Genomic DNA, 72089 nt, shown 5'->3' with positions numbered 1-72089 from the left:
CATGTTCAAAATGGTTCTTTAATTAAATTTAGGAAAAGGAGAGGTGTTAGTTACCATTTTCCCTTCCAGCTCTGCCTGGGTTGATCCCAAGACATTATCATATATAGCTGCTGTCCCAATCACATTCTCAAAATGGGCCTTTTTATGACAACTTAAATCCAAACATCTGTTCATCAGCTGGTATGAAACAGTGCCCTTGAAATGCTTTTGTGGTTTTTGATAAACAGAAATATTGTGGTCACCTGCATGCATTGGAGAGGGGAGCAGAAACCTTTGCTCTGGTCCTTTCACACGAGCACTGACAAAGTTTTGTGTGTAATGTATATTCAGCCAATTGCTATCATATTATAAACTGTATTTTTAATGGCAAATCTATTATTTTCACCTGGAATTATGAAATTTAGCAGGACAACTTCCCACTGGATTAGCGAAGAATACAACTTCCTCTCCCTTTACAGCAGCTCCCCTTGTAAAGCAAGATAACTCTCCAGCTCAGATTTCTTTTGCCTCACTGAATTTTGATTAATTTTAAGAAGGTAATAAGGCAACATTCTTGGCTAGAAAAACAAATGCACATGCTTTACTCCCAAAGGATTTCATCTTTAGTTATGCTTTGGACAGGTGATACAATTTTAAAAGGTGAAATTGTTATTTACCAGAACCTGTGTCCAAATTTTAGGTTTACTAATTTTCACTGGTAGAAACAGTGCAATCAAAACAAGTGATTTTCAATATAAAGCTTTTGAAAATGTTTTTCAGAGAAAGGCTTTTGGGTCACATTAGTCAGTGGATTTGATGGAAAGGTTCTAAATTCCAGCATTGTGGAAAAAAAAACCAAACCACAATATTTGAGGGTAAGACAAAGGTTGTGTCTCTGTTGAACTGACACAATTCTTTAAATGCTGAGGCAGAAGAGTTTGGCTGTTTGCTTCTGATGTTCCTCAACAGAGAGCCAGAGAAGCAGGGATGTTTCCAGTGGATTAAAACTGTATTGCCTCATCAGACTAAGAAACACTGCTGACTTTCATCCTGAGATTGGGACACCTTTTTCTTCTGCTATGTGAGAACAGGACATATGATGTCATGTGTGGGTGAGTGTAAAGGGTAATAACAGTCACAGTACACAGTGGGGAAATTAATCAGGTAAGAAATTATACAGCATGACAAAAAAAGTTGCAAATAGTTTTTTATTCATCCCAACCTCCTGGGATCTGGCCCCTGTGTGTTAACCCCATTCCCTTGGAATTTAATGTAAGATTGCAACCTCTCAGCAATTTAAAGCTACTTTTTAAAGCAAGTCAGCTAATGTCTTTCTCCACCTTTTCTACAACTCTGAAATCTCTTGACAAAATGTGTGCATATTCAAGTCCAGGAACAGATTATGCTGAGGGATGATCTAAAGTCTCTTTATCTTAAAACCTGGGAGGTTTAAAATGCTATTTTTCCCCCTCTGGAAAGGATCAATACCAGGATTTCACTGGGTATATTGCACATAAAATGCATTTTTGATGCACAGAAGTTATTTTAGATTGCATTTAGTGGGATGACTACTTCATGACTACTTCTTTACCCTGCATAAAAGTAGAACATTTAAAACTTTGATATTAGGGGTCAGGAACTTTTAAAATGTGTTTCAGTTCAAATTAAAATAGCAAATTCCTTCTCCCTAAAAGGCTGGTCAGAAACCATTACCATTATGTTTTATAGGGGTTTATTGCATTTATTAAATGTGCTGTTCATTTCTGTCCTTCAGAACAAGTGTACACCAAATAAAATTTGTGTCACTGAAGGACTCCATATTACTGTCTACCAGAAAAATTATAGCCTGTGTGTTGGTGATATCCTTATGATAAACTGGCAAGTCAGTAATTTGATCAATACTGTTCTATTGTCTATATCTAATACTTGTACTCTGGTCAATGTTATTTTCTGAACTAGAGCTCAGAAATGGATGCTGGTTTAGTGGTATATCATGATTGCCCACCATTCTTTTTGGATATTTGGTTATGTGGTCTGTTAAAGAAGAAAAAAATAGTCCAAATGGAGAAATAGGTGAGGCTTCCTAAGCCCAGACTCCTAAAAAGTTGCTGATGGCTAACGTAAATGTTATTATTGAAGGATTCTGTGGCACCACAGCCTGAAGCTGGGTAATGTTATCCCTACATTAGCTTTAGAATCACAGAATCATTTGGGTTGGAAAAGACCCCTAAGATCACCAAGTCTAACCCTCAACCCTGAACTGCCAAATTCATCACTAAACCAGGACCCAAGGTGCCACAGCTGCTACACTTTAAATATCTCCAGGGGTGGTGACTTTACTACTTCCCCGAGCAGCCTGTTCCAGTGCTTGACAACCCCTTTTGGTGAAGAAATTTTAGTAATGTCTGATCTAAACCCCCTGTGGTGCAACTTGAGGCCATTTCTTCTTATCCTATTGTAAACTTTATCAACATAGGGAGGAGAGACCAACCCCCACATGGCTACAAACTCCTTTCAGGAAGGGATAAAGTCTCCCTTGAACCTCCTTTTCTCCAGGCTAAGCACTCCCAGCTCCATGAGCTGCTCCTCACCAAACCTGTGCTCCAGACCCTGCCCCAGCTCCATTCCCTTCTCTGGATCATCTCCAGCACCTCAGGGTCTGTCCTGTAGTGAGGGGTCCAAAACTGAACACAGGATTTGAGGTGGGGCATCACCACTGCCAAATATCTGGGAATGATCGTCTCCCCTGGAAAATATCTGGCCCTTTGCACTGGAGTTGGTACTTAATATAAGCATTGCTTAAACGTGACATCTGATAGAATATCTGTGGGTGGAGACATTAACATTCCTAGTATTGAGGTTTCCATACTGAGTATGACATTTTAAAAAAAATTCAGTTCTGAGTTACAACGAGATCAAGATGAGGCAGGAGAAGGAGGGAAGTGGGAGAGAGGAAAAAATTATTACAAACCACAAAATGGCAGTTACTCAAAATAATTAGAAAATTCCTGCGAGACACAGTGATTCAAGGTCTTTTTCTGTTTAAATCAGGAATTATACTTCAGTTCCTCAGTCCCACATGAGTCACCTCACTGCTGTCTAACATATATTCTGGTCCAAGTGCAGGGTAAGAAAAAGAAAGAAGTCTTTTTTATATTTATGGCTAATACATTTAAATTTATCTAACTTCACTTTGTGTCAATGTAGGGATGTTTTCTACTGAAGAATTCCAAGCTAGGTCTATGCAGGCTTATACTCAATAAAGCATAACTCAGCAGTTTATCTTAGAAATGGGTGACCTGACCTTTACATTGGTGGCCATACGTCTAAAAACTGCACAACAAGTTAATGACTCCAATTTAAAGTCTGTAACCAGTGGTGCAAAAAAAGCCCAGAAACAAAGAGCTCCGTGGAATGCTATGACAGGACAATACCAGCCTACAGGGAAAGGCTGAAAGAACAGTAAAAGTAAGTTGAAAAGCTTTTCCACAAGCCTAATTAGGAGAGAAAGGGGGAAAAAAATTAAAAAAGGAAGAAGTTAAAAAAAAAATTAAAAGAAAAGACAGATGGAGTTCAGTTGGCTAATTTTCTACCTGACTGCCTGGATGAAAAACAGAGATGTACTGACCTTGTCCATCTGTATTTCTTACAAGCTCAAATAGTCAGTCTGCTCCAGTTAACCAAAAAGCCTAGGTTGAATAGTTACTAACTGAACCCTAATCAGTCATAAAACGTTTCCTAGTATTACAAAAAGGTCAGAATTGTTCCTTGCAGTATGTTCTGCTATTCATCCTGAAAATATCACTTTCCAATGTCAGATGGCTGAATGGCTCTAGCTAAAATAAGAGCAGAATCTAAATTGTCACTAAATGCTTATGGTGACCCTTTTTTTTTCTTAATTCCTCTACAAATTTCAAAATAGCTTTGTACTTCATTGACTTGTTTTTCACTTTCCCACTTCGTTTCCTACTTCTGGCCAGGGCCAAAGTACAAATATGAACATCTTGAGATCAAAGGTAATCTTTTAGATTAGAATAATTCAAATAAATTCAGCCAAAGGGTGGTTGGGCACTGACCAGGCTCCCCAGGGCAGTGGTCACAGCACCAAGGCTGCCAGAGTTCAAGAAGCATTTGGACAATGCTCTCAGGCAGTGGTGTGATTTTTGGGGTGTCCTGCTCAGGGCCAGGAGTTAGGCTCCATGATCCAGATGAGTCCCTTCCAACTCAGCATATTCTCTGATTCTGTGGTTCTATTATATTTGCAGTTAGTTCTTTCTATTTTATCATATTTGAATAAAAATTACTTACTTATTATCAATATTTTAAAACATTTTAAGCTACTCCATCCTTTAAAAGTGCTATTAATAGTTTATGTAGTGCTAATCTTAATAATCTCCCCCGTTCCTTAAAAAAAAAGTGTCTGAATTGCAAAGGGATTGACAGATTGATTTGATTATAGTCCCTGGAAATCAGTGTAGATGGATTGGATGAATGTTGCCCTAACTTTCTACCCAAAGTTCTCTGATGCATTTCCATTTCTCTTTTACTAAACATCATTGCAGGCATCTGGAAATGTCCAATTTTGAGATATTGAGCAAGTTCCCAAAGGTGTTATTTTCTAGAGTTGCTAGTTTATGAAGTAGAGATAAAGGATGTACACCCACGCCCCATTTCACACTGGACCCATCTATTTCCAGATTTCTTGTGGGTTTTTTTCCTTTTAACATACAGTTGCAAGAATAAATTTTCCACTCCAAGTGACTTCTTTCTAATGTTGGTAAAGTTTACAAGCCCCTTGTTAAATACCTGCAAAGAGTTTTAATGCCATTTGTCCAGAAACCACACACTTATCAAGAGGTTACTTTTGCTTCAGTTCATACAAGTGACCCTACTTTTAGTCACAGGATCAGTGGTTTACAGAACAGAGGTTTTTCTGAATCTCAGGCTAGTTTGGGACTGGCAGTGGAAGAGTAAAATCTTCCTCATTATTGCTCATTCCCAACCTCCACAGGAGAGGAACCTCCTGACTTACAAAGAGAAAAAATGTTGTGGCAGCTCTGAGAGGCACCACTTCATGTCTTCGTAGGATGGAACTTAAATTATGAGTCATATATGCCAGACATCAACCATGATATTGTCCTGTAGCAAATATCTACATCAGCAAAACTCTTAAACTCTGACAGCCTTTGGAAGTGTAGGCTTTCCTTTCTCTTTTTCTTAAATAAAAAATAGTGGATTTATTAAAATTTATTTCAGTCAAATGAAAAAAAAAAAAAAGAAAAAAAAATCCAGACCTTGTACCACGAATATCAAGACACACTGTCCCTCAGTAAGTGTCCCTGACTACCAATAAGGAAAAAGGGATGTTTCTGGTAATTTGCCTGTTATTTTTCTGCAGTTTGAGTAGTCCTGGCTGGTTTAGTTTCCTCTTAACCTTTCAGTCATTCCAGGAAAGCAAACAGCATTGGGATCATTCTTCCACCACATGCTCCTCAAATTGCCCCTGTTTTTCTCAGTGCCCTGAGCTGCCCATGCTTGCATGCTGTGCCTTAAATTGCTACATGGCACCTGGAAAATCGAGGTATTAACCATGTACCAGTGGCTCTTGCTTTAGAGATTTATTCCTCTGAGCTATTTCCATCTTGGATTTATTAAAGGGTGGGGAACAGACTGATTCCAGCTGCTACTGCTCACTTTCACAAGTTGTTTATTTTCTTCTGTGCTTTCCTGTTTAGGATTCTGGGCCATTTAGTGGACTGAAGGACAGGTCTATGTGTCTTGGCCACCCATGAAGTTATTCCTTGTTCTTCCCCTGGAATATAATTGGTCTGACTAAGGTACTGCCATTTGTTTCTACTTCAGCCAGAGGAAATCTATTTTTGTTGTTTGGTTTGGGTTTTTTTATTTATTTTATTTGAGGCTTCCCAATCCTGATATATATATTTTTTAACTTCTCTTAACTTCCAACTGTAACCTTCTCTGTCTTTTTTTTATGTTCTGCTTTGCATAAGTAATTTTTTTATTAAATTTCACCAGTTCTGTGCACGTTCTGTGGCATTTCAAAAGGAGCTAATGTACCGAAAGAGTAGAAATGTCACCTTCCTCCAAAAGTAAATGACTGTTCCTGTTGTTCCTGCTCTATCTGACGTTTTTGGCAGTCAGATAGTTAATGTTACTGATAAAAAGGAGGGGAATTTGGATGGTCATGTCCATGTTATACCTTATTGTATCTTCTTAATACAGAAGTGATGAGGTCCACAGCTCCTAAAGCTAAGAAATGGACTTCTGAGAAATGTAGCATTACAGATAATGTTGTGCTCCCAGCTGAGAAAATGTAACTGCTCTGTGCTGAAAAGTGGGCAACCTACTGTGTATCTGAGACAGGCAGTGCAGCAACAGTAAATTCCATCATGCTTAGTGTGGGACCACATTCATAGATTCTCCCAATTTATCACGTATTGGAAACCAATATTTGCCTTGTCTCTGAGGCAAGACTTCAAAGAAAAAAAATTCAAAGAAAAAATCCAAAGGAAAAAAATCCAAAGAAACTAGATGGAATATTTTAAAAGATTTAACACCTTTTTTTTCTTCTTTAATTTTTCCTTTTTTTCCTTTTTGGTCTATCCTCACTTGTGGTAAGCATGACTGATCTGTTTTAATAAAAGCAGTAACGTTGTGCTCAGTATAGGTAGATCATTGAAACTGAGACCATTTGGGAATTCTTAGTCCTAAAATGACCATGGATCATCTCTAATGCAGAAAGAAGGAAAAACTCCTAATCAGCATTGCTGTTAATGCTCAAGATAGTGAACTGTGAGTTCTTTTCCTATAGAACTGGCTGATGTCCATTTCTGGAAAACACTTTGAACAGTGTTCAAACAAGGGCTTCTGTTTTCCCCTTTCTTATCGTTAAATGTATATTTGAATTGTTTGGAGAAGAAATTAACTTTGAAATTAAAAACACTGAGACATAATGGCTATAAATGTTAATGCATCAGCAGATTTAGTATGCAAATATTTTTAAAATAATATTAGATGGTTCTTTTAGAGTTACAACCTCAGAAAGACTTCAGTAATGCTGACAACAGTGAGATTTTTAGTTCTGCTCACTGACAAATGAGTCTTGTGCACTTGTATAAAGTTTTTGCCAGCTGTCTTTTAGATTTTCAATGGTTTTAGAACTTGCAGGCTGATTTCAGTGATGTTTAACAAAGAGACAAACTTAATCTTTGAGAGTTCCTACAAGTAAAGGATAATGGTAAACAAGACCCACATCATTCCTCTGTAGGAAAAGTTGCTTTCTTTGGCACTGTAAATAAATCAGCATCACTCTGACAGGCACATCTTCAGCTTGAAGTGAAACAAAATGTAAAATGCCTCCAGTCCAATCAGTAAAGAGGGAATCCAGAGCACTGACAGGCAGAGAAGACGGTTTTGAAGGAGATGCTCTGAACAGGGACAATACACAATCATTGAAAAATAACCTTTTGGATGCAAGATGTCTGTAAGAAAACAGACATTGTTGGTCCTAATGCCTATTGAATAATTCTATCCCTTCCTTTTTTTCCATAGGTGAAAACCATGTTGGTGTCAGTCCAGTTATTTGTTTGGGCTACAACAAACTACTCAATGGACTTAGTAACTACACTTCAATTGTCCTGGACAAAAACACATTAGATATTCTGTAAAATCCACTTATTAAGTATAAAAACTTAAAAATCAACACTGATAAAAAGACACTTTGATCAAGTAGAAGTTATTTTAGTGAGCCCTGGAAGGATTTCTTAATAATCATGTCTGTTGCTGGGCAATGTGTATCTAGGAGGGTACACAAAATAAATGCAATAGGAACTTAGATGTTATATGGGGGGTCTGGAACTGTATTAAAGCCAATTCTTAGAGATTATTGCTAAATGTATGCACTGAAGCTTTTTAAAGCATTATATAAAAATGAATTAAACAGTTGTCCAGCTCCCATGAGAGTGAATGTGAATTGGTCATCCAAATTCCCAGAGCAACTTTGAAAACATCAAAGCCATTCCTAATTACAAAAAAAAATAGTACAGTGATATCCACAAAGTATAACTCTGAGTTCTGACAGCACATGGGGCTAAACTGAGCAGAATTTGGCTAAGTAAAGCTAAATATTATATATATATATATATATTTAAATAAAACAGAAATAATTTTCATTTCATTTAAATATCAGAGGACAAACAGTTTTGAAGTGTAATGATGCCAGGAACCAGGCAGGTAATGAGCTACATATTTACATTTTCATCCTAATTCAAACTACAGGAATCATACACTTAGTGAAAAAAAAAGAAGAATCCAGCCAATCTTCTCATTAAAATCTTGAGTTAGGTTATCTGGCTTAATGTAGATTCCCTGTTGCTGCTTCTCACTGGTTTCATGGACAGTTTTTCTTGAGTCATCTGCCAAACTGCTGAAAGCTCTGGAGTCAGTTTTACAGAAATTCTAATCTCAGCCATGACAAGGATTGAATCTCTTTCCCTTCCCTTGCACTGCATTAATGGGGGAAAAGAAGGGGTTCATGTTTAGTCAGTGAAAGGTACAAAATTCCACAGACTAATTTCATTAAAACCTGCATCAGGCTGGTACCACTTTTCCTTCAGGGTTTTCCTTTAACTACTAAATTTAAATGCAGTAAAGCTTATTTCTTTTTGCCTTCCCCTATTTCAACCTTCACGCTTCTCTCTCGCAGGGAAAGGCTTATGAAATGAAGGAAAAAATGTTTTTTTCTTTTTTCATATACAGAAGGTCTGGCATCCAGAGTTTTAGTTCATCTGGGACGGTAGAAGAAAACTAAAATTAGAGGTTAAAAAAAAAGTCTCAGGAGATATTTTAAGGTAAACAGAAAAGGACTGTGAACTGGGGAAATATGGCAGTGAAATATTAGAACTGAAAATAGAAAATGAAAGGTTGATGGAAGACAAGACAGGAGATAGAATTGAAATGTGAGACAAAAAAAATGAATATGAAGAAAAGGCAAAATCTGGAGGAAGAAGAGACAAAGAAGGTTAATGGATCATGTTATTTAATCAAACAATAGTTCCAAACATGCTTGGAAGCTCCTGGAGAATTCAGCCTTTGTTTCATGATGCTGCACAGGTCTGAGCTCCAACGGGAATATCAGGTATTCAAGTGAAGCAAGGGTTTAGATATGCAACTAGGTAATAAATAAGAGAAGGCTTTATAAAAGTTCTGAACTATTTTTGTGAGTCAACATTCTGGGAAGAACAAGTAAAGGATTTAGAAAATTTAGTTCCCACTTACACTGGAAAAGTCTTCTACAGAGTCATCTTCTCTCTGAAAACCCCAGATCAGATTTGAGGCAATTATGCTGTGTTTTATCAAAAGAGAGAAAAAATTGAACAGTGGGTTGAAGGGGTTGAAGTAAAATTCAGCTGTAATGAGGGAAATGGATTGTATATTAAAAAACAAAAAAGATTGAATACATTTCTAATAAGAAAAATGAAAGATGAGGGAAAAGTCAGTGTTTTATTTTACCACATATTGTGTATGAAAGTGGATGGAACCATTAAAGCATAATATTTTTAAGAACTAATTCAAAAAAGACCTCGGAGAATTTGAAATTTTATAAACAGCTATTCAGCATTACTGGAAACTTAGAAAAGTCTTTAAAATCATAAATAGCTGGAGGGAGGAGCCATGAACAGACTGGAGATCAGCCCAGACATAACAGCAGAAATGAGGAAACAACACAAGTTAATTTTTGGTTTATTGCATGTGAGATTTGCTGCCAAATAGTCACAATAAAATGCAGAATGTTTAAATGCAGCATATAAAATGGAGAAGCTGAGAACGTGAGGCAACATTTGCTCTGTTCCCTTTTGTATGTAATAAATTACAGTTCTGCAGCCCTAGCAGAGCACATGCAGTCACTCCTAAAAATGTTTGTAGTACTTTTATATGCTCAGTATTGTGTATAATTGTGAAAACAATTGCACATATATTTGCTAATAAAGCAAATAAAACTTCTCCTCCAAGATATTTTTAAGAACTGTTACCAACCTAATGCTTGTAGCACTGTCCCATTTAGGGCTTTGTATCTTTACTCATGAAAATGTGGGTTTAATAGTTGAGCCAAAATATGTCATCAGTTGATTTATATTTTTATATAAATATATATAATTTTTTATTGTATTTTTTTTGCTATAAATCAGTGTAGGACAGAGAGAGAGTATCATCTAGGATCGTCCTGAGTTGCATTGCAGTTATTCTGAAAAGTATGTCCATAGTCATTCCTCTGAATCCTTTTATCAGAATTGTTGAGTAAAAAAGTAAAATCAAGTAATATGAACTTACTCTGGTGTCTTTAAAAGTGGATTTTTAGGTTTTTACTTCTGCAGGGTAGTCTTCTATGTATTGAAAATTCAGAGATCTTGAAAACAAGTACAGCTCAGACACAAATCAGAAAAGCTTGCATAATTGAATTATTTTTTCCTGTTTAGGAGCCAGCAAAAGAGCAAACAAAAGCATCCTGCATCTAACCAACTTTAGTTTCTCTTCTTTTTTCTCATTATTTTCCCCTCCTGTATAAAACAAAATGCAACTGCACACACATCCAGAAAAGTACACAAAATTGGAGACATGAAAGACTTTTCTAGCTGCACTCAGGTTTTAGCTAAACTGATTACAGGAACTATTCTGCATTTTGCTTGAGGAGGAAGGGCACAATATTAAGAACATGATTCCACAAGGAATGTTAGGGGCAAAGAGCTTTTAATGGCCTTCTAGAAGGTATAAAGTACCAGAAATACAGTGATTGCAGTGAAGGCAGGAGTTGGTACCATATTAATGAGTTTTTCCATAAATACAAAAATGTATTTGTACACAGATCAACAGGTTTCTTTCATTTCATCTAACTATTTCTGTTTTTACCAGGTGGATTTGGCCTTTCACCATCACAGTGTCAAAAATCTCTTTTAGACAGGCATATTTTAATTTTTCCCCACCTTTCAAGGAAAAGTCATATTAAGAAACACCTGAAAATATTAGCTGAAAATATGAGCTTCTTCTCCCACCTGCAAAGCCACGTTACACTGGTGCCTGTTGCCACTCCAGCCAAAAGAACCCAAGGAAACATTATTTGGGGCATAATCAACAAAGCTGTGATATCTGATATTGAATCAATGGGATTTTTTAAATTTAAAGAAAAAAAAAGTAGACTTAGGAGAGGATTGAACATGGCATTTAAATATTTAATACATGAAACACATAATACACGAAACACGTCATATATGCAATATTTAATACACATAATACACTAAATTGATGCTCTCATGTTAACTTGATTCCCCACTGCAACTAGGATTAAAATTTTGGTCCTGACCTGTGACTTTCATTACTTTTAAGGGTTTGTCTGAGGTTATGAACATAATTATATCACAGTACTGCTACGTAAATTATAGGAAAAGTGTAATATGCCAGATACTATGTAATTATTCCTTCATATTCACATTAAAGCACAATTGAACATATGGCAGACATGGTTAGTTGTACTTTATGCTAATCTTTGCATACTATTTAGCTCAACTAATTAACTATACATGGTGTACTAGACACTGCCTTGCAGCAGAAAATCAGGGAGGAATCCTCTGGATGAAGCACTAAATGCCTAAGAGAAGAAGAAAATCAATATTACACTCTATTATGACTTCCCTTCCTTCCACTCAGCTGTCTGTTTCTTTATTTTTGAATATCTATTATTTTTTCAGTGGTCAAGACAAAGAAACTGGACTGATCCGACCTTTTTAATCAGTAGAATGCTTTCAACTCTTCTAATAATCATATCATTGGAGAATGGTCAGGAAAAACAAATGCTGAAGTAAACATTCTTAGCAGAATGTTCACTTCCAGTAAGGGAACCATAATCAATTCCAATTGACCTCCACATGTAATCAGACCAAATAACTGAATTTTTTTTAAGGGTAAGTCTGGCTTTGAATTCAATTCAAATCTTAACTTGTAAATTGTGGATTTATTACAGAAAATCATCAAATTCAAAATATGTAGTCACTGAAAAATTCTGCTTACTGAGCTGTCATAGATTATTAAGCTGGGGGAACTGGGTGGCTCAGTTGGTCAGAGCATGATGCTGATAATGGCAGAGTTTTGGGTTCAATCCCCATGTGGGCCATTAACTTAAGAGTTGGACTTGATGATCCTTCTGGGTCTCCTCCAACTCAGAATATTCTGTGATTCTGTGAAGAAGCAAAAATTTGCCAGAAGAATATACCTTATTTGTTTGAATTTAGATAAAGGTCAAATATCAAATAAAAAAAATCATTCATAGCCTAAACATTCTTTGCACGCTTACCAATGTACAAATAGCAAACAGGACCCAACTGTCCTTAAAAAGCAGAGTATAATCTGCTGCAAGGAATACAGCAGACTCCATGGACACCATACACCTGTTGAGCACTTTTTAATGTGTTACAGACAAAAATATCCAGCAATGATGGACCAAGCTGGGGGAGAGGTGTCCTGGCCAACAGAGACAGATGGGAAAGCAGATTCAAAACCAGGGTGACCCGAGGCAGTCTGGCCCATTCCCGTGCACACAAACTGCCCCTGGATCATGTTCTGTAGTGTTTTTAGGAGAAGAAGTCCTCTTTCTGGGAGCCTCCTTTATGTGATGATGGTTTACATCGTTGACAGCCAGTTCAGAGCCCACCTTGAATTCATTTGTGGTCTCATCAAGTATTTGTTAATCTTCTAATTAATTTTATTTTCTGAAGGCTCCAAGCTTAACCTTTATCTAGAGATTGCTGCAGTAACAGTATTTTTGATGTAGCAAGGATATTAGCCCAAGAGAGCAACCACAGGCCTCTGTCTACATGACAGAATGTAAGTATGGAGTGGCTTGTTGCTGCTGCCTTATCTTGCACTGTAACAGTCTCACCCTTTCTGGTAATCCTGACAGATTAATGATCAATATAGCCATGCAGTTAAAGGAACAAGTATATTTACCATTTCCTCCAGTCAGCCTCAACTGCTACGGTCTTGTCTAGGGGATGACTTTCAATCCTGTACTAAAACACACACTGGTGTTGGACCCTCTGGCCAATTCACCAACACTATTTCCTTTAGAAACCTAAGAGAAAATACCAAGCATTCTAGAGACCAACTTTGCAAAACATTTGGGGGGCAGGGGTGGGGAGAAGAGGGGAGAAGGCATTTTGTTCTTGTTTGGTTTTTAATTTGGTTTTGGTTTTCTCCTGGCAGCGCTTGCAATTCAGAGAAATTTGATTTCTGCCACGGAGTTCTAGGACAGTCTTTCTCCACAACAGTGTGATTGTCTACAGGAACTCTTTGACTAACATAGATTTTGTATGCTAGTTGTACAACAGTGATAACCTCATGGAAACCTCACATAACCAAGATACATTATTGTTTGGTTTAACAAACAGCTTTTCTTTCCTTTGTTGTCTGTGAGCTGAATGCACTTGCTTCTTCATGTACTTTATCCTCTTGCTGTAGAGGGTTATGACTTAATTACATGTCTCTTCCCTTTTTCTTAAGGTTTTTTTCCAAGACTTTTTCTTTTTCTTTTTTTTTTTTTTTTTCAAAAAAAAGGCAGTCAACTGTTTGCCTCTGGTTCACTTTTATCCCTCTCATTTACAATCTGAGGAAAAATGAGCACACTGGCTACCTCCTAGTGAGTGGCTGACAACTAAAGATGAGCAAAAACTAATACTTTGTTATTATCTAGCCTAGAGGAAAGTTTACAGGATAACCAGCTATTGACCTTTTCAAGTAAACATATTTAAGAATTCAGTGGTGGTGGGGAGTTTAGACAAGCCACAGCATGAACCCTTCAGAAAAATGTCCAAACGCTTGTACTTTAAGTTTATCGCCGAAACAATTTTTCTTTTTTACAGTTTGTCTAACATTTCAGACAAAAGCAATGAGGCTGAGGTTCCATTTTCACATTATATATATTATAAACTAGGTGTACAGTTGGAGCATTTCTCAAATGCCACAACAGCCCACTTTAATCAGTACCTTTCACTCCCTAAACCCGCTGAAATGCTGCTGCAGTGCTATCTGAAAGTATACACTAGTAAGGAAATTATGAACACTTTGAAGTATAACAGCAATAAATCTCACCTAGTCTTTCTTTCTTTCTTTCTTTCTTTCTTTTCTTTCTTTCTTTCTTTCTTTCTTTCTTTCTTTCTTTCTTTCTTTCTTTCTTTCTTTCTTTCTTTCTTTCTTTCTTTCTTTCTTTCTTTCTTTCTTTCTTTCTTTCTTTCTTTCTTTCTTTCTTTCTTTCTTTCTTTCTTTCTTTCTTTCTTTCTTTCTTTCTTTCTTTCTTTCTTTCTTTCTTTCTTTCTTTCTTTCTTTCTTTCTTTCTTTCTTTCTTTCTTTCTTTCTTTCTCTCTCTCTCTCTCTCTCTCTTTCTTTCTTTCTTTCTTTCTTTCTTTCTTTATCTCTTTCTTTATCTCTTTCTTTATCTCTTTATCTCTTTCTTTATCTCTTTCTTTATCTCTTTCTTTCTTTCTTTATCTCTTTCTTTCTTACTCTCTTTTTCTCATTCTCTTTTTCTCTCTTTCTTTCTTTCTTCCCCCTTCCTCCCTTTCTTCCTCCCTTCCTTCCTTCCTTCCTTCTCTTCCACTATCATCCTGTTTTTTTCTTCATTCTCTTTGTCATCTGCTTTTCTTTTTCTTTATCTCCCTTTCTCTCTGTTATTTATTTTATTTCTTTTGTAAAGGGAAGAGCACTTTCAAATTTTGATAAGGTTTCCATTTAATTGACTATAGCCAGGATTAAAGCAGGGTGTTTTTCTTACAAAATGAAAAAAGAAAACAAAACAAAACAAAACAAAAAATAAAGAAAAGAAGAGTGTATTTGTCAATGGCTGCCCATTTGCCATGGTGAGTTCTTTGGCACATGTTGATACAGAGAGAGCAAGGGATTGTTTTCCTACATGAGTAACCAGAACAGATGAGCTTTTCGAGGTTGTTGCTTCCCTTAGCTCCTGAGGAAAAAAAATAAAGGTTGAAAACTCCCACAATTCTCATTAACTATGAACATGTTTGCTTTAAATAAACTTCCATCCGTTGCCTTGAAGTTTTTCCATACCTTCCTATTCCAGTTGTAAATATACATCCAAATTGAGGATACCTGCATTTTTTCTTTCTCTCTAAAATGTTGCACTTTATTGTTCTCTTGACTTCCTGAGGACAGCTGCACTCAATGAGATGTTTTATGTCTGATTGGATTATTTTATGTGTTCTGGTGCTCTTTATTCCTGCAAGATGGGATTTGGTTGTTTGGGAGGGTTTTTTCAGCCACCTTGTTTATTTTTATGCTAGCTACACTGTCGTGTATCATTCCTAGTTAATGTTTGCAAGCTGAAGCATACATGTGTCACAAATCCTGACAGTAAATAATTAAAGTATTTAAATAAACGTGTGCTTGTATGGTAGTTTTGTGGTTGTACAAATTTGTAGAGCAAGATCTTATACTGATCTATAATTATAACTGCCACTGACTAGCATGATCCTTACTGAGTCAGATTAATTTACACATTAAGCAGCCATCTGTAGAAATTTTCATAGTACCTTGTTTGCAATGCCGGGGCTCACATGGGGATTTAAAAACTAACTTGGCCTCTAGGGATTTTTTTTTTTAGCACTGCTATTGGATATATTTGCTGTGAAAGAATTTTCCTAGACACTGACACCTTGTACCCTTTGTCACTGTTTTATATCAGCAGCAGCTTTTTAATATTTTGCATATATAATAACATAGCAATTGGTAATCTAAGAACAGTATTTTATATATATGTATATGTATATTTATATTTTTTAAAGTCCTTGACTCTGTGTTAAAAAGCTTTGCAATACTTCTGAACCAGAACAGATTTGCCATCATCTGTAGTCGTAAAAGATAAAAACACAACATATTTTGGCTACAGTAAGAAACATATTGGAAGTGTGTTGATGCTAATTCTCTAAAAAAAAGGATAATAGCTGCAATGTAAGAGTCTTCTTATGCATGAGTGTTTTGTAAGCAAGCACAACTTGTGTGCTATAAAGGGGATATAGCAAAACCCATTTTACCAAATACAAAAATAAACTGTAAAAAGTATAAATACACACGATGTGTGTGTTGAGACCCCAAATTTGTGAATCTGGGTTTTCCCCTGATGTCATCTCTGTGAAAACACCAAATCATGTAAGTCAGGTTTTTCCCTTATCCCCTGAAACCCCCTTTTTGTAATAAACTGTAATAGTTACAACAATACTACAGCAATATGTAGTTCCTAAACCCTTTAAATATGAACCTGTAATTCCAATAAACCATTCCAGTCTCTTGGCTCCAAACTGGGATCGTATTAGTTTATTGACCTCCACAGGTCACCAGAGAGAAGAGATCTGTACCTGCCCCCCCGCTGTCCCTCCTGATGATGTTGTGGGTTGCAATGAGGTCTCCCCTCAGGCTCCTCCAGGCTGAACAGACCGAGTGCCCTCAGCCTCTCCTCCTAAAGTTTCCTCTGCAGTTCTTTTGCCATCCTCGTGGTCCTCCTTTGGACCATAACCCTGCGAGGCAGCTGCTCCCCCATCACGTAACATGGTTATTCAGCTGCATGCTGGAGGTTTTGTCCAGATGGATCCTGTGAGAGACAGTATGAAAAGCTTTGCTGAAATCCAAACAGATTACACCTACTGACTTTCCTGGATGAACTAGGTGGATTACCCTGTTGTAGAAGGAAATCAGGTTGGACAAACTTTCCTCTCGTGAAGCCGTGCTGGCTGTGACCAATGACAGCAGTGGTTTTCAGGTGTTTTTCAGGACTTCCCAGAATAATATTTTCCATGATTTTACCAGGCACTGAAGTGAGACTGACGGACCTGTAGTTACCAGGGTCCTTCTTCTTTCCCTTCTTGAAAACTGGGATAACATTCTCCAGCTTCCACTCACCTGGGACCTCTCTGGATTCCCAAGACCACTTGAAAATCATCGAGAGAGGCTGAAGGTTTTAACCCCCATTTCTCTCACAAACATGCACTGTAATGGTGAGCAAGTCAATTCATTGCTCTGCTCTGCTTTTGCTTTCTCATTTTTGCCTGTTTTAGGTGTTTGGACCACCAGTGTTTTCAGACAGCAAAGAATCTTCTGGTTCTGCTAAAGCATCCAGCACCACGGGGCTTCAGTCCACACGGCGGCTCTGGGCATTACTGCAACACCAGTAAAAATAACTGTAATGAAACAGCAAAAGCACAGTCATCTGCCAAATTCAGCTACAAAAATGGGCTCGCTAATATGTAGAGAGTGTTCTAGTATGCAATAAAATATTCATGATACTGAGGCCAAGAACGTCATGGATATTCATGGAATAGATCCAACAATAATAGATTAAGTCACTTTTCATCTTGGAACAGGGCTTTAAAACAGAGGTAGAATGATTTAGGGTAAATCTATAACATTTAAGAGGTTCCACTCATGGCAAAACTGAATCCAGTATGCCCACTTGCTGACTCTACAGTATATGAAAAATGGTAGCAGGAGTCCATCCAAGCTAATTAAATCTGATTAAGAAATAAACTGGAAGAAATTAAGATAATTTGTACACACATGCACACACAGGAGAGCTTAATGCCAGTGAATAATTGGCTAGCTCTTTCTAGCATTTCCAAAAAACATGAACTAGTCACAAACCCAAGGACAGTAACAGAGATCCCAGTTAGTACAGCAGGAGGATCACCCCAAATCAACCAGCAGCTTTTCCCCAGCCACTGGGGGTCAGATGCAGATTCTTAGGAAATGCATCTAAGAACAGGGCAAATGGACCACCCCCACAGCAGAGCTTTCTAGGTTGTAAATTCATTGGTTTGGTCTTTCTGAGCCTCCCATCCAACATGTGTCACAGTTAATAGTAGGGATTTCCTTTAAAATAATTCACATCTCTTTCTGGATTAATTTTATTCCTGCTATCCACAACAGCTTGTTGTAATGAGGTCCACAATTATAAGCTGAGCAAAAAAATACTCTCTTTATTGGTTTCTTTTGTTTAAAATACATCATCCAACCACTTAATTAAAATAATTTAATTCTTATTTAACCAGAGATACTGAAGAATATTATTTCCCACTCATTTTTTCACCATCTATGATCATATGAGCATTTCAGTCATATTTCACAGAACAGATTCTAAAACTAGCTTTTCTAATTTTCTCCCACAGACACCAACACAGTCCTTCAATAATTCTTTTCTTTAACAATCATCCTTTCCTCAGATGTTCTTTATGCAGCCAGCATGGCCAGAACAGCACACAGATCTGAGAGAAGTAAGACCTGTAAAATGGCATGACCATCTTTTCTGTTTTGTAGCCTTCAAAAATTCCTGACCTCCCAGTAATCCTTAACATTATGTTTTCCTTTTGAGTTTCTCTTTGGAGTGCTCACGAGCACTGCTACGAAATTTTTGAAGGACCATCCACAACACTGTCCACTTCAGACTCTTTTATTCCTACATGAATTGAACACTCTCCTGGCAGCCAGTTTTCAGTACATTTTCTGAATGATATTATCAGGAGAACATTTTTTTATATCACTATCCATCCACCTTCCCAGATCATGTAAAAATTTGTTGAATAACTCATGTTCCAGTATCAGTCTCCAGAGGATCCACTTAGAAAGCTCTGTCTATTATTAAAAGCACTCCTGCACCTTGCTTCTCCCTATGAACTAGTACATGAAAACACTCCTTTCTAATCCATAGCCCCTTATTTTCTTTGGGAAGTTCTTGTGGGAGAACTAGTGTAAAAAGAATAAGCAGGTCATCCCTTTTCTTCCTGGTTCTCAGTTAATTCTGCCTGGTTCCATAAATCTCTAGATCTGTGTTATTTGCTTTGGCCCAAAAAATCAGATACAGCTGACAAATCTGTAGTTGTACAAGTCACACTTGGAACCTAAATAGTAACATCAGCATTGATTTAAGCAGCAGGTTAGGCAACACATTTTACTGAGCAGCTCTTTCATATTCGAAGCCCTTTAAAACTCGCAAAGAACATCTGGAAATGTGCTTCTACTTGCTTTAATGGTTTGTTCTTAAAATTCTTCTTCTGGTGCTTCCCTCTGAGGCTCGATCTCTCCTTACCATCCTTTATTGCCCCATTTCCTTGGGCTCCATTTTTACCTCAGTCACGTATAAACTTTGACAAGCATTCTATAAAATTTTATTTGTGTTAATATTAATCATGTCAATATTTAGCTTCTGTTAGTTATTGTTTTCCTCTTCTGATAATAAGTTTCACTTTTGATTTCTAAGAAATTCTACTATAAAAATTCCTTTGCTCTACAGTTTTACCAGGTTGATATTATCAAGTTTTCTTTCCATCTTTTTTTTTCCTTTTTAGTGATGTATACTTTACTCTCAGCCCCTTGATGCTGAAAATTATGAAATAAAGTTGGTGAACAAAAGAGGCCCTTGCAATATAACTCATGTTGAGAAGTATGACCTGTTAATGTCATGAAACCTTCAGAACTCTGCTTGATAATTATAAATTGATACTTTAGGAGAGAGCACGGTGATGGCTAATGGCACTGTCACCTGTGTTTTGCATATTCTGGGCACTGCCTCCCATACAGTTCCCTTCATCCCTTAGCACTGTGGTTGTAACCAGACAAATTTTTTTCTTTGCTTGGACTAATCCTACTCACAAATCTCAGCAGGACCTTTGAGAAAAACTCTCTATAAGACTGAACAGGATGTTTGTGAGAATTTCCTTGTCATCAAGACTCACATCAAGACTTACAGTGGGTGTGCTAGGAACACATAAAATTTCGTGTGGTATTCAATTTATTTGGCCACATTGCTCTTTTGTTGTATGAGCTGATGACTGTGCATGTTAAATGTGATGCTGATTTAGAGCCAGACTGGGTCTACACAAAGAAACCAAGCTATGAGACAAGAACTATAATAACCACTATGAATAGAGAACATAGGAAACTTCACCACAGTGATCTGACAAGAGCAATTTCCTCAACAATAAGTGTGATATCCCAGCATATGTAATTCTAATAACTTGGGAAGGTTAAAAACTCTTGCTAAAAGTGCAAAAATAAGTTTAACACACAAAACTGTGCTTACTGTCATTACGAGACTGGCAATAACCATCACACTTAGAACATGGTTTTCAAATATTCTGCACTAATTCCAACTACAGCAATAATCCCACTGCAGGGTATTCCTACCTTTTGATAGTGCTATTCTGCACTGTTGGTCTGCTCCCCTCTCTACGACGGTTTCAAAATATTCATGTACATGCTCTAATCGTGTATTTCTGCACTTGAACAAGTGAATGTTAATAAAAATGTGCACAGCAACATGAAAACCTTAACAGTTGCCTGGAGAGTTAAGGAACACATTGCCAAGTGTACATTACCCTTTGCTTGGGCTACTTTCCTAAAATACAACTTGTCATACAGGATTCAGAGGAGCCATAACTTGCAAGCCCTTCTCTTAGCATATGGAATAACTATCTACACAGTTCCCAGTCCAAAGCTATCAATGATTTAGCCTCAGATTTCTCAGAAGGAATAGACTGTGGCAGGATCAAGCAATTGACCCGGGAGCTAAGCAGGATTTAAGTTCATCTAAAATTACAGCCCCCAAGGCTTGTACTCCAACTCACCTTATCTAAGAAATACCTAAAATTTACTGTGTGCTTGCTGAAGGCATTTCCAGATCCAACTGCTGAGCACCAGGAATGACTGCCAGAGTCTGGTGTGGGGTAGAGCAGCACCTCTGCAGCCCTGCAGACACCTCAAGGACTTGCAAGACAAATGCACAGGACTGGACAGTTCAAGGGCTGCTTGGACATTTCGCTGAGGTTTTTGCATTTTGCTGTTTCAGACTTACATATACCCACCATCTTGGTTTTGCTGAGAGTATCTGGTTTTTTTCAATCTGATTTAAAGCCAGTCTCTGCTCACTGAAATCCTGGAAGACTCAAAATGAAGTTTGCACAAGTATGACCCCAAAAAATTGCTTAAATACAGAACAGCAGAGTTTATAGGGTTGCCTATATTAAGCATGGCCAAGAGCAAGGAAATATTGTAGATGCAGGTGAGTTATCCTCTATCTGGTGGAAAATTAGCAAGATTTGAAAGGTCACTTCTGTGCTCCTTTGCCTGGCAAATATCTTCCATGTGATAATATTTGAAACTATGATTCCAGGATTATTAACCACCTCATGTGCCAGTAACCATTACTTTTACTGGAAACTTAAAATGCAGGGAATGTTTGAAGAGTAAAACTAGAAAAGGTGGTCCTAATCTGGGTCAATTGGGAAGACAAATTAAAATTTAAAAATCTATACAATCTGTAAACCAGATGGCTCAGAGGGGGATTTAATTGTAATACATAAAATCTAATATGCTGCAGACACAGTCAATCCAGGTTACTATTTTTCCCCTAAAACAAATATTGCAGTAAGAGGACATACTGTAAATTGAAATTACAGAAGAACTCTAAGACACAGGGAAGCAATTTTTTCCTTAACTAAAAAATATTCTGCAAGACAAAGGCACAAAAAAACCCTCACTGCAGCCTTATAGAAACAGTGAAATGTTATTATATGGGAAGGCTGGAATAGAAAAGTATGCCTTAATTTGTCAGCTGTTTTGCATTAAATCCAAGTTTTTTAGGCCATTATATTTTTTCATACTGTGCATACATGTAAACAGGGAGGTTCAATTCACTGACAGTTTGGAAACCCTATAAAGAATTGCAATAAAGAGAGAAAATACAAAAGGTTGTGTGAGGGAGATGATATTTATTTATTTTCTGGAATAAAATCTATTCGAGGGAACTGAGGTTACATGGCAATGTGCAGTTTGCATATACTCCGTGAAAACTTCCTAGAGCTTGGCAACTAAACTCTCCGAGGATTCTTCAGCATTAAACAAGTGTTATTCTTGGGCTGAGCAGGACTCACTACAATTTTCTCTGCTTCTATAGCAGCAAAATACTCCTGTGGGGAGCCTGCAGCCTGCTGCCTGGTGCAGGGGAAAGGAGAGAGGAGAGGTGCCAAAGCCAGGACTGTGGGCATGGAGAGCGGGAAGGCCACGTCCAGAGGAGAGGAGCAGGGAAGACTTCTGGCAAGGCTGCCCAGCTCCAAGGACCCCAGGGGCTATGGCTCCCCTAGAGCTGCACAGGGGGCACTTGAGCATTTCTCTGCCACCAGCAGCAGCCTCTGAAGCTCCCCCACACCCACAGGTTTTGTGCCCCTTGCCCCCTGTGCCAGGCAGGTGAGAGCATCCTCCTGCTCCTGGCTGTTCCCCTTGCTCGGGAAACAGCACCACTGCAGGGCATCCACAGCCCGTACAGCACCTGCCTGGTGTCCCCCAGAGCTCCCATGGCCCAGGACCTCATTGGAGACCCCCACATCTGTCTCTGTCCCAGCTGTGCCACAGCAGCGCCCCCGGCCTCGTGCCAGCCCCATCCCAGGGACATGCCTGCTGCCCAGGGCTGTGGCTGGTAAAGTTGGGATGGGCAGAGCGACATAGAATCTTCTTTCAAAGCAGGGACAGGATTACAAGAAGGCTGCAATCACTTTATTGTAACAAGTTGCAAACATTTGTACTTTTCACATATCACTCATGTCAACTTTCTATTGGTGCCTTTCATGTAAACATGTATCAGGCTATACACGTCAACCTGCTATTGGTACTTTTATGTTTACACACACCAGGATTGGTTGCAAAATAGCAAACACAGTTTTTGTCGAGTCATCCTGACTTGCAGAAAGTACAGGAAGTCCATTTCTGTTTTCCATCTTCTTCCTGTCTGAAAGTTGCCCACATTCTTCTGCATGCTGTCTTCTCCTCCTTTCAGGGGTGTCCTGTGATCTGGTTTATGTCACTGCTTCCTCGATAAATGCCAGGTTGCTGACAGGCTTGCTGTCAACCCCGACACAGGGCTGTGGCTGCTGCCTGGCTGGGGCAGGGGACAGACCCTGCCCTGCCTCATGGTCCCCGTGGCCACAGCCCCCAGGCCACTGTGTGCAGGTGCTGTGGCTGTTCTGTGAATCAGCAGGTTTAGGGGGTAAAACCACTGTATGGTGACCCTTCCTGAAGGAGGGTCCAAGCAAGTTTATGCAGTGTTGTTAACAGGAGTTGCAGCTTTTCAGCCCTTTCTGGCGTGCCTGGTGCACCCTGCCGTTTAAGTGTGCACCCAGGGTCATATCTGCTCATGAGCTGCCCTGTAAATCCTTCAGCCAGTCCTAAGCAGTGACCTTGGCTGAGCACAGAGCATCTTACAACAGCAGCACCACCACAGACACCACAGCCACAGACTGTCACCCAGGCTGCAGCCAGCACTGCAGTGAAGAAGCACAGCCATTGCTGCAGCATTTAATCTGCCTTCCACTTACACTGTATAAAGAAACATAAATAGAAAGCAAATGTCTCATTTTCAAGTAGTCATCTCTATTAATGTAATTTCTAAGAATCACAGTCACTAACCAGAAAAGAAAAAAAAAACACCAAATGTTAAAAACTGTAAATCCTTTGTAGCATCATCCATCTGCTACTGTTCATGAAGATGAGGCTCCATTGAAATAATAAACTTTTTTAAAGAGGATGAGATCAGATAGTTGTCTCTTCTTCAAAGCTCTGTAGAAAGGAAATGTTTTTCCAACTGTTTAATTGATGTCAATTTATTGTTAACATTTACTAAGCAGAAATTTAACAGAAGTTTCCATTTAATTATTTGTCCTAAATGTCTCATGGACTGTTGCCTGAGGAACAACACGCATGGAAAAGCATTCAAGAAGCACCTGGAAGAAAAGAGCAAAGCCCTAAGTTTCTGCTCATGTGGTTCATGCAGAAGGGATTGAGAAACACTATTTTCAAGTCCATTTGTGGACACCAGCAAAAATTTAAAACTGCTGTCCAAGAAATGGTCTGCAATAATAATAGTCACAGTTCCTAAAGAGCCACAAACTAACACATGGACACGTGAGACATAAAGGGATTCAAATGAATCCTGTCAGACCTTTAGTGAAACTGCATCTTTTTCCCTTCCTATTGAACTTTTTAGCTATGACAAATGTCAAATCAGCATTGTTTACCTTTAGTAGAAAGGGAACCTGAGGTTTTGAGTCCATATACCTAAATGTTTAATTTTTTCCTTAGCTGACTGCCCCACTGACTATCAGTGGGATGAATTTACGGATATAGATCTTGGTCTTCAAATTCCAGCACATTCATTAAAAATCTTGAGAGTGTGTTCTGTGATGCTGGTAAAGCCAGTGAGGTGGTGCTGCTCACAGCAACACAGCCAATCAATGCACACACATCTTTTCCTGCAAGGTTGCTCAAAATAATTAGCAACAGTGATACAGGGAACTGGAAAGCAAGGCTGAAAAATAGTGGGTATCAGCTACAAACCAGTCAAACATAAGGACAGCAGGGTACAGAAAATTCTTGGCTAGAAGATGCTTTCTTCATGGGGGATTTTAGCTGCTCATAAATCTGTTGGGAAACAGATATATCCAAGCATGCTGTGTCAAAGAGAGAATTTCATCATCTGTAAAAAAAGGCAAAACTGCCCCAGATCTAACTCTTACTGTGAGGATGGAGTTGCCTGAGGATATGAAAATAAAGGAATATGTTGGAGCCAAGTTCTATAAGCTTTTTAAATTTAGTATGGCAAATGATGGATCTATTGCAGAGTACAAAGACAAATGAGCATATTTATATTAAGACATCTAACCTAAGTTCTTGATCATTTCAGAGTCAATATAAATGTTGCCATTGACACCAGGGGGTCAAGAATTTAATTTCTGATTAAGAAAATGCCTGGAAGATGACTGAGGAAGTATATTAAAATCTTCCTCTTTTCTATGGCTCTTAATCAAAGAATCAGCTGATATGACTTCACAAGAAAAAAACCTGAAGTTTGGTAAAACATACAAAATTCTACTGAAATTAGAAAGTAACCAGATTAGATTACTTTGTAACCTACAGAGCACTCTCTATCACTGTAGGATAAAAGTTGTAAAAGAAAAGAATAAAAAAGAAATGTTTAGGGGCTGTGAAAACAAAGAAGATTTAAAGTTTTCTAATGAGAAAGAAAGTTCTTTCAATAGAAAAGGAAGATTACATTAATAACAATTCAGAATTATGACAATGATGAACTATTATTTAAAAATACACCCTTAACAATAATAAAAATGAAAAAGAATGGAAGACAGTAAAGATAAATGTGAACAATTAACAAAAAGGTCTTTGTATTAATTGACTTTTACAAAAGAGCAGATAAGAGCACGTTGTACAGATCTGAACACAGCTGAGTCAGCCCTCCTTAATTTTGTTGTCCTCTGATATTAAGAGATTCTACAAACATGTTTTGTACCATTGACAAATATTTGCTGAAAAGCTACTGGAAGAAAGGAGGAAGTTTGTGTACAAGAAAATTGCAGGAAGCCTAGCAATTACCTTCTACTGAGATTAATCACTGAAGTTTTTGTCCTGGAAGTTGTGGCTCAGTTTAGGTATCAAGAGACACGTATGAGTCTTTCTAAGAGCCAAGACTACAAAAAAAAAAACAAAAAACAAACGCAACTAACCAATAAAAAAACCCTGACCAAAATAATAAATAAATTTCTTATCCAGGCACAAATATTAAGGAGAATGACTATAAGGAATCAAACTTGCCAGAGTTCTTGATGTAAGTTAGAATTGCCAGGTACCTCAGTGTGTTAAATTTAGGTTCAAATGAAGGATCAGAAGGATGTGACTGTAAAAGGGATCAAAATCAGGAAGGAAAGTTGCCAGTTCCTTGAAACTGAATCTTTCTGGAGTATCCTTTAAATACAGCTCAATAAGGAACCATGTTTTCATCTTTTACACAATGATTATGTTGGTGAAGGTGGCCAAGAAGGCCAATGGATCCTGGCCTGGCTCAGGAACAGTGTGGCCAACAGGTCCAAGGAAGTGATTCTGCCCCTGGACTCAGCACTGGTGAGGCCACCCCTGGAGTGCTGTGTCCAGTTCTGGGCCCTCAGCTCAGGAAGGACATGGAGGGGCTGGAGCAGGTCCAGAGAAGAGCAACAAGGCTGGGGAAGGGACTGGAGCACAAGTGCTGTGAGGAGAGGCTGAGGGAGCTGGGGGGGCTCAGCCTGGAGAAGAGGAGGCTCAGGGGAGACCTCCTCACTCTCTGCAACTCCCTGACAGGAGGGGGGAGCCAGGGGGGGTTGGTCTCTTTTCCCAGGCAACCATCAGCAAGACAAGAGGGCTGGGTCTGCAGCTGTGCCAGGGGAGGTTTAGGTTGGATATTAGGAAGAACTTCTTTCCAGAGAGGGTGCTCAGCCATTGGAATGGGCTGCCCAGGGAAGTGGGGGATTGTCTGTTGCTGGAGGTGTTTAAGGACAGACTGGATGTGGCATCAGTGCCATGGGCTGGGAACCACAGCGGGGTTGGATCAAGGGTTGGACTTGATGATCTCAGAGGTCCCTTCCAACCCAGCTGATTCTGTGATTCTATGATTCTATGATTCTTTATCTGCTGTCTTTATGTCTGTAAAAAAATTTGGTCCCAGCATTTTACAGCAGAAACTGCTGCTTGCCTCGTTTTCTAACAGCCTCTCTTTTCTTACCACTTGAGGCATTACCAGTCAGGAATCTGTTATTTTGCAGAGCATGATTTAGCTCTATTAACATTAATTTTGTATCGCTACTTCTTTACTGGTTGACTTACTGACGGGGGAAAGGTAATGACTCTTCACCTGGCTTTGTTATCCACCTTTTGTCTGGGTTTAAAACTTAATGAAAAGTGCAAAAAACGTTCTTCCACTTTTACAAATGAGGAGGTTCCTCAGCCTGGCGTGATCAGACGCTGCTGTCACGGGAGCGAGGTTTAACTGAAACAACATCAGCTTCCAGGAAAGCCACCACGGGCACCAAAGGGGACACGCTTTCTACACCCAGCTCATCCTTCTCCCCAGAGCCATAACAGGGCTATAACTGTGTGATGTGGGAGGAGACAGGTATCAATGCATTTATTAGTATATGTTATGGAGACACCTACTCTCTTGCTCTTGCATTCCTCCACCTCAGTCTCTTCCAGCAGCTCTTCCATTTGGGAACCCCTGCTATAGTTTCACTGCAGACGCAGCAAAAAGAAACACTCTTTCTAATTGAATTTTAGAAATACCGAGGTCTGCAAACACAGCAAGCAATTCTGACAAATTTAAAGTCCTCTTCAAGCCAGGTTCATACAATCCAAGCTGTAATTACACATAACCAGGAAAGTCATACCGTGCCTATATTAACTTGGACTGATCTTGCAGAACAGTTCTCATGGAAACACACACCCTCAGTGTGTTTGTTGACATGATGATGTGCAGAAGGATTGCTGATAAATAGCACCGGGACTCAAGTAAAACTTCTCCAGAAATAATCTACAGTATGACAAACTGAAGGCTACAGAGTTGCTGTGATATTAAATATGAAAGACCTTTCCGATTTCCTTACAGCGTTCAGTATAACGGATTTATTAGCAGTTCCTCACTTTATGGTAAATGATGCATAAATGATGGCAAAGGTGTACAAGAGAACTGTATAAAGACTCTTGCAGAGTGAATAAATTGGTTGAGTGCCAGCTTTTCTAAGGGTGAATGGTTCCACTGACTTGTTTAGGGCATATCATGCAATGATGGATGTAAAATTACAGCGTTTCAGAATGGCAACAGTTCAAGGGAAGATTCCAAATTTATGAGGGACAACACTCTTATTCTAATAAACCAAACATGTGGCCTCAGCCTCTCCCTGCAGGAGAATAATTTTTCTGTTCCAAAGCAGGAGAGGTAGAACAAAGCACCTTGTATGCACAAGAACTCGGTTTTATTCTATAAAGCTGAAGCTCAGCTGAAGACCAGACAAAGACTTATTTTTTTGTTTTGTTTTCATAGTTATACCTCTGCACTTTCAAGGCAATCATGTCCATGTGTGATAATGTCCTTTTGAAATGAGACCTGCATTCCAATAAGCTTCCTGCAAAATTCAGGGCTTTCTTTGCACCGTAGTCCATTGCCATTTCCACAGGGCTTTTGTGATATACATAAGGAAAGTGTCAATTCAAATTCAAAGACAGAGAATACCTTTTTTGATGAAGCATCCTGTATATCATGTACTAGCTGGAGGTGTTCTCTGCTGCCTGACAGGGAACAATGACATGACAAGCAGGAAGAGAAAGAGCTTTTAACCAGTTTAATGTGCAGAGAGTTGGCGCTCGCTGAAAAGTCATTTGCCTGTTTGCTGGGGTTTTTTTTAAGTATGTCTCTTTCCTTTGACTTGTCATTACTCCTGTAATATACAATTTTGCTTTCTGTTTGTAATTTTCTGCTGCAGTGATTCCAAAGGTTCAAAATAATCTCTTTCTATCTTACTAGAAACAAGATAAGGAAATATGTTATCTGAATAGTTTGCTTATTTCAAAACCCAAATGAGGTCCCATTTAGTATACCTTTCACTGCTAGACTTTTCTTACTGATGCTGCAGAGGCCTTACAGGAGTATTACAGTGCTTGTGCTCTATACTTTCCATACTTCCTGGAAGTGATTTGGGCCAAAAGCATTTTTCATGAAAGAAAACGGTCAAGATTTGTTCTAAATGGCAATCTGTTAAGCATTGTTCTGTGGGCAAAACAAAAAGTCAGAACGTCATTGCCCTTTTCTTCTGGGAGAGAAAAATTAATCTATTAACTGCAAAGCAGCACAGGATTCTGCTTGAAGCTGAATAACATATTTTGAGCTGTTATCAGGCACATTACATGACATTAAAGATAAAATTTAAGGATCGGTCAGTTCCTACCATTCTTGCATGCAGTTTATTTTTCAAGTTAAGCTTTCAAATATTGAAAGTTCACATTCATGCCTTGATCGAAAATGATAAATGAACTACTGAATTAGAAGAAGATGCTGCTATTATTTTAACCAGTAAACTAACTCAGGGTTAATCTGGGTGCTATTTAGCCTATTGAAAGTGTTTTGAGTGAACATATGGTTTCTATTGTGAAATCAAGGCACAGTTTTAACTATGAATATAGATAATTACCCTTTGGACTTTAAACATTTATATGTGTCACGTTATGTTGGAGCATTTTTCATGGTCAATAGGTTGAAAGGTTATAGAGTCGAAAATGTAAATTGAGTGTGTTTGAATAAAACTCTGGAGTGTAATGATAGTACAATTCACTACTGCTCTCTCTTGGAAAGAGGCAGCAATAACACACTGAGCATGAGCAATGTAACAGGCTATTTATTTAAATACAGGTTGTTATGGTAAAAGATTTTAACACGAGAATTACAGGAATTCAGCCGTGGTATATATTGCTAGAAAATCCCTGGTTGCTGGAGCTTAATTTGATATATACACACAGTATATTTGGGGGCCTAATTATAATGCTAACAATAAAACCTTTAAATAAACCCTGTCTGGGTGTGCATGTGTGAAGTATTTAATGTGCACCAGCAAACACAGAGTAAGGCATTGGACCACAAACCATTGCTACAAGGACTTCCAAAAAACCCCACAAATAAAATGGTTAGTCTCGTGATTTCTCTTCAATAGATGTTAATTTTCTCTTACTGTATTTTAAATATATACTTCTATGCATTGTATTAGATTTTGCAAGACAATACAGTCTTTCTCCATGAACACTAAAGAGCAATGAAATCCCTTTTTTCCTTGCCCACGTGTGCTTTCTGGAGCCATTCATGGAGCCATTTTAATTATGTCATAGTTCTACTCCCTGTATTTCTCATTTCCAGAAACACATATTAAAAAACCACTTTTTAGTCGTTTCTAGAAGTATGCATATTCAAAATATCCTTTCCTTACTCTTTACACCATTAAACTGCATCCAAAACTGCTTCACTTATCTCTCGTTTTCCATGGCAACCTGTTTTCTTAGCACTTTCCAGCATTGTTTTCTAACTTCTGAAGAATTACTTCTTTCCTTTCTTCCCTTCCATCATAGGTGGTCACTCCCTGCCACTCTCAGCCTGGGAACTAAAAAGTGTGGTTATTGCTACAATCTAGTAACTGTTCCTCAGTAATGGCAATTAGCAAAAATTCATTGCTCCCTGAAAGATCCCTAATACTCACATTTTGGGTTGTTACCTTGAAGCAGGATAAAACATTGAAAAAAATTTTTTTTATAGATTTTTTTAAAAGTTGGGGATTTTTCTTCATTGGAAAAGATGGGTTTTCAGGATTTTCACATCTATATATATTTGTCTGTTTGTTTAAAATCAGCTCAATCTTAAACTGTGTGGCCCTATAGTAGGTTTGTTTTTTTTTTTTGGTGTCTAGCAGACAGTCTAGCTGGACTTCAACTTGAAATAAGCCCAGTGGCAAATGGATTATGCTATTTAAAAGATGAATTCCCATGAATCCATGTGCAGGTTACGAAACGCAGTTTCTGAAGTGTTTTGGATCAGTTCAGGTAGCAAGTATTTTTATTTTGGATGAAGTGGGATTTAACATGACATTTTCTTCCACTTTTCCTGACAGCAAAATTGAATATCATTGTCCTAGTTGAACAGTGTCAGTGTCACAGAACTGCCATTTGCTGTTAAAAATGCTAAGGTGAAAAATTATTGAGCAGCTTTCCCAACTCTTACCATTACTGCCCTTCACTGTTTGTGCTACAGTAATATAAAGAGGCACAAGCTGAGAGCAAGGCTCTATTTTGTTAGACATTGCAAAAATATATAATAGGAGATCTTTCCCAAGAGAGTGTAGAGTATCTGTAGAGAAGGTAAGATTGAGGAGGGGGAGCAGAAGGAATTGAAGGCTGGAGCAGACCAGTGGCAGTACAAGAAACTGGAAACTTTTATTTTATTTTGGTTTATTTTTGAACCTTAATTTGTTATTCCCTTGAAATCAGCCTTTTTGCTAGTTTTTGAAAATGCACTTTTATTGTCTTTCTGTGTGTCACTTTGCCTTTTTCTGTGTCACTTCTTTGCTTCTTTTAATTTCTCTCTCCCTTCTCGATTACTTGGTCTGAAAACAATTTTCCTAAAGCATTCAGTTGTATCATCACATTTAATCTATTCTCTTTAGGATGTAGTATCAACTCTTGGACAAATAAATATACCTCCTCTCTAAAGAAGTCTGTTGTTCCACTCCTGTATAAAGTTTTCAGTTTTACCTGCTGCTTTTATCTTCATTATCTATGCGCAGACAGGACTTTTTGATTGCTTGATTGGAGATGTGCAAACTCTTGGGCAAAAAAAAAAAAAATGTTATAAAAAGATTTTATAGCCCAATGGAAAACAAATTACCATGGGTTGTTTTTTTTTTTAATGGGGAAAAGGAAGAAAGGAGCTACCAGTGCTCTCCAGAAGTTGTGCCTTCCCGTTGGAAGTGAGCCCGAAAAGACACAACAATGGCATTTTGTCTCTGCACTTTGAATTTATTTCTGGTGGATACTGCATCTACATAGAAACAACTGCTGGGTGGAAATATACTTTCAGATACACACAAAACTTTTTGCTTGTCAATTTTCAATATGCTTTAAATGACCACTGCATTTTAGATCACCCCAGAATAGAAAGTCTCCCAGAAGCTGCCCTTGGCCTGCCCGTCACTGTTTGTGTCTCTCTGTGAGGCCTCGAGCCACAGCTGAAAAAATACTGCAAATGGGGCCAATACACAATTTTAATCCCCCCTCTTCCTCTCCCCGCAAAGATCTAATTTTTTTTTGCCATGCAAATATTCATTCCTATTTCTGTCTTAATAAGCTTATCTCGCTGATAGTTTGACTGAGCTCATGTTGTATTCAAAACTCAGAGTTTCCTAATTAAAGTCCAATTCCAGTATTCCTCCTCAGATATTCAGCGCTTCTGCACGCTGTGAAGAAAGATATTTTTAGAAAATATGGGCCACTTAATTCCCGTTAAGTTTTCTGTAACAGATGGTATAGTTATTTGATTTATGCATTCACCTTCACGTGGCCCTGCTGACTGCCAGGGTTTTTTTTAAAACTCCAAAATTCTTTTTTGTTATGCGCCGAAACTTCGCCCTTTTCCCCCTGCATGAAATATTAGTTTTACTTAGAAAATCTAACTGCGTGCAATTTTCACGTTACCCAAATTGTGCACGGTCTGGTGATTAATTGTATTGTCTTGATCAGAGCCTCAGCCTGATGTTCAGGGCTCATTACAGCAGGAGGAATTCAGCTGAACACGAATCTTAACCAGGTGTGGCTTATTAAAGTGGCAGCGCCCAAATTTAAAGACCATCAAGGATTTGTATAAAAATTGATGCTTTTAGCTGCGCTCCCCTCTCAGGATCCCAGAGTTGTAATACAAAAAGGACACTGTAGCTTGCTCGTGAAAATCCCTCACATCCATCATATGAAAATGCAGCTCAGATCTGTTCCTCCCTTGAGTGGGAAGAGTTGCACTACACCTTTAGTACAGCACACCAAACATCTTCAAAACTTTCCTTAGTCTGACACAGATTACAGCTCTGAACGTACAGTTTGCACTATCTAGTGAATCATGTGTTTCTCATCCCTCAGAAAATATTTTTCTTTCCTCTGAAGATGCTCTTACAGCATCAGGACAAATACTGAGGGGAGGTAAATCTGGTAGGAAGCTACAGGCAGTATTTATCCTGAATTCAACCCAGACTTTGTATTTTCATTCTGTATTTTTGTCAGTTTAGTCTGATGTGGGGAAAAACAGGGTGGGGTGTGGGTGGGAAAGAGGAAAGAAAATTTTTTACTACCAGGTGAGTCTATTTTCACCCCAAGTGTGAGTGCTGGTCCCTCACAGGTGACATCAATACACTGGTGATAAGCTGTCAGGTGGCCAGCAAGGCTCATTAACTACTAGAGAAACAAGACAGCTTGCACTTCATTTAAATTTTGGGAAGCTTTCAGGACAGAGAGGATTTAAGTGGGATTGTTGCCCCTCTCATAAGCTTTGGATAAGTGATGTGAATTGGGTGTGCTTTTGCTGCTACTGTTGTGAGGAAGGACAGCCTGGCACTTCCCTGCCTCAGAAACGTGAGTAAAACTACCCTTTCTCACAGATAAAATGAAGTCAAGGTAAATTTGAAATTGTAGTTTTCTGCCGTTTCGTTGTGCTCTGCTGGTGTCAGGTGAAAGTATCAAATGCAGCCGTGCATTCAGCAGCTCTGGTGTCTAAAGTAGCTGCTCCTCCCAGGTCACTGCTGGTTTGTGCTGCCTTAAACCTAGCAGGCATTTTCCTACCACCAAGAATAGGACTGGGCATGATGTAAGATTTTCCAAAAGAAAAAGACTTCTGGGACATTGTTTATGACTACAAATTATTTCAACTGGTGACTTCATAGGGACTTTCTCACACTCTGTGCCTCTGAAGTGCTTACAAGTAGGAAACAGTCTGGGGACTCCAACACCTGAGTGTAAATGTTGTGTGTTTAAAATCAGTGATTAAGAAATTACTCGTTTCCTTATTGCTGGGGAAAGCAAGGTGTGCTGGTTGGAACTGGGACAGAGTTAACTTCCTCCGTAGGGGCTAGTGTGGGACCATGTTTGGGATTTGTGTTGGGAACAGTGTTGGTAATGCAGGGAGGTTTCAGTTCCTGCTGAGAAGGGCTCACAAAGCATCAAGACTTTCCTTGCTCCTCACAGTGAGTGGGCTGGGGGTGCACAGGGAGTTGTGAGGGGACACCCCCAGGACAGCTGACCCCAGCTGAGCAGGAGGATATTCTATACCATCATCCTCAGCATGTAGAGAGGAGGGAAGTAGGAGGAAGGAGGTGGGACATTCAGAGTGATGGCATTTTTGTGTTTCCAAGTAACTGTTGTGTGGTTTCCCGGGGATGGCTGCACACCTGCCTGCCCATGGGAAGAGGTGAACCAATGCCTGTTTTGTTTCGATTGTGTGAGTGGCTTTTGCTTTCCCTGTTCAACTGCCCTTGTATTAACCCACAAGTTTTCTCCTTTACCCCTCTGATCCTCCCCCCAACCCCAGCTGGGAGGGGTGGTGGTGGTGAGCAAGTGGCTCTGTGGTGTTTAGTTGCCAGCTGAGGTTAAACCACAACACAGGGAAAGAAGCAAAACGTCTTTGAAATGTGATTGAGGCTTAATCCTCAGCAAATCCAGAACCTTACACAAGGTGATACTTCCCTTTTTTTGTGTTCTGTGTGCTTTATCACCAGCCCTAAATGGGCTGCAGACAAGCAAAGGGGACCTCTGTGTTCCACATCCACAGGAGGAGTGACTTGATATGCTTTCACTGCTCAGTGAAGGGGAGGAAGATGATTATGAGAAGCAACTAATTTTAAAAAAGCTATTGGAAACATAGGTTATCATTTCAATGCCTTCTTGTCTTTACTTTCAGAAGGATTGTATTGAAATTCTTCTTATGGATGGAGTAGGATATATTTTTTCGAAGGTGGTTCACTTCTCAGGTCGTGTCCTTGACAAATGCTTTGATCTATTAATTGCACGTTTCTGACCAAGAATTTTGGCAACAGATACTGCTTCTCTGAAAAGGAATAAGCCATTGAGTGGAAATTTAGCCTTGCCAATAGCTTTTGTTTTGGGAATCTCAAATAAGGAAGAGGGAGCAGGACAACGCCTGTTGAGAACAGTGAGTCTGACGTGGGCTGGTGAGAAAGGGAATTCCCAGGCAGCAAAGGCTGAAACAAAGGAAAGGTGCATGCCCTGGCAGGCTTTAAATAAAGGAGAGCACACTTGAAAGCTTACAAAGCTTCAGTGGAAGCAGTGCCTAAGGAATTAGTGAGCCAGTCTAAAGCAGATCCCAGAGGAAAAGGAGCATTGTTTCGAAGCATAAGAGCATTATCTCAGTGGGCAAGAAGGGAAATGCTGGCAGGATTGTATGGTGAGCTGCCCTGAGGTGCAGCAATGCACTGTGTGCCTGCATTACACTACTGGGTTCCCATATGGAGTTGCTAACAATATACAGTAAGATTACCCATCCTGCTCCCAAGACTGTAATTCAGAAATTTTGTATGGGCTGTTCCTTTTACTGCCTCTTAGTGACTGTGGAAATCTAGATTGTGGCTGGTGCTGGGGTATATGTTTCTTTAAGAAGGTGCTCTATAGAGATATCTTAGAATTAGCATGTGTATTGTGAGACATAGAGGTTGCCATGGTAAGTACACATTTTTTAATTGAATAGCAGACTAATAGGCACATAAAACCTCCATAACTTGTTGGCACATAAATTACCTCTCCTGGGGCTGTAGGCAATTAAACATATTTCTTTGCTGAAATTCTTTCCAACTCTTTTTCTCTGTTTTTGTTTAGATCGGAGCCTCTCATTTCTTTCCCTTTTTCCCTCAACAATGCTCCTTGTTTTTCTTTTGTCCCTTTTAGATTACTCTATCTGTCTCTCTCTCCAGCCTCCTCTTGAATGTCATATGCTTCATGGAGCAGGGAAATAAAGAGGATATTGAGCTATAAAAGGGGCTGACTGGTTTTGGTTTGGTTTTTAATTATCATTATTTTTAAAAACACAGTTTGGTAAATTCAGTATTTGTGGAATTCTCTGAATGCTTAGTAGTGTGAGGCTTACACAATATTACTTTATCTACTTGGACAAATACCTGGAAGTGTCCATTAAATCCCAAAAGGTAAGTTCAAATCAAATATATGCATTAATATACTACGATCTAAGCAGGTGTTTTAATTATCACCTTTATGCAGCTCCTCTAAAGCCACATGCTCTCCTCAAAACACAAGTTCGTGACATTATGTAACTAGACATCTGTAAATCTTGTTCTCTTCTTTTGTTTCATTTGAACTACTCTGATTTGAACTTGCTGGCCCAGAGACCTTTTGATGTTATTCTCTTTCCTGACAATACTTTCCTCATTGGGCATGGTTTATTTTGCTCTTCCAGTGGTGTAATGAATACATCATTTGCCCATGTGCATTGTTTCAAAAGTGGGTATTGTCTCTAATCTCCTCAGGAATACAATAAATCACAAGCTGAGGCACTGCCTTCTCACTCCAATTTTTAAAGATTTTTTTTTTCTTTTTTTCCCAGTCACACAGTTGTTACAGAGAAGGAAATGGAGAGTAGGTTATTTGTACTTGCTCATACCTGGGTTATTTTTAGAACCCATATTGACAAATTTTCACACAGCACTGTGCTCCACAAAGAGCGCTGCCCCCAAATCACTGTGGCTCGAACAATCAGAAAATCCAGGACTCCAGGAGTCCAACACAACAGGATATCCATGAGTAACAACTCCTACTTATCAGCCAGGGGTGAGCTTAACAGGCTTGTTCCTGGCTGTGACAAACAGTGAGCAGAATTCCTGGGGAGCCCGAGAGCAGAGAATAAATGCACAAGATAACTCTGAAGAAAGATTAGGTGAGGCTGACTTGGTCTGCTCCTCTGCACAAATCAAGAGCAATTTAAAACAATAATGACTGATAGTTTTCCACAGACATCCTGACTTCTATCCTATTGCAGTACAGAGTTCAGCCACCTTTGTTTTTTTTGCTTTGATTTCGGTGTTCATTTTTTATGATGTTCATTTTTTATGATGAAAGTGGTCTTGTCTTGAAGGAACAGATGAGTAGTCTCTGGTTTTTTGGTTGGTTTTTGTCTGTCTTTCTTTCCCCTGAGTAGTTCAAAGACACCTTTAACGGCTTGGAACAAAAGGAAATTACTGTACAGATCAAGGGATTACAAAGCAATGTTTTTACAGATTTAAAATAAAATATAAACAGATGTTGAGAGATGAATGGCACAGAGACAGTTGTTGCCAATTCATTAATAATACCAACACAAATCCACTCCGTTTATTATGTTTTTAACCCCTGGTTGTCAATAGGGAAAACAGTCATAGTTTGAACTTGTAAAAATAATGAGTGCATACCAGACAAGTGCAGTGTAGAGATTTGAGAATACCAGCATGACTAGTGTTTGCCATCTGTGTATGTGTAATCAATATTTTCTACCAGCGTAATGAGAAAAAGCTCATTTATATCCTTGTCCCTTTGGCCCAAACAATTAGTCAGTGTTTGTAGGTTTGCCTGCATTAGGAAGGGAAGAAAGAATATCGTAGTCACGTGTATTAGTGCAGCCTGCCTCGAGCTGGAAGGAATTTACACAAAGTCTGCTTCCTCAAATGTGACAGAAACATCACCAGCCCTCTCAGGATTGCTTCAGTGTAGACTTTCCACCACACCAGAAATGCTATTTTCTTATGAAGCAATAGCAGAGTGTGCTGGTTTAAAGGTAAACCAGCAGGGGAAATAAACCCAACTCAAAGGAGAGATTATAAGTCAGAATAACAATTTAATAAAATAATACAATAAATACAATTATACAGACAAACAGTTGGTTTTAACCCACAAAACCCAAATGTATAACCCAGCACCCTGGGGCATGAACAGAGTGGTGTTCCTTGGGCCCCCTGAGTCCAAAGGAAAAGGAGAGGGGAAAACCTGTTGGTGAGAGTGCTGGTGCAGTCTGGTCAAGAGTGGTGGTTGCAGTCTGGTTGAGAGTGGTGGTCTCAGTCTTCCTCTGGATCCCACAAGTGGTTAAAAAAAGTCCCAAGACTCCAAGATTATCTATCCTCCAGGCAGGAATGCCCAGTGCCTCCCTCAGGGCAGGGAGTTCCACACTGGGGGTGAGCACAGGAGCACCCTCCTATCTCCCAGTTCCACACTGGGGGTGAGCACAGGAGCACCCTCCTATCTCCCAGTTCCACACTGGGGGTGAGCACAGGAGCACCCTCCTATCTCCCAGTTCCACACTGGGGGTGAGCACAGGAGCACCCTCCTATCTCACAGTTCCACACTGGGGGTGAGCACAGGAGCACCCTCCTATCTCACAGTTCCACACTGGGGGTGAGCACAGGAGCACCCTCCTATCTCACAGTTCCACACTGGGGGTGAGCACAGGAGCACCCTCCTATCTCACAGGCCTCTGAACACCCAGTTTACAGCCTGAGGAGTCAGGGCTGCTTTGGGCACAGGGTGTAAATGCTCTATTGATACCAGTTTCTGGGCAATGGCATGGAAGGCTCTAGAATACCCAGTTTTGGGTTACACCCATCCAGTGATGAACTGGTCCCAGCTGTTCTAACTAGGACACAGAGCTATTGGTGGCAATGGTGGTCAAGTTTGAGTTCTTGGAGTCTTTAAGTGCAAAGAGAAGGGACCTGAGACAAAGAAGGTTGTGCTTCCTCACCTCTTGCTAAGGGCATTGTCACTGTGTAATAACTTGTAGCTAAACAAGTTCCCGTAGGGCTCTGAATATAGAACACAGATTTTGTAATGGAGTGATGAATTGCATCAGGCCCTAATCTCAGCTGTGTAACAGCTCTCTCACACAGAAAACACTTAATTTCAGTCTATGTTTGTAGCATTTTTCAGGCTATAAACTGTGGGAATTAGGTTCTCAAATAGATGAGAATTTGATTTTTTTGGCCATGAAGGTCTCTCTGTCTCTCTGTGTCTGTAAGGTGTGTAGCAAAAGAATAAAGATACAATCTGAGAATGGTAAGTACAGCAGATAACAGTCCACACTGCAGAGAGTTTTTCTACTTTGAAGAAAAACCTTTCTACAATTGAATAGACTTATATGAAGCTTTCTATAAAATTTCTTACCTGTCCATTACTGTATACTAGAGAATTACAGTTTTCAGTTTCAGACAATCAACTCTGAAACTTTTTCAGGTTTTATTGGCTAAAGTTGAAATAATATAGGTCTTAAGGTTTTATTAAGCAAGGGTTTGGGCTGATGTTAATTGTCTGCTGTTCCTTTGCTAAAATGCTTTAAATTAGTTCATATATTCTCTAAATTACCTCCAAAGTATCAGAGTTTTTGCTTCTTGAAGCAACACTTGCCAGACAAATGATATTTAAGGGATCCAAAACCACTGGGGTTTGAGAGGGATGTATCCAATGAAAATTACACATATTCAGGGTGAGATAAATTGCTCAGGATTGATGATATGGTGGTACGTGTGTATGATGTACACATGAGAGCACAAGGCATGAAGTGCATATTATCATCAGGGAAACTGTTGTCCATGCTGAATTTCCTAAAGGGATGTAAGAGGGAAAACTAACTGCTTAAATGTGAAAAAAAAATCTTGGACCACCAAGGAATTAAGATGCTTGTGTCCAGACTGTCTAGGCACCAGAGGACAATGGCCATCTCTGTTTAGAATGAGGTAATACAGATGGGAAATGTAGAAAGAGGTATTTAATTCTTAACAAGCTGGATAATGTATTTATTTTATTTATTTACAAATATTCCAGGTTTTATACTGCTGCTACTCATAGCCTTAACAGTTCCCTTTCTCTGTGTAATTCTGTTGTCCTCTGTGCAAGAGAGGACAGTAAATAGATCTTGACTGCTTCATCAAAATTCCCTTTCTATCACCACTCAGCACTTCACTTAAATAAGCCACATTAATGTGCCACAGGAGACTTAAAAAGCAGTTTTCTCTTCCTGCCCTCAGGTGTTTCTTCTGCTATAAAATAATTTAGCCATGTTTTATCAGCAACATTAATAGCAAATGCTTACTTGGTAATACTTCCTGGGACCATATATTTAGTATATCTTCTAGTGTGCAATTATGACTGATGGAAAGGGATCCTGTCCCTGATAAGATACCTGAGAAAGTCAAAACGTTGTTCTTCCTCTTGTGGTGGCCTAAAATCCTCTATATCTACTAAGATGGATAAATATACAGTGAGGTTGTTCTTGGTATAACCTATTTCTTTTACAATACCAATATGTAAAAGTGCCTTTGTTTTGCCATATTTACTTAAGACCTATTAAATGGAGCTGATTGATGGAAAATATGGAGCATCCATATCCAGAAACCTAAATCCTCTGTAAATGCTTTATCTTAGATACCAATATAGTCCTTTCAAGGTTTTCCTCTTTTGGAAGCCTAAGCTGCCCCTCAGAGTTTAAGGAATGCTGCATAAACCAAAGTTGTGTGACTGTTTCTTCTTCTGTGCCAGTAGTGAACTTCTGTAACCAATTTTTTTTTAGCTGGTAAGCCCCTGAAGAACAGGTCTAAATAGCATGGATACATCTAGTTTTCCATTGTAACGTGAGGAAAATGGTTTGCAAAGACTCTGGTTTCATTTGGCTTGTATCTTTATGCTTTTCTGTTTCAAACAGTGAATGTTTACTCTTGCTTCAAATACAAAAGCATAAGAACCAAAACAACAACAACAAAAAAATAATGAGTATATTTGTGCTCTCAACTTTCTGGATGTTTCCTCAGATTCAGTGTTTAAATGTTGGTTTGCATGCTGGATTTCTTTAGGCAATTTTGGAAGTTTATCTCGTTAGAATAATTAATTGTGAAATGTCTCTGTTGCATAACTACACCAAGGGACATGTTTGTGCCATCTCTTGCACTTGCCACTGATTTGTTCTGAAGTGTGTGAATAAAAGTTGCTGTTTAGAAGTACAGGAAATCTTAACTCTGGGTTTAAGATGGTGTTAGTGTGAGCAAGTTTGGGGGTAGCCTAGTGCCTGTGATTTCTGTGCAGTCTGATCTCTCCTGAAGCCAGACCTGTTGCTGTGCCAAAATTTCTACAGCAGAAGGTGAGAGAGATTGATCTTTAGTTAGTATTTCTCCATCGTGGAAAAGTGATGGTGATCCCAGCACCCAAAGGAGCTCTTGCATCACGTTTGGAGTGTGAAGGACTCTCAGGCAGCAGAACAGTCACGTTGGGCCTTGTGCATTGGGGTCATGCCAGGTTGGCATTTGGGCAGCTACTTACCAGTTGCCCAAGCAACTACAAACCTATCCCTGATTTTTTTTCCCTGTAGCTTGTATTTCCAGGCACTTGAAGAACTTTTAAACTCATCTCACCCCTACTATTTGTGAAATTATCTAGGGAAGAGGCAGAATTGTGGGGGGTTTCACCTTTCTGACCCTCTAGATGCTTTGGGGTTTTAAGAAGCCTGAAAATATCTTGTTCAACACCATCACAACCAATGTCTTTATGTAATTTGACTTCTAGTCTGTCAGTTTGTCATAAAGTGACAAATATGACAAATACTCGCTCTAAATATTTTTAATATAATTAATTTAAGCACAGTAAGATAATGCGGTTTCATAACAGATTATATTTATTGATAGCAAGTGAAAATTTGTAGCATTTGATGCAAAATGACAAGCCTTGTCATCTAGCCACTGATTAATATTTTTAATGAGGTTTATGTTTTTTGAAATATTCAGTTCTCAAGTAGAACACGTCATCTTCTGACGCTGATACTTGGTCTTTTTTAAAGCAACTTTTATTCCAAACTAATAAACACAAACCTTTTTGATGTATTTTACAGAGCTGAGTCCTGCTCTCTAATGAGCCCTTTGCCATCCTTTTTAAGAGCTTAGTGCACTGAGCTATGGCAGTGCAGTGTTGTTGCTGTACACCTTCTCAGGGCTTAGGTTTTGTGTTGTCCTTGTCCTTTCTCTGCACGTATGAATAGCACCTGATACAATAACAGCATTAACACAGACCTCAGGGGGATGTAAAATGCAAGATAAATGCCAAGGCCAGAGGTAAAATTTCCTAGAAGAAGGTGTGGGTGGCAGCCACACAAGTTGTCACAATCCCAGGTGTCCACTCCAAGAAAAGAAAGGAACCCACCATCTATTCTCCCCTGAAGGAAAATATTTTATCTCTGTTACATTGTAAGAGGAAGTAATTAACTGCCAGTACCTCTGAGGGTTATTTTCTCGAGGCTCTTTAGCCAAGCTGCCTGTTCTGATTTTTGTGTTATCCAAAGTGAATTTAAGACCCACCATGCAACACCAGGCACACGATGTGTTCAGTGCCACGGCCTGAGAAGTGAGGCTGGGTACGTCTTGTGACACCTAAGACAACTTAAATTGCACAAATTAGTCAACAGCTGCTCTAAGGAGGCTTGATTGTACATCTGGATCTCTGTATTTCCACTTCTCCCAAACTCCCAGGATTAAGACAGCTCCTCATTCTGCAGTGACACCTTTAATGGCATAGTTATGGGCAATGTCTCTGGCTACAGGTTTTGTGCATCTGGTGCATGACTCTCTCAGGCTCCAATCCCTCTTAAGCACAAGATAATCCCTTTCCTTGTGACAGGTTTCTCATTTCGGGTGCTTTCAGCATAACAACCCAGAATTTCTTCCTTGCCATCTTCTGAATCAATAACTTTAAAATAATATTGCTGTTCCCATCTGAATGCAGGTCTCAAACTGTAATCCAGTGAATATCGAGGACAAAAAAGGGGGAAAGAGAGGTTTAACTGTCATCAGATTAGTTCACTGAAATTGTAACCTGGCCTTCTCTTGCTATAATTTAAAAACACAGCCAAATGTAAGATGCAACCATTACTATACAAGATATATTTAAAAAGGCAAAGAAGGGAAAAATTTTTTTTTCTGGGGATTTTTACAAGCCTTTTTCTTGATCTGCTGCTCAGCCTTCCCTTTTTCTGGAATATTTCTTCATTTTGTGGTGCTTTCAGAGGTGACATTCTCATGGCAAAGGTCATCTGCTGTTGTGCAAAACGGGTTAGTACATGAGAGGGGTGGTTGTGAGACTGCAAAGCAGAGCATATTGGCAAAGGTCTCTAAAACACATGAAGGAATTTTGTCTTTTCAGTAAAGCAAGAAGAATAACAGGTTTCTATGTTCTGGCATGGCTGATGAGAGTCACTGTCCATCAGCAGTAATGTTCTGCATAAACATTTACCCTACACAACAGAAAGCTTTCTGTAGGGAATATTCCCCATAATAGCACCATATTTCACAATTTTGTTGCATTTCATACTCTGTTCAGGACTAAACGTGTTGTTGCTGTGAGTTATAATTTCAGTACCTGAATTTTTATTAAAAATGAGGGAATACTATTACTGGGGTCTGGGCTGACAGATAATAAATGTGGGTCAAATGCACTTACCTGTGATAATGCACCATTCCTGTTTGTGTGTATGCACACATTTTATATATGTGGTGTTTTCTACTGTCTACAGAAAAACCCTCCTGACTGGTCACTGCCCTTTAGCAGTCAGCTCCTCCCAGTCAGGCAGAAGATGAAGTGGGATGAGGAAACCACCATATAACAAACCTACCTCAACAGCTCTGGGCAACCCATTCCAGTGCCTCACCACCCTTCACAGTGCCATGTGAAGAGTTCCTTCCTCACATCTAACCTAAACATATTCTCTTCCAGTTTAAAGTCACTCCCCCTTGTCCTATCACTACATGCCCTTGTGAAAAGTCCCTCTCCAGCTTTCTATTGGTCCCCTTTAAGTGCTGGAAGGTTACTGCAAGGTCTCCCTGGAGCCTTCTCTTCCCCAGACTGAACAACCCCAATTACCTCAGCCTTTTCTTGCAGGAGAGGTGCTCCATCCCTCTAATCATCTTTGTGGCCTCCTCTGACTCACTTCAAAACGTTCATGTCCTTGTGTCCTTCCTGTGCTGGGGACCCCAGAGCTGGATGCTCCAGGTGGGGTCTCACCAGAGCTGGGTAGAGGGAGAAGGGTTTGGTTACATGAACTGAACAGTTGGCCCTCATGCCCTGGAAGGTTTAGCTGTGATCTTTGTAGGGCTATCATCTCATGTATCTATTGATGAGAGAGACTGAGACAGACTGTGGTAAAAATCTGTCATGTGGCCATGCCTTTATTGAGACATCTGGGAGAAAGCTGTCCAAAGATGAGAGATGGAGTTAACCACAGCAATGAATCAAAATGCATTGAATCATGGTGTCTAGCCTTCATTTCTGCAATAGCTCTGTCCTGCCCTATCTGGCAGCTCTCTGCTCCTATTACAGGGATAGGATGTAAAGCCACAGTGCCAGAACAAAAACAGCTCTGCAGGTGACCAGAAACCAGCCAAAAATTCAGCAAGTGGGGCTGTCACGTAACATGGAAAAAACATCCAAATTATGTCTACAGTTCTGTGAATGACAGATCAAGTATGACCCCTCCTGAGGGGTTTCATGCCCTTTTAACACACAGGCTGGGGAGAGCTGGTGCTGGTCCCAGGGCCTGGGGGAGTGTAGCAAGTCAACTATGGTGATCCCAGTGGAGGCAGAAAACTGGAATGGTTTATTGGACTCACAAGTTCGTATTAAAAGGTTTAGGATCTACATATTCAACAGGGGGTTGTAACTATTACAATGTATTACAAAGAGGGGGTTTCAGGGGATGACATAAGGGGAAAACTTGACTTACACAATTTGGGGTTTTCATAGAGATGACATCAGGGGAAAATCCAAGTTACACTTCTTGGGGTCTTATGAATTACCTCATGGGGGAAAACCTGCTTTATTTTAGGGGGATTACATGGGGAGAACAGGTAACACACACAGAGAGATAAAACACAAAAGGTTTTCTGTGCAGGTTTGATGAGATCAGGGCATGGTTTCTCAGGGCTTGGTCAGGACTTTCCAAACCTGTGACATCAATGGATCCTTGCCTGGACTCTGGATGGAGGTTTTTTCCCAGTCTCTGTCAGTCCAAGGCTTTTGTTTAAACCTAGAAGTTTTCTTTTTCTCATATCCAAATTTTGGAATCCAACAGGGGAGCAGGGCTGGACCATCCCTGCTGTGTCACCTGTCCCTGAGGCTGTTCAGGGCTGGGATGGGGATGGGTGCTGGGGAGGGTGGCTGGAAACAGCCAAAATGTTCCAGAGACATCTTTGGTCTACTCCAGCAGTGGCTCTGCATATGTTGTACCTGCAGGCAGAAGGGTGGCATGAAGCCAGGTGTGTCAGCATTAATCCCATCAGGGATTTCCCTGTATCTGAGTTTCTCAGGTGTAACAGGTTTACATCCACCCTGCATCACCAAAGAGATCAGTATCTGTCCTAAAATGTACCCTTGCTGTTAGAAAAGCTGAATATGTTATTGCAAAGCAATGTTGCATTAATTAAAAGACTATAATTGCCTGTTCCTCAAATGTATCTTTCAATTTTAGTTTATTTCAGATTAACTGGTTTAGCTCTGTACTATTCAGGCCATTAGAGGAAAGCAGCAATTTACAGCAATAGAGTGTAACCAAATATAATTCTCCAAATTACTCTTATTACATGCAGTTGGGCCACAGGTTAGTGGAGAGAGGGAGAGAGATGAGTTTAAAATTGGCAAAGTTTATAGAAATGTAGAACCCCTTATGTGCACAAAAAGAAAGTGAAGCATATGGTTTTAATTACAAGTCTTCCCCATAGTAATTTATAGTAAGATGTGACATCCAAGAGAAAAAGCTGACTGCTACTACAGCTGAAAAGCAGGCCATGCCACTGCAGTGCATCTTGTTACAGGAGATACAATTTGATATAACCATATCCCTGAGCCCTGTAACTGATCTTATTTGGTCATGTTTTCTCATAAATGAAGGGGGTCAAGATTAGTGCTGGTTGAACCTCCAGTAGTTTAGAAGTTTGGATCAGCAAAGCTTAATCCTAAAATTTCTTACTGCTTGCTTGAACCCTTTGATGTATTTTTCCTTCTTTCTGTTTCTGTGCAGTGCCCTCCCCAAAGCTGAGGCTTTGCCCTTTCTTTCTACTCATCCAGCCTAATCCTCCTGTCCATCAGTTTTATTGTTTCCAGGTTCTTACAAAAATCATTATCTGCCCACCTGCATTCCCAAATCAGGGTGTGAGCCCCATTGCTGCTTCCACCTGTACTGTTTTCCTAAAATTATTTTGGTTTGTTGTGTGGTGGTTTCAAACAGTCTGGTCTGGACTTCCCAGCTGCCTCCCTGACAATTCCTCAGCAGAGAAAGCACTTCAGTGGATAGAGAGAATGGTGCATGGAAAGAAAATATCACTAGGACCCATGTGGGTGGAAAACATTGGCCATGTGGATAAAGTTGGAAAATTGAGAGAGGAAACTCATAGTAGAGGCAGAAAGGAGTAGATGTATAAAGAGATGTGTAGGGGAATGAGGAGGAAAAATGTCTGAGACAATGAAATGCTGGTCAGGAAAAGGGGATTTTACTGTATGAGCTAGAAAGTGATTCATTATCCAATGTATAACTTATGCCATGCTGAACCAAATACCTTTGTGAGTTTCATTTGAAAATATTTTGGTTTAAAGTAATATAAATGTTACAGCTCTGGTAAAAACAAGCAGCTTGCACAGCAGACTTTGCAGGAAGAATTACGTTTTGTCAGAGCGTAGAGGATAGAGCTGAGGTTCTCAAACTACAAAATTCCTAATTTGCACTGTGACCACAACTCTCTGCACAAAGTATAATTCATCAGTTTTATGGTATAAAGTTTCCCCTAGTGCTGAGGACAAAGGGGGAGTCCACCTGGAATGCTGACACAGCAGCACTAAGTCTCCTGTGCCACAACATGCTACAGCCACACTTACCTTTTGGGAAGGGTTCCTTTGAGCTTGGAAGTTTTGCTTGCTCATTTGCCTTCTCTTTTGCTGCCATACCAGAGAAGCTGAAACTTTGACCACTGTGGTATGACAAGTATTTGTTATCACATTTCACTGCCCTGCAATGGTAGTTCAAATGAAAATCCAGATTTTGCATGCTCAGGCCATCCAGGCTGAACATTTCCATCTGTGACATCCATCCACCACAGTCAGTGTGGAGTGTCAGGAGAGTTAGTGTCTACAGGAATAGCCAGGATTTTACAAAGGAGTCTTAGATTTTCTGTTAAGGGCATCTGTCACTCCCCAAAATGACTAAACTAAGTCCACAACCACATCAGAGCATCCCACTGCTTGAAGTCCAACTCCAACACAAACAAACTTTGTTGAATCCAAACACTTGAGATGGGCACCCGAGTTCTTCTGTTTTATTTTTATTTCTTATCACAAGCAAAGAATGATTGCTACATGACAGGTAGTCTCACTAGCAGAAACACAATAAGAAATATTAAAGAAAAGTTTTGATTGTCTGTCAGCACGTCCCCTTAGGAAAAACTGCCACATAATAGCTGACACTGGTCCTGTCTCCACACACTTATGCCATTTGATTTGATGTGCAGCACAGTGAGTTGCAGCTGGCAGATGTTATTGCAATATTGAAGTATTTCACAGAGTAAAGGCTCATAGAGGCAATATGGCATATTCCTAAGAGTTTTTGTGTGCTTTCAGTTCAACTGTGTGGTTGCAAATACCCATACTCTGCATTTAATTGCCAAGATCTCTGCAGTGATACAGTGTGTTATTTTCCTTAACACTGCTCAGCTGAGCTGACAGGGAAAGTATAATAAGTATAAATTAGTCATAGACCATATAGGCCGCATCAAAACCATCAGAAGTGTGTGGAACAAGATTAAAAGACTGAAATTTCCTGAGAGAACGTTTGGGAAGGTTTTTGGAGCAGGCTGTGGAGGTGTTCTGCATAGAGGCAGTTGCTCAGTATTTCAGCTCTCAGTTTTGGAAAAAAGCAGAAACAGTGAAGCCAAGGAGCAATGAGGTTTAACACAGCCTGTGCTGATTTAACCCATGGTTCTTAACACAACTTACTTAGAACTGGAGTACAACTGAGGTGTTCCCCAATGATGGTCAGCAGGACAGATATTGTTTCTCTTAGTAAGTGTTTTAGTTGGGGATTTGGCATCTACCAGCTCAATTTATGACTTCCAAGTTCATAAATTATCCTGAAAGTTTACTGATTGAAGTGCTTCAGAATATTTGAGAAAGCTGTTTCATAATATGGCTAAGAATCGTAGGGTTGAAGACAATTTTTCTTTGAGTTGTCCTTAAAACGTTCAGAACAACTTATTTTGTCACTCAGAGCTGGCAGCATCATGTACCAGCAACCAGGCCCAGCTAAGAAAAAGTGTTCCCTCAAGATAAGTCCAAGCATTGTGGCTTTCAAAGGTCAGTCTTTTAATGGAGATTATTCTGTTCTGCTGTTTAAAAATAGAAGCAAAATAGGGTTACAATTAACATCTAGCATTTAATCAGATGCTGTTCTCTCAGCATTCATGCACTGTTTGTTTTGGTAAGGCACTTGCCAAATCTGAAAGCCAGAAAACCTGTGAGAGAGGAGAGAGGAACGAACAATCTAGAGAATCTGACCTACAGAAAGGTCAATAATACTTTTTATTTTAAGAGGTTATGGGAGCTGGACACGGTCTGTGTTTGTGGAGGAGTACATGAGGAGGCACTAAAAGGCAATTATGTATTTACAGCATTCTAAAGTCTCAAAGTTTTGAATTTTTCCCAGACTTGGAGGTATGTTAGAGGACCAGTATAGCTGAGCTCAAGTAGGTTTTTGCTGGCTTTGGCAAGATGAAATAATAGCCAAGCATCAGAGTGTTTCATAACATGTGCACACCCACACCCACAGACACAATGCCCCCGATCTGGTGTGGAGAGAGTGGTTGTTAACACAGGAGAACAGAGGAGGAGCTGCTGAGGAAACTCTGTTGGCCTCCAGCAGGTTGCAGGAGCACCAGGAGGCCTCAGGGCAGGGTGCAATGGCCCTTCCACGGAAGCTTCTGAGAGAAGAAAAAGTTTCCTTTCAACCCTCAGAAAGAAGGAATGTTGAAATTTTAATGTTTCAGTTCGTTACAAAACTTCTAAAAGTAAAAATTTGAAGCACTTGATATCAAGTCTTGTTACAGTGAAACAAGTGGAAATAACTCGCTCAGCAAGTTGTCCCAATAATGATCCATCTCAAATTTACACAAAATCGATGTACAGCTGTGAAAAGTTTCAAATGTATGAAATTATCATTTTCTGGTGGAAAAACTGTTTCACTGGAAAAACTTCTGCAAGCTTCAGTGGAAAAATCCCTGGACAATTATACAGTCCAATAGCTCAGCTAGAGTGTCTCTCCTGCCATTTTATATTCTTTTGATGAAAGCTTCTACCTCCTCTGGTTTCTGCAGTGCACTCTTCTACTTTTTCAGCGTATCTGGTCAATAGAACTGTTCTTTCCAAACACAAGATAATACTCCAAAATAAGAAACCTCTGGGTATCTGCTTCAATTGTGCATGAAGTCTCTTTGGGCTAACACCTTTCTTTGCATTATCCTGTGGGAAGGCAAGTTTTAAGGGCAAATGTTGCTGCAATGAAAGCTTTATCCATTGCTTGGGAAGGTGCAGATTCACTCCCTGCGCAGGACAAACTCCCCTCACCCAGCTGAGCAACCACAAATACCCAATGCCACTGAGATTCAATGTATATTATCATATTTTTGAGTAGTTTGCTGTTAGTCTGTAAAAAAAGGGGGGAAAGTAACTCAAATCAGGGGAAACAGACTGTCAGAACGTAGGGGGGGATAAAAACACTAAATAGGATGAGTAAATAGATCATTATGAACTACTGGCTGACATTTGGAGTTTTTATAGATATGAAGTGTGTATTAAGGATGTTCAGACTTCATAGTGAGCCAAACCTTTATAGAAATTTAGTTTAATCACAATGTGACTTGTAGATGTTTTTCTATTTCTTTGCCAAGTGCCCACTTGCTGCCTTTCTGAAGAAAATGATTCTTTGACTCTTTTACTAAGAAACGAAAGTTTATTCATTAATTCTTCAATTGATTTTTCTTTATGTCTGTAGAGGAGCAGTAGGTTTTTAAACGCAGCATTTTTTCTGAATTTTTCTCCTCCAAAAATATTTTAAATATGCGTCAATTTATACGACTTTTTTCAGCAAAAGTGGCTATTCCACTAAATACAAAAAATTATTCTGGTTTTTCCTTCTGGAAAAAAAAACAAACAAAACAACAACAAAAACAAAAACAAATTGGTAGAAGTGGAGAAAAAGTCCAAGAAAGCAGCTTCTGATATTTGAACAACAGAGAATAACACCATCAAAATCAAACAGGGTACATTTATCGTGTGGATGTCACAAGCTCTAGGCTGAAATCTGAATAATTCCAGAGAAGGATTTTAGTTTCATTTCCTGCCTCTGAATTGTTTCTTTGTTACATTTCAATTTCTGTAGATAGGTGGCTGGAATTCAGGGATAATCTGACTCTGCAGCCCCTCTGTGACGCAGAAGACGTCGCTCAAAGCAATTATGTGCAGGAGACTTTCTTACAGAGCAGATGCTCCCTCCCAGCAAGGGAGCAGGCTCCATTGCAAGGCCCAGCTGCTTTGGGAGAGGTCAAGTGTCAGGCTCAGAAAAGCTGATCTGAAAGGCCAGGATGCCTGAGGACCCTCACTGAGACCAAACAGTGACACCTTTTCGTTGTCCCAGAGAAGTGGGAGCAGCTGGAAATCTCTGAGCCCAGTGAGCAGTGGGCCATATAAGCCTCACCAGCCCCTGAGCAGGCTGAAGAGATGAAAATTAAATCCTACCAGTAAACACAGACCTGCCGAAGAGATCAGTCTGGCCTTGGGCAATGGGATGTCCTGTGTGGAAGAAGAGACAACAGGGATTTCTCAGGGGCTTCCTCCCAGCTGTAATGTAGGATGGAAGAGGCTTTAGTTATTCAGTGTATATCACTTGACAGTTTGTCATGACCATTTTCCAGGCAATGGTGCTGTTTATCAAGAGGAAAGGTGGCAGGTGCTCTGGGGCTATGATGTGTTCAAGATGCCAAGTCCTGTGAAGGTGTGCAGCACCAGCAGTGAGACCAGAACCAAGAACCTCAAGGCTCTTACTGTAAGCAGTGGAAAGCACAGCAAAGTCAATCTGAAGGATAAGTACCAGCCCCAAATCAAGTTCCAGGGCAAAATCTTTCAAATGGTAACAACTGCAGGAAAATGTCTCCTGGAGGTCAGGCACTATATATGAGAACTGTCTGATGTCCCTGAGGAAAAGAAGTCTGGATGCTGTTGAAGAATAAACTACATTTTCTCAAATTAATTGTCTTTTTAAGGCTGTGTGATCTCCTAATTGCTCAGAAGGCAAGAAAACTTTCAAATAAACAGGAGAAATTTAAAATGTTGTCTTCACAGAAGCATTTACATTTGCTTCCCTGGCACCCAGATGGATAAAGCACTTGCTAAGTACACTTATTATAATTTGGTATTTGGTCTGATAACATTCACACTGAACACTTTTCTACCTGTCTTGATGTGCTGCTAAACATCATAAAATTATAAGGACTGCATAAGCTTAGTACCCTTGAAGTGAAAAACACGGTAAATGATGTAATATGTAGTAGCTCAACTCCTCAGTGGAGAATGATTTTAACAAAAACCTAATTTTCATGCTTGGACTCATGGCAACTGTACCTGTGTGCATTGGTGCCTTCGTAAATACTGACCTGGCTTGTGCTTCGGGGAGCTGGGGTGTAAAACTGGCACTACAGTCTCACTGACAGTTGTGCAAGACATGCTACAGGATGAGTTAAAGGACACCTGGCCATCACAGCTGATTCCACACTTTCACTTCACACCCCTCAGTCTTTCCCGGATGGCACCTAACTGGTTTTTGAATTGTCATATTTAACCTCTGCAAGCTCCCTGTGTTGGTTGTGCAGGTTCACTGTGCTGCTCAGTTCAGGAGGGAGTGGGCAGGGTAGAAGAGGGGGCAGAGAAAAGATAGAGAAAAACAAACAAACCATGATCTGGAGAAGAGAGAAATAATTTCTGACTTCGTCCTTTTTCCCATCAACCATTAATCTTCACCTTCAGGGATGTTGTTTCTCCACATGTGCTGGCCTGTGGGTAGAGGAAGCCAATTCCTATTTTAAAAATAGATTGTCAAAACCTTATACTTAATAAAATATTAAGCAGCAGTGAGTATGAATCCACCATTCCAACAGCTTCACCTTTTGACTCTCGTTGGATCTCTCTGTCCTGGGTGTATTGCATTGCATGTATTTTGAGTGCTCTTTGGATAGTCCTATTTGTCCCTCCTTCTCTCCTTTTCAGAACATCAGAAGAGGAGCTTTTCTGTTTCATCTGGGGCTTGAGCCAGATATTTTCTCCAGGAAATATCATCTTGCCTAATTTTCAGTTCTGAAAGCGTGGTATCTCAGAGTTAGCTAAGCAGACTCCTCCTTAAAACTAAAATGAATAAGTGAGTATTTCTAGGATAAAAATTATCTTTTCTTGAGGTCATGTTAGGTCATAAAGACAGTTGTTGAACTGCAAATCTCTGTCCTTTGACTGTAATGGTCTCTAGGTAAACAGTTCAGACATAGATGGCTGTGCTTTATAGAGAGATACCATTTAGCAATTTTACTAAGTTATCTCTGTCAGGGAAGAACTCTCTTATGTGTAGACTTTCAAGATGTTTATAAATATTATTTTAGATCCTTTGAATGGGCAAAGTTTACAGGCTCACAATCCCTGCAAAAAAATCAGCCCCCTCTCATCCTATTTATCTACAGAGGTTTCTCTCCTAGCCAGTTCTTCTTCTAACTTTTTTGCTTTTAGACATATTCATGTTTTATAACTGTCAGCAAGAAAAGAAAAAAAATGAAAAAAAAAATCATGTGTGTCTGTGAAGTAAAATGGTCTAGAGAAAAGTCAAGAGTGAAATAGTTGTAAGCAGACAGTGAGCTGACAGCTCTGGAGCCAAAAACCTGTCTGGAAGACAGCAAAGGGCATGTCCATAAATATGGAAAGTAGGGAACCAAAAGAGGAGAGAGGGACCCAGGCATGGCAGCAAAGAGAAGAATAAAAGTATAAAGCTTATTTAATTTTAATTCTTTTCCTTTTACATCTGCAAAGCTTGTCTTGAGCTAGAAAACGCAATTCTTTCTCAGCACTTCTGTCCTTCTTTCAGCAAATATTTTGTCTGGCTGCCTTGTGTTTGCTTCTCTCTCGAGCAATCAAAAACTGTGCCATCAGCTCTGGAAACAGTATCAGACCCTCTCCTAACCCATCAGCTGACACCACCTAAGAGTTTTGCCTCCATATCCTGCAGAATTGGCGCCCAAAGACCCAATTTTTTTGTGTGAGGATGCCAAGGAAAAGAAAGTCAGGAGCAGAGAGGAGAACTGGGACTGAAATGCAGAGAACACGAAGTGGTCAGGGATTTATTTAACTGAAATTGTCTTCCTCTGTAACTCAAGGAAACTGCATTTCTCTGAGAAAACTGGGGTTCTACAGAAATCTTTGTTTACCAGCAGAAAAACTGATACATTTTTTCAAACCAACTATTCCAACTGGTCAAAAACAAGGGGGGAGGGGGGGGAAACCCAGCCAAAAACCAGAAATATTTTTTTTCTGTCAGTTTGAGCCACCACAACATTTTGCGTAAGTTAAATTGCAACATTTTAATGTTACCATTTTTGTATACTGTTTTTTGGTGTATCCTCTTTTAAAAAGAAAACGGAATAATAAAACTGTTGTTGCTACTGACGTGCACAGAACTTCAGTGACACAGATTTGCACTGAAACGATCCCATTTTGCTTAGCCTGATTGAATCTCACCATTTCGATGCTGGAATATCACATTTTTGGTTTTTTAAAGAGAAAAAACGACAACATTATTTCTGAATTTCTGATTTCCATTCCAAACATAAGTATGCTTTAAGAAAAAGCAACTTTTTCATCCCGATTCAGGGAGAAAATCAGAAATTTCCCATGAGCCTGAAATTCAGATCTTTATTAATATTTTTCTTCGAGCAGCATGAGTCAGGATCCCCTTCTTGCCAGATAATGCAGTGGGTAAATATTGGCATTGCCTTTGTTTGGTGGAGTCAGGTCAAGTGCTGGGAGTTTTTGCTCAGTTTGGTTTTTCTAGGTGTTGTGTGTTGGGGAGAGTATTTTAACATAAATGAGGATACTTGACATTTTCCAACCCTTTTAACTGTGGATGACTGGATCAAACTTTAGAGGGTTATTACTCTGGAGAGGATAAGATTGTGGTGTGCCCTTTCTTTGGGCCACCCAGACTCTGTGCCCTACAGAGTGTACATTAGAGAACACCCCCTTTATCCCTCTACCTCCAATCTGACTGCTACATTCAGCCTGAAACCCTTTTTACTGCTCAAAAAAAAAAAAAAAAAAAAGCCAAGAATTTTGAAGAAGAGAAGCTGATAACCATCTCAAATGTTGACAAAAGTGAGCACGTGTTAGTACTTTAAATAACTGAATACATTGCAAGTTTTGGAGAATTCAGATTAGTTTTAAAGGTTCTATAGATCAAATTAATTTTTTGAGTATAACTAGTAATGTCCCTTTCAGGATAAAAAGCTCTTGGAAAAATCTTCTTGGTACTTTTCTGAGCCTCCACAATACTTTTCTTATTCTTCTCTTTTACTAAATAAGATTTGTCTTTCATTTAAATAGCACTAGATACATTTTGTATAGAAAACCAGCTTCAAAAGTGTGGAGCTCTCTTCCTACCAGCAATTTTTAGAGTCCTCCAGGTGTTTAGTCTTCTATAAAATTGCAGAGAACTTCTTAGGTTTTTGATGGGTGAGGGGTTTATGTAACCAAAAAATTCACCTTCAACCTCAAAAGACCTACCTGCTCATGGCAAGCTGATTTATTTTGTTTAATTCTCCTCCTTCCCCGTGGCCTATAATCCCTATATATTAGTGTATAAACTAGGAATCTTTTTCAGATTCTGTAAGTATCTCAGTGAGGACTGTTGACTTATTTTCCTGAAACTACGGCACGTGAAGCTCCTACAAATGGCAAATGTAGGGATTTTCCTACTGATCATTAAAGGGAAGAGGATTTAGGATTCACTGCCCTCATTGTAGCCAGACTTCAGGAATGGCTGATGCTCACTGCTCACCCACAGACAGACTGGCCAAATTCTGGGGGGATAAATACCAGTGGCTTCTCAGAAATGAGGGCTCATAGCACTGCTGCAAACACGACACCTCTGAAAATCAATTCAGACTTGTATTCTCTTCTATTCTATCTCTCTCTGAGATTTATTTCAGCTGAATGGCTGCCAGTGCTCTCTTTATTCCTGCCTCTTGGAGCCTACAGTCACTTTAGCAAACCAGCCCTGTCTAACTCTGTCTTCAGAACGTTTTGAAGTTGTTTTGGCTGAAGGAGGGACCAGCAATCGTAGAAAAATCCCCTTTTTCTCAAAGTCATTGCCAGGCTTTACATTTTCTACCACTGGAAAGAGATCAGAAAAGAGGAGGGGAGGCAAGTTCCCCAAAGCCCTGCTCTGCTCCCACCCTCAGGACAGGCTATCTGTGAAGATCAGCTCACATCTGAGATGCAGCAGCTTCTCAACACGTGCCAGCAGGGTCTGCAGAGCCCAATAATGTCTTTGGGGTGGTTACTTTATGCTCATCTAAAATGCAATTAAACAGAACAAATACTGTGAGGAAATGGATGAGATTTCACATTTACACACAAAAATTAGGGGGAAGATCTTTTCATCACGTTATAAATTTTATATAAACTTTTTGGAAGGGGAATAATATGTGGTGATAATATAGGCTGATATAAAGAAATAACTGGAATAGATGGTATTGTCGTCCACGGGGTCAGAAATTGTTCCCAGAAAAGAATTAATAATTTATGGAAATGTTTATCCCTGTAATTAAATGCTGGAATTGGGAGCTACATCCTGCCTGGTTGTTTTACGCCCACAAAAATTAGTCCTTAACTCTAGAAATAGAAACTTGTATTAAAAAAGTACTTTTAGAAGGTTATTGTGTTTCTGTCTATGAAAGGCTCCTTTGCTCTGATTTATAATGGGATGAGCCTTATTTTTAGACAAAATTCTGGATGCAGGCAAGGGAAACCATGGGATTTGTCTTGGAAAGGGAATTGGAAATGAGGAACCAGTCTATGCTTTCGTACATCTAGTGCAGCTGTGCTTAATGGTAATAACATATTTCAACATATTTCTTCCCAAGTTTAGTGTCTGTAGTGCCAGACACTGTCAGCTGGAGCACACCTGCCTGCACATGGATACACAGGACAGAGCTTCTGGGTTAGGTCTTCTCCGAGCTCGGACGAGGCGTTTTCTGTATAAGGTCACAGAACTAAAATTGTAATAAAGCAGTAATGTTAATTACTTTTCTACAAGCATCTTCTGAGCCAGCATCCCTTGTACAGCTCTTTGAATATGCCAGGAGTTTAATTCTAATCCAGAAAAAAAGGGATGGATTCCCATTTCAATGAACTTTACTGAATGAATGCAAAAGTGAAGGCTTGGCTTTTGGCAGGTTACCCCCCGTATTTTCTTTCTGACTAATGTTAATGAGTTTGATATTATCATAATGTAACCACTGCATTTCATTTCTAATCTGAATAATTAAAAAAAAAAAAAAAAAAGCTGAAGGCAGAGGGAGAATGGGGGAAGGGGAAAATTACTTGAAATGCAATCTGCCCTGGTTTCAACTCTCAGGTACTAATCTTTCTTGGCAAGCAGAATGCCCTGAATTTGTTTGTGTAGCAAACAAATGTGTAGCACAGAGCACAGGTAAGTGGAAGGAAAACCCAAATTCCCACTTGCCCTTGAACAACTGACCAAGCAGTTGAGCCCTACGACTCCTCGTGCCCCATAAATCCACACAAAGGTAGGCACAGGGGAGGGCTGCTTTTCTAAACAGCCAAGAAATATTACCAGCAAGAGGGCTTGGAAACACTGTGTGCCCGTGGGAGCAATGAGGAAAGGCTGGAGCGCTGAATCCGTCATGCTGCCTCGAGCCCACGAGGTTGAACGTGATACTGTGGGAGCCACACTGACTCAGATAATATCTGCCCAGACCCCCAGGATTCCTGAGTCCTCAATGAGCTTGGTTTAAGTCACATCCTTCCTCATTACCACCACAGAAACACACGATTACAAGGGCCACAGCTGGGCACTATTAAAAAATTCCCTGTTTGTCCAGTGATACAGCCACGGGGTCATCATACAAAAGCAATCTGTTATTTTGATGAGTGTAACACTTAAAGGCCAGCTTGCCCATTAACTATTTTAATTGTCAACTACAACAGCACTGTGGTGGAACATTAAAGGTGCTCTAAAGTTTGCCCATTGCTGACGGTGCACGACAGTTCTGCAAGCCATAACACTTTCACAAATGCTCTGAGGCAGGCAATATAGATTTTTTTTTTTTTTCCCTGCATAGTTTGAGTTAACATGAGTTTGTCTGAGAGAAGTCCAGATGGCTGGACTGTTATTAGTTGCCCACACATACTGTTGTCTTGTAGAAATAATGAAAATTTAAGTTCTGAAAAATAAGGATGAGGTTTTTTGTGTTCAGGTCTTTTGCTGGTTTGTTTTCTAAATATGATTCCATCAATTCCTTGATGACAATGTTATTTTTCTTTAATTTGAATGAAATTCCAGGGAAGCTGGTCTAGATTTATTCAGTAATGGACTTGTCCCCTTCCTCATAAATGGTCATATGTCTGCTCTCCTCATCTGCCTTTAGATGTTTTTCCGAATAAGCTTTTTATTTTGATATTCCCTTAACCCTTAAAGGTTAGAGAGAATTTGCCAAGGAGCTTCTTGCTTGTTTTTCTGCCCTCAGGCATTGGTCTGCCTCTGACACCTGTGTCTTCCTGCCTCACCACCTGGGACAACGTGAAGTGGCCTGGTTTCCTTAAAGCCTGGAGTAAATCCTAATGATGGGGTTTTCTCTCTGAATCCCACCAGTGTCCTCTGAGGCAGCCTTCCTCCCTCAGGTCTCTTTCATCCCTTTTTTTCTTTTTCAAGCCTATAGTCAGAAATCTTTTTTTCAGTTTTCAACATCATTATGAGGTCAAAGAGGCCAGTCAGTATCTGCTGGGGCTGCTGGCTGCCCCTGCAGTCACATCGAGCCTTCTGCCATCACATGTCCTATAAACCCTTTTTTTTTTTTCTGATGACAGTATTTGAATTCAGAGTTTATTCTGTAGTTTTTTAGTCTTGATGAGGTTATGGAAGAGATTTTTCAAAGGCATAAGCAAGACTTATATGCCCAAATCCCTTTGGCTTTCAATAGAACCAGTTGGTGCCAGAAGCATTTTGTGACCTTGACAATCTTCCCCTCTTCCTTAAACAAAGATGGTACAAATAAAGGCTTGTTTCATTTTAAAGGAATTTGTAGAGATCATAAATGGAGGCTTAGATAGGTAAACAATTTAAATCCATATGCTTTGTGGTGGAACTGTGCCCCAGAGTGCACTGTGTGCAAAGACCCAGAGCCTGCTTTGTGCCACAGCAATCGAGGCTTTGCTGCTTTACTTCCAGATGTGCCAGACCCAGGGGGGTCTCCAAATGTGGGACTGGGGCTGAGTGAGAAACTTGCTGGGGTAGGACAGGAGGAACTGATGAGGGATGGGAGGAGGCAGGTGCCCAGTGTGAGGAAATGGAATATTTATGGAGAAACCAGATGGGGTGAGGATCTCTATTCCTATCATGCTTCGCTCTTAATTTGGGGAAGTCTCTCTCTGCATGACACAAAATTTGGCATTTGTGGTGACTACTGAGGGAGGAGACTGTTAATAATATCAAGCTTCCAGCAGATGAAAAAGCAATTGGGTATGAGCTGCCTAATCAGCTTTCTCCACCTCTCACCTCTGCAGATCGAAGTACTTAACTGTATACTATTCATTAAGTAAAATCCCACTGCTGAATTCTGTTTACCTGGTAAAGAGACTTTTTTTTTTGTCACTGTTCCAATTAATCTGTGTTTCCTGTGCAGATGGAAAGAATCTCTAAGTTCTGGTTCATCACAGCAAGTCCCCTGCTGCTGTGGATAACAGCGGGCTGGGGGTGGGCATGGCTGACTAATACACCTTTAAATTCCCTTTGGGTTATAAGCTCTTGAGGCATAATGGTTTTTGAGGTACTCTGCCATATGTCTCAGTGCCACATCACATCAGGTGGATATGATTCATGTAATCCAGTTTGATACATTGCCATTAGAATATGCTGAAGGGTTTTTTATGCAGTGAAATACTCCGTGTGAATTGTTCTTCCCCTGAATTTTAGTGTTTCAGGTGGCAATGCATGCAGGAATGCAACCAATCCTTCCCATTTATCCTCAGACAGAAGAATCTCAAGAGCCTTTTCAGAGTCCCTTGACATGGCAGGGTATGGCACAGTTAAAAAGTCCACTGAAAACAGCGTGAAAAGTGGCAAGTTTCGACCCTCAGGAACAGAAAAATATGGCTATTTTAAGAGAGAGAACCTCTTAAATCCCTCTGGTAAACAGCAGGAGCTGCAGTCTGTCAGTGTCTCGAAGTCTCTGAAATCTGCTGAACCATTTGGCACTGCCTCATAGTTGAAAATGTTTTTTCTTCGTATGATAATAGGAAAAGAGGATATTTTGTTGAGGTTCTCGTTTTTTGCTTTGTGTTTGGGTTTTTTGTTTGTTTGTTTTGTATATGACATCAAGGAGATGCTTCTCAGTAGTAAAAAACAGTCCCATATAGACATTTTTTTTCCCTTTTGCTTGCCAGGTAATTATAGCAGTGTTTGGTGTCCTAGCTAACAGGAGGTAAACAGAGAAGTGAGGAAGCATTTCAGCAGCCAGCTCACTGCTATCTCTTACAAGACGTGGCTGAAAAAAAAAAGTTCTTCCATAAACCCCTGGAACAATAGATCACTATTTTCTCACCCGCTGGGGTGGGGGTGGAGCTGCTGAGATGGAGCCGATTACCCGAGCTGCAGGGCAGGGTGGCACTGCACAAACAGCAGAGCACAGGCTGTGCTTTCCAAGGAGAGCCTCTGGATTGTTTGGAGTGCACCAGGAAGTCAACTCTGCCCTGGTTTCCGATGTGATTCAATAGGCTATTTTCCAGAGCTGTCTGGAGCCAGAATAAAGCCTGTCTAATAGGGCCGTGGAGAATATTCCCATGATTATAAAACCACAGGGGGACAACTTGTTTTGGGAGGTGTACTGACAACTAACGACAAAACACTGGATGCATTATCAGGCAGATATTGTGTTCTTGAATAAAAGGCTGATAATGCCTGGGCACAGGGGGCTGCTTTCTGCTCACAGCTATAAACAGACTGCTCCTACTGACTTCAGGCAGCTACATGGAACTCGGAGGAGAAACTCCAAGTTCTTCCTCTGAGGTGCACTTTATTTATTATTAATTCTCTCTGGGCCCTCCACGTTTCAAAACTCCCTTCTGCAATGCGTTCACTTCTTTGATCTGGGCTGTAGCTTCACACACCTCCAAGGAAGGGTGTGCAGAGTGGAGAGTACTTGGCTTCTGAACTGCTAACTGATCTGGTCACAGGGGACAGAATGCTTCTTGTCCTTTTGGCACCAGTCTTCCTCCTTCCTACATCCTTCCCTCCTGACAGTGAAAGAAGCCAGTGAGGCACCACTGCTCTCTACCCTGCCCCTTCTCACAGATGCCTTTGTCACACAGGGTGGTCACACTTGCTGTCCTGCCCCGTAAATTCGTACCAACCTCTGAATATCTGGGACGCTTGTGACAGAGCTTTTCTTCTTTCCCCTGGTGTTTATTTCTTTGGTCTGTGATGCTTCCTGCCAGCTGCAGTTATTGCAGTCCAAAGGGCCTTGCAGATATGAATACGTAGCCTCTGTCTGGAGTGAAATTTTTGCTACAGTCATTGGAGGCATCTGGATGTGCACAAATCCATCTGACTCGGGTGTAGCACTCAGTTATTTTTACTTTGTTCACCTACTTAGCACCACTAACTGCTGCTTCTTAAGGGCTCCTCCTTTGGACTGAGGCTAACGAAGTGAGGCCAAGTATGTAATGCATTTTCCTTGTGGAAGTATTAATGTATCCTGAAATCCTACTCCTTCCTCTTTGGGCACAAAAGGACTTAACAACTGCATAAGTATTTTGCTCCTTCTGAACGTGGGCCAAGAGAGGGACAAGGATACAGGAACACTTAGGAGTAGTGCTCCATGTTGTTTTGTAATGATGCTGAACAGGAAGAACAAGGGTATTCAGTTCATCTGGTAATTTGGAGACAGGCTTCCTTGCAGCAGGATGGGCCAGGATTGCTTAGGTAGCTGGCATATGAATTACTGTCCGTGAAACAACTTGAGAAAATATTGGCAACAAGTGAAACTATTCTAAATTTCAAGCCTTGTCAAGGATATATGCACAACTCCCACTCTGAATAGTGGTTATGAAAAGAAAATAAGGGTCTGGGGCACTCATGTCCTTTATTTTGCATGATGCTGAACACAGGACAAAGAAAAAATCCTGCAGCAGCTACAGCAAATTATGTAATTCTGATACTGAGATACCGTACTTACTGTTTAACATTCCCTCGTCTACCAAATAACTTTGCAGCAAAATGTTAGATCGTTTCACACTGTCAATTTTTATTTGGGAGAATGTGATGAGCACTAGTATTAGTTCCAAGAACTATTGATAGGAGTTTAAGAACTTGTCTGTTGCTTCTGCCAAGTGCTTCTTACAGGGAGGAGAGAGAACCTGTTTCATCTCTCGCTGAAAGCAGTGGAAATCAGAGCAGTTCTCCTGAAATCACCTTCCTGCCTGTTGCAAAGATGATCAGCAGCAGAGCAAGAGTGGCTTTTAAAAAGGCTGCTGGCATATGGGCAACACAAAGGCAGCTGCACATTGTGACACTCCTAAAGAAAAAGAGGCGAGAGGTTCAATGGTTTCGTTATGAATCTCACAGCTGGATTGCTGAGGTAGGAAACATAAGCAAGCTATCATGTCACTCTCACAGGAGTGCAGAAAAGATGCTTCTCTCACTGCCTAGAGAAGCTGAGATGCTCCAGTACTTTTTATAACCCATACACATCATACATGGCAGTTGTGAGCTTCAGCTTAAAAAAAATAAACCCACAGAAATGCAACGTGCTGCAGCACGTGTGTGCTTGTGTTCTAATGACAAAAGCATTTTAGATGAGGGTTTTTTCTTGCTGCTTGACTGACTTTGGAGTATTTAGAGGGAAAAATAAAAAGGCTGCTAAAGGGTTTAAAGATTAATAGGCATGGCAAAATCTTCCATAACTAGGCAACAGTTTCAGGCTTTGGTGCTTGCAGGTCTGTTCTGGTTCTTTTCTGTTTCGCTGCGGGTGGGTGTGGGGTGGAACAACAGTGCATGATGTCAGGACAGAGATTATCAGTAGAAATGAGTTAAACTTTCAGTGTTCTCACAAAGTAACAATTTCCATGCTCCAGCAGAAGAGTCCTTTGCTGTTATTCCCATGGCAGGATGATGAGCTTTACCAGCTGTGCTGTTCTGAGGGATGGAGATACACAAACTCTAGCTGAGAAATACTGTTATATTTTTTCAGGAGTTTTCAGGGTAAGCAGTGTGTTCCAAGTAATATCTCTCACTAAAGCCCTTGGATTTTGTGTTACTTGAAAACAGAAGAGACTCCTCTTTCCCCTTATGAATTGTATGTATGGGCTTGCACATCAGCACACAAACACACTTCTCTCTTACACTTGCTGACCAGGAATATACTCAACAATTAAAATGCTTCACTCTTAAATTACTGGATGTCACTTCAGTGGTCTTCCAGCAACTCTCTATTTGCATTCAGAAGAGCAACAATGCCTTAGAACCTTCAAAGAAATAAGAATAAAAGAAGCAAAGTTGGCATTTTCGATTTTCTGTTCTGAATGAGAGAACAGTTTACTAAAATCCAGATGTGCTTTTTTTTTTTCCCCACAAAAACACAAAATTTGTAAAATGGAAAAATCATTTTAAACATTGCCTCAAACCATTCCCCGTGGCTTGTCTTTCAGTGTTTTGTATCTAACAGGTTTGCTTTTATTAAACAAATACAAAAAGCCACATTGAAGAAGCATAATACTAGTACTCAGTTCATGTCTCTGAATGCTGAAATTAATTCTGTTCAGGATTTAGCAAACATCCATCTTCAAAGATATCAGTCTGTTTGAACTCATTTTAGACTACAGTAAGTGTACAGGGCTAATGCATATGGAAGAAAAGGCTGTGCTTCTCCATATCTAAAATGATAGGATATGTAATGACCCAGAGGCTTTTATGGTGGCCAATATTTTTGAAATATTCAGTTGTCAATCAAAAATGTAAAAAAAAAATCATGTCCTAGAGACATGTAAGTCTGTTGTAGTTAAGCTCAAGATACTGGATGGGAGGCATAATTTCTGGGTCTGGTCAGAGATAGGCACATGTTCATGTTGTACAACAAAGTACTGCTAAAAAGAAATAAGAGTATAAATACAGCTTGAAGGTTAAATGAAAAGCAATGATGTTAACTTCTCTGACTGACCTTAAAGGTCTGTGAGAAGGATATATGAAGCCTCCTAATGCAGGGAATGGTTGCACAGGGAGATGAGGAGATTAATGATGATGTGAAAGGGTGAATGAGTTCAACACGATACAAAAGAGAGCCAAACAATGATTTTTAAGTGTGTTATAGTTCTACAGAACATGTTTTTTCAGAATTCCTGGGGATTCATGGATTTGCTACATTGATGCAAATTGTGTCTGTTCTACCAAAATAACACTGCTTGGGTAGTTTTTTTGGTTTGGTTTGTTTTTTTTTTTAATCAGGGTGTTTAGGCCAGATCCCAACACTATCCCATCCCGACAAATTCCATGTAGACTGATAAAAAAATGCCCTTTAGCATGTATTATGATGAATTTTTTTGTTTTGGGCAACATATGTGGCACAAGCACTGAAGAGCCTGTGCAAGAGAGAGAAAAGAGCTTGGATTTCCTGAGGAAGGTGGGGATGACCCTCTGCTTTCTGCAGAAGGTGTGAAAACAAATCTTTTGTGGGAATGGTGCCCAGGAGAAGATGGGGCAGGGAGCAGGGCTGCAGGCAGAGGCAGGATGTTCTGCAGTCAGTGCTGAGTTCCCTGCAGGCCCCACAGAGGTGCAAAAGGATCCCACAGCAACCTGAGCAACTTCTGCAATCTCTTCCACGAGCTGCCTCTTTAACACGAGGTTGTTTTAGTAGGGATTTTTAGCAGCTACTTTCATGCTGCTTACACAACTATCAGATTGGGTTCAAGTTTCACCTGCAGTCACACTGTATCCAGACAGCATGGATAAATTGTCCAAGCCTACATCCTGTTCTGCACATTAATTAAGATCCATGGCAGCTTAGCTGAGCATGCTGGTTGCCTGGCTCCTGTATCCTACCACTTTCTCAGCATCCCTATCTAGCCATAAAGGGGAACATCTTTATTAAAATGCTCTTTTCCCTAACTCAGGGTGAAGTGTCCCAGCCACAAAGGAAGGATGCTATTGTGCAAAGGCTCTGTCTCCAGAGGTAGAATATTCAGTAGAGCATTGGTCCCTGGATTGTTGGGGGGTTTTTTGACTTTGAAATCCCACCCTCATTCAAGAAACTCAAATTATTAGGAAAATGCTTCATGTTTCAGCAAATGTACAAGAGGTTCAGAGAACTGGCTACCACACTAAACAGTTACCCCATGGCCTGCACTGTAAATGAAGAGGAATAACAGCAGTTATTGAAACTTGTTCTACTTTGTCACAGAGCTACTGGAGCTGCCTGGGCAGCATTTCTTGCTTTTTGGAAACCCTAGAGGAGAATATGACCGAGGAACAATCATATCTTTGTAGTCCAATTGTTCCCACGCTTTAAAAAAAAAAAATGTGAAAGGAAAAAGTGATCAGGGCAGCAATATTGTACAATGTGGCCATGTTTTCCAGTTACTCAGAAAGTCTATATACTGTTACATTGCTTTCAGACACAATAAAAGTACAGTTATTAATCCTGCAATTACCCAGTCTTATCACTGCTATCCACACAGGCTGACTGTGGCTGGACTTCCAGATGATATTGTTTTCATTACAGTGACCAGAGTGAAATTTAATTAGAGACCCATCTCTCAAATGGACAATTGAAAAATATAAGGATTAGGAAATTAATCCTAGTACTTAATTACATTAAGATGTTTTGCTGTTCTGGATGGGGCATTTTTTGATAGGCTGGGTAGCTCTTTTCTATCAATTCACTCTTTAGTGGCTGCAAAGCCTGATTACGGGGATGGGGGTTGGAAATGCTGCTCATGACATTAAAAAGCATCTCCTTCCTGTCAGCTCTGAGCGTGGAACAGGACTATCTAATCAAAAGGGTTTGCTCTGGATCATATCAGTTCCTGACTGCAAGCTCTAAATCCACATTGCAGGAGCAAGGCAAAATGATCTACAGGTAACAGAAATGGAAAAAATGAATTGATAGGGAGATCAGACTGTGACTAAATGGAAGCAGGGAGGCTGAAAGGCAGCATTTTAATAAGGAAGGCTTTTGTACGGTTTTCAGGTGCAATTGGGCAGATTTGTGCAAAACAAAATTTCATCCTGGGGACCATTTAAATTTCATTGATAAGAATGTACTTCATTGCTTCATTTAGAAACTTCCACTGCAGATTTTTTCCCCATTTGTATAAAGATAAGAACCATCTGTAGGGAAAAAAACCCAACCAAACCACACAACTTGTTTGTGTGACTGCTTTGCTGTTGTTGTTTAGATTTCTAGGAAACAGATGCATGTTTCTCATTTGGGAAATCTGTTCTGCCAAATTCTCTCCAGAAATCCTTAATTTTCCAGTAAGAGCCTATTCAAATACATTTGAAAATAAGAAACTTTCCCTCTATCATCTGTGTGGATGCAGACGTGTTGCAAGGAAAGATGGTCATTTTGATACAGTGAGGAATTGTTTTCTCAGCAAATCCATAAGTGTTTGCAAAATGCTACATAATAATTTAGGTGAGAAGAAGAAAAGAGAACACAGAAACAAATTTACTTGTGTAATATGTGAAAGGATATCTGCACAGTTGGAGCTCTTACAGTTTCATATTGAAGAGTGGCACACAATTTAACAACACTAAAACCAATAAGATTGTACAGAAATTCCTGTGTAAGGTTTAATAAAGATGTAATTTCTCTCTACAAATTACTTAAGCCATTCAGTGGAATTCTATAGCAGGGATATTATTCTCTCTTATATTCTATGGGAGGGTTTAAATATTTTATAGGGAGGTTATCATTCTCTGTTAAATTTACAGGTCTTCTCCAGAAGGGGAGAAAGGAAAGCAATTTTATGCATTCTGAATGTTAGTCTACTTGGGGATCTACTTCAAAACATTACATTATATATTTTTCCCTTGCTTCTTGTTCTGGAAAGAAAGCACAAAAGTACAACAGCATAAGTTGTGACTCATGTTTATATGTGCCCATTTCGGGGTATGTATAAACTATCTTGCATTAAGGTATCTTCCTTTGGCTAGAGAATTTTTATTTTCTTAGAAACAGAGGATGAAAAAATGCACAGTCCATAGTCAAATCCTAGTGCAGGAATCTGTGAGCACATCAAGTAGAGCAAACCTATTAACTTGTCCCCCTTCAGGGAGAAGATCCTACAGTAGTGATGCACTTTGGAAAGAAATTTGAAGCAGGTGGGCAGAGCAGCAGGAGGGCAGTGTAAGGCTAATACAGCAGGAGGGCAACACCAGCCAGTCAGACAAAAATGAACCGTATGGACTGTGGGGAACTGCATATTAGAATTGCCAAGCTGATTATTTCCTACTGCATACCTTAAATAAATTAGACCTGCACAGAAAGGTGGGCAAGGGTAGCCTCCCACATGGAGTAAATAACAGTGGAAATGAAAGCTGCCCCTGTGTGCTCCAGTAAAGCTCTGAACATCCAGGGGGGCTGTTGCTTCAGTCCCATTTAACCCTGTCACTGTGAGCCAGGCCTGTGGCTACGTGTCATTGTCCCCATCACTATTTCATCGTGTTGCAGGTATTGTCTACATAGCAGTGAATTTCTTCTAGTGCAACAAATACAGCTCCTTCTGCTTTATATTCCTGTCCAAATCCAGTACTGGTGCTGGCAGGTGGTGGTGGTGTGGGACTGGTAGGAGATGAGAGCCCAGCAGGGAGGTCAGGGCTTCCTGAAGGAGTGGCAGGAAGGGACAGAGAGTGAGAAAGCTGTGGAAAGCTCCTGTTACAGCATGTCCAGTCGAGCCACCCTGCAGCCTCCAGGCATCCTCCCCCAGGTCACAGCAGGGACTCTGTTTTCCCCTGAGCAGCAGACACAAGCAGCTCCTTGAGTTCAAAGCGAGCACCCAAGTGTGTTGGGAACTTCTGTGCAGCACCAGCCTAACCACCACCACTTCACAAAGGGCTGGAAGAGATGGCTTTGTTCAGCCACTTTGCCATGGACTTAAAATGGGCCTTGAGTGCACTACCCAGGATGAGACTCAGAGCAGGATTAACCCACTCACCCTCAGCCTGAATCTTGCCAGATCAGTTCCCGACTCCCTTGACTTGTCAGGCTGGCTAGTGTGGGGCTGCCTGCATTAAAAGTGCATTAGTTTGTTCATTTATCCCTACTTCTGCTGCTCTGCTTCTGGAGCTCTGTGCTGTTGGCTGGTGCTCCTTGGGCAGCAGCTCTGCCTGGATGTTGCCCACCTGCCTGTCTGTCCATAGTTGGCTGATGTTTTGCCTGCTGTCACTCTGGCTGTGTCTTTTTTTTCTTCTGTGGCAGCTGGCCTGGTTGTGGGTTGATTTGTTACATGCAGTGTTTTTTCTCCCCTGATTGCATACCTCAGGCTACACGTTGCACTTTGAATTTTCCATCCCACAAGGGTGCAAAGGAAAGCCTGTTGAATGCAGAAGAAATCTCCTGCTGCCTTCGATGGGACTCTATATCCCAAATCACTGATGCCACAGGGTTCACCATGAAGTTTGCTCTTAAAGTCTTTGCTTCCAATGCTGCACATCTGAGAACAGCTCCCAGCAAATTATATTTTTGTGTAAATTTCCCTTATTGAGGCTTCTTAGCACTTCTGCTACTAGGTTTCACCTCCTTTCTTTTAAGTACCACTCTTAAGAACATGTCTTTAAAAATTTCAGTCTGCAGAATGTTCCTCCTCCTACAGTGTCCTAGTCTGCATTTCATTTTGCTGTTTATCCAGTGTAGTCTCTTGCTGCTGAAGAAAGTGTTCTTCCAGGACAGGCATCCTCCCTTTAGTCCCCTGAGAACGGATCTGAACTTTTGAAAGAGCAAACTTCTCTGTTGCACCTCATAAGAGCCTCTGGGGTTCCTCTTGGTCCCCCCAGTAGATTCCACAAATCAACGAGACACTCAGCATTTTTAACTCCCTCCTCACATTAAAAAATGAAGCTTTCACAGTTGGTCTATTGTGAAGCTGATCTAGAGAATAAATGGATCTGCTGTTGCTCACTGTTTAGCAAAGGGGCTTGGACTTTTCATAATTACAGGCGGTTCTGCAGAATGTGTGATTTCCTTCAGGGGTTTAACAGTTTGAATATATTCCCTCAGGAGCAAAGGGTCAGCTCTGCCAGATTTGAGAAAAACTAGACTAAGAAAATAGCATGAAGGAGTTAAAAACAGAATTTACAAAGTTAAAAACAATAAAACCCCAAAGCAGGTGAAGTTAGACCTATTCCTTTCCACAGAGCTCCAAAATGTAGTGGGTGATTGAGGGGTAGAGAACCAAAGTCCCTTTCTTCAGCAATAGGCTGACTTCATCACTTGAAAAATATTCAAAGTTCAATGTAATTGGAGTCAGGTTTAAAATAATTAATATGGAAATCAAGCTTTCTGAAATCATTCTTTTTTAAAAGCAAGCCACCTCCGAAATATTGATTCAATATTGATTCAATTCTTTAGGAAAAATATGGAATTCTGAAAAGATTAACAGCTTCAAAGGCTGTTGTAACCAGTGGGGTTAGATGTTCCCCTTGTTTTCTGATATTCCCACAATGACAGGAGAAGAAAACAGAGGTGCAGTACAATCACTGATGAATGAGAAAGAAAATCAAAAGCAGGGCAACAAGTCTCACACACAATTGATAAAAAATTTACCTGCTTCACCTGACACTTCACTATTGACTTCACAGAATGTGAAAAACAATCAGAACAGAAATAGTAATATACAGTATCAGTAACTGAAAGCAGCACAAATTGAGTGCAAACAACATGAAAAGAGAAAGTCACCGGTCCAGTCAGTCAATAAAGATCACAATTTTCAAGGCCCGTGTTCAAATCACTGTTATTAATCAGGGCCCCAATTTACAACAGACGATGTTGTGCAGCTGGTGATTGATAATCCTTTGGGGCATAATGTGGGTTCTTCCTTGAACCATGAAGACACAGCTAGTGTGTTTGAGAACTCAGAGATTGGTGAGCTCCACAGTTCACCAGCTGCCCAAATTACTTTCTATTAAAAAAAAAATGCTTTTATTTGGGGGAGGGGGAAGAACCAATTCGTAATATTTCTCTGTTCTTTTCTTTCCTTTTTTTCTTTTTTTTGAGGTGTGGAGGTGAATTTGCAACACTTTGAAAATAAAAGTAAAAGCTACCAGAAGCAGTAGTGTTGCTAGAACACTAACATCTGTCACTCACAAAGACATCATCCTGTAAACTCATCTAACTATTCCTATTTTTCCCTCTGACTGTGTGGGGGTAGCCTGTGGCATGACAATGATTTGAGTGACAGACGTTCAAGTTGGAACACTACCATGCATATTTATATTTGTTTGCAGGGCCTCATCACTCCTGAAAGATGTACATTTTAAAATTTACTTTTATTGAGACAAGGAACTATGAGCAAAAAAAGTTTTTACCTTGGGATGCAGAGTCAAAGTTATTGTAGGGCTCTGGCTTTCATAAAAATTTTACCAAGTTTTTAAATTGACTTTTTGGTTTTCTAATGAAAAAGAGCATGAATAATTTAAATGTAGGCTGCACTTTCTATATTAGAAACATACTATACCAATACAACAGAAGAGACAACACTTGAGACACAGCTTAGCTTAATCCTCCTCCTCCCAGACTTTGATTACAATCTTCAAAACTGCTACAGAACCACAATATTAAAGACAGATTTTTCTTTATCTTCCTATTAAATTATTGTCAGATTTCTTGAATGCAACCTTAATAAGTTTCATCAATGAGATATTAAGTTTTGTATTTGGCCTCAGCAATATAATGAAAATTGGCTAATTATTTAAAGTTTAAGATGAAGATCACTGTAGACTTTTGCATTTCAAGATATTTAAACCCTTTCTATTTGCAATGGTTTTGAGTTTTTTTGCTATGCCTCTGTTATAACAAATCAATTCCCAATTCTGACAAACCTATGAAGAATCAGAGTTTTATTTGCAGCATGGGCATGACAATCCTAATGCTCTTTTAGTCCTATTTGACCATATCTGCAATTTCTTCACAGTGCACCAGATGTAATGGGTCACATATCTACTAAAAACAAAGTTTTCTGCCCCAAGATCTGCAATGTAGGCGAAATTTGGTCCTTTGCCAATGAAACCATGCTCTCTCTTCAATGATACCAATCTCTAAGTTGGCATTTTGCATTATGTGCTCATTTGTCAAGCAGTAAATTGATTTGTTCAAGTGAGAAAGAGAATAATGTGCAACCTAATAATCCTGAACCACCACAGTTTACAACAGAAAGGTTTGGGTGCTTATTTTCTAAAGGCCACGCTCTCATTTCAAATCTGTACTCTTTGACCTGAAATAAAAATAGAAAGGGAAAGAAAGGTAATTTCTACACCTGATCAGTGTTTCCCTACCCTGGGCTCTCTAATCCGGTGTCCATCAGGCAATCAGCATGCTCAGCTGCCTTCTTTCAAAACTGAATCCGTCCATTTTTACTTTCTTGCTTCTGGGTTTTTGCAGAGGTAGCCTGTGAAGAGCAGAGAAAGGAAGGTGAAGTGCGGGTGAATATCTTGGAATGGATCTCTGGATGGAGGTTTTTACAAGGCAGGGGAGAAAGCTGTCTCAATTAAAATTACTAGGGGGAAAAAACTGAATTAACTGAACGATATAGTAATGTTTATTCAATTTTGCCTATTAGTTTTAAATTAGAGATGCAATCTTTCTGCAATGAGCCAGAATAGTTCATCTTAAATATTTGCCCAGGGTTCTGGACCAACACATATTCATATCTATAGCTGACTCTACTTTTTGTGATAACCACTGATTCTGTGATAACAATGCTCTTTTTCACAGAAATGAAAAGGTTCTCTCTTGAACAGTTTTTCATTTTGAAACCTGTGTTACCTTAAATCAGGTACTAAATGACTAGTGTCTGATTTTCCCGTGGTAATAATAAACCAGCCTTCCCCAGTGGCTTCCTTCTCCCCAGATCTCACTGATTTATAGCCAGTTCTGCAGCACAGGTTTCTGTCATGTCTCTTGCTTATTTTATTTCTCTTAAGTTATTGTTACTGTTATGATAGAGCACAGAGTATCTTGTTGTGAACCTTATGAGCACGGGTTAAAAAAAAGCAAAGACTTTCCTTTCTTTGTCAAGTTTAAAATTACTTCATCTGAAGACAGAAATTGGGTGAGAAAAACTAAAACCATTGCAAGAAATAACAACATAATAGTGAAATGATTATGCTTCCCATCAGAGAGGTGGTCTAAAATGTGAGAATGTCATCAAGTATCTTGGGAAAGACATTTTTTGAAATTACAGCCAACAGAACTGGCAAAATGAGATGTACTCTGGCTCTTTGTGCAGAGAAAAATGGAGCTCTCTTGAATATCTTCCAGTCTGAGGGGGAAACTCTGGAACTGCAATTTTCCGATCGAATTAAACTGTTCCCATTCCTAATTTTATTACAGGCTTTGTCAGAGGAAGGGCTAAAAGTCTGCTTATTAGTCCTGATCCCAATCTTTATCTCAGGAGACTTTTATCATAATTAGTGTTAATTCTATGAAATTAATTGAGAGGTTGGTATTTTCATCTCTAAATGCTGGTATTTTTGATTGACTGGTCAATGACAAGTCCCTTCTCATTTTCCACTGTAATAAGGTTATGAAAAGGAAAAGAAGTGGAATAGTTGGCCAATTAAGTTATACAATAATGACAAGGTCAGGCCAAAGAGAGTACATTGTGGTAGTTTACAAATTACTAAGACATTTGAGTTTTTCATGTTCCTGACAGAAACTGTAATGAAAATAGAAAGTGACACAAGAATCCATTAACATGACAGCACAATAAAAGGGAAGAGAAATAATTTTAAACACACAAGTATACATCAAAATAATTTGAAGGGATCAGAGACAAACCCACAAGAGAGTTCTGACTCCTTCCAAAACAAGACAATACACCACAGAATACATACATTCCCCATTCCCTCCTAAACCCATGTCTTTCACAGTTAGTTTCCTGCATTTCAGGAATGTTTTTCCTTGCTTTATCTCTTCGATCTGCCCTACCTCTGAGTAAGACCTCTGAGTCATGCAAAGATGGTTCTATTCATTGAAATCTTGATATTGGTGTAATGGATTTGTGTTGCTTTGCCA

The sequence above is a fragment of the Pseudopipra pipra genome, chromosome 9, assembly GCF_036250125.1.
Source record: "Pseudopipra pipra isolate bDixPip1 chromosome 9, bDixPip1.hap1, whole genome shotgun sequence".
NCBI lineage: Eukaryota > Metazoa > Chordata > Aves > Passeriformes > Pipridae > Pseudopipra > Pseudopipra pipra.
Note: the sequence above shows the minus strand (reverse complement) of the source record.